Source organism: Pristis pectinata, chromosome 33 (genome assembly GCF_009764475.1).
Source record: "Pristis pectinata isolate sPriPec2 chromosome 33, sPriPec2.1.pri, whole genome shotgun sequence".
In the NCBI taxonomy this organism is placed as follows: Eukaryota; Metazoa; Chordata; class Chondrichthyes; order Rhinopristiformes; family Pristidae; genus Pristis; species Pristis pectinata.
In genome coordinates, this window is record NC_067437.1 from 16298437 (window position 1) to 16365444 (window position 67008).

Consider the following 67008-nt stretch of genomic DNA (forward strand, 5'->3'; position numbering starts at 1 on the left):
TTTCCTGAAACAACGACTGTCCACTTCCCTCCATAGATGCTGCCTGACCCGCTGAGTTCCTCCAGCATTTCCTGTGTTGCTCCCGATTTTCCAGCATCTGCAGTCTCTTGTGTCTCCATGGGTACTGATTTGTTTTCCGGCCAAGAGCCGCACCGATGTAGCCCACAGGCTCCGATCTCACCCCCTACCTCCCCACACTGAGTGTCATGTTCTGCCCCACACAGAAATACCCAGAGCACGCCATCTACAAGGTCCTTCAGCTGATGATGCGTCGCGGGGAGATCCAGCATCGAATGCAGCGCAAGGTGCTGTACCGCATCAAGTGATGGCTGCTGCCCAGCCCAAGAGAGCCCCCTCCCCCACTGTGATGCCCGTGTGAGTGGCTGTTCCGGATGCCTCTGATACCCAACCACTGCCCTAACCGTTCCCCCATCCCGGCCAAGTTACTGGAGAGGGTGACTAGTCACCAAGCTGAACAGTAAACCAAGTCACAGCAGGAGAGCCCAGCACGGAACTTGCTGCATCCGGGCGTCCTGACCTTGATGAAGAAAGGAAGTAGTCACACCAGGCATGACTGCTTTTGTCATTCCTCAAATAAAGTTGCTTGCCAGAACGACTCCTGTTCCTGTGTTTGTTGCGACCGGCTGCGTTGTGGGCTTGTGTTCTTGGCGTGCCACTGATACCCTCCCTCCCCTGGATCGTCGCTGTGTCCGGATGTGACTCCCCGACATCAACCTTCAGTCACTCACTGCCTGCGCCTATCGTCACGTTGGCTTCCAGCCACTTCGAAGGCATGGCGGCCTGTGATTCCGAGTGTCTGCTGATGCTGTGTGGAAAGGGTTAGTCGGGCTGAGTGGAAATGGCTGCTACTGAAATGTGTTTCTTTATCAGCTTGCTGCTTCTGGTCCTTCCTGGCTCATGTTTTCCACTAAACTCTCTCTTTAAGCAGGTGACGGTGGCTCTGTTGTTAAACTCGGTCTCCTGCTGGTGTTGCAGCCCATGGAGGACCCTTTCGGGTGCCCAATCACATCCTGCCCCTTCTGGTTCCAGAGCACTGCTCTTCCCCTTGTTCTCTACAACCTCTGCCTTCTCCCTTGACCTGTTTTCTTTCCTATATTTGTACCATTCCATTCTAGAACCTTCTCTTTCAGAAGCAAACAGTGTGTGCAGACTTGGGGAAAGGCAGCTGTGGGTGTCAGCTGGTCCCTGTTGGCACCTTTTGGGCAGCCTGTGCAGTGGTTGAGTGTGGGTACAGGGGGATGAGGGCAGGTGGGGAGTGATCCGAGCTGGAGCATTGGTCACTTGCAGTGCGGTGGGACGGGGGGAGATGCTGGAGCAGCTTCAGAAGATCGACCGACTAGGCCTGGCTGTGGATGAGGTGTTTTATATGTGGACCGTCAGGAGCTGTGAGAGGCTGATGGCTATCCCCTCCGTCAGGCTCCTGCTGAAGTGTTTTCGCTGCTTGTTCACCTTCCTGGGGAGAGGTCTGTGCTTCGGGGCGTTGGCAGCTTACTTGGGCTGGGCAATAGACTGCCTCAACGAGCGGGTGGCGGAGTTTGAAGCCGTAGCCCAACTGGATTTGAAAATGCCGCTGGGAGTCTGGGAGGTGTGCAGGTAACGGGCGAAGGGGCAGGGTGAGGTGTTGTGGATCACAGAGTCCCATAGTCCAGGCCAGTACTGAGGGAGTGCTGTACTGTCAGAGGTGCCATCTTTCACTCAAAGGTCCCACAGCATGACCTGAGAGAAGGCAAGAGTCACCCTTGGTGTCCCAGACCCTCAACCTATAGCACAGAAACAGACCAGCTTTTTATCACCTCACTGTTGGAGGGAGCTTGCTCTCTTTTCTAGTAAGTGAGAGAGGAACTTAATTTGAAAAAGCCACTTTTAATACAGTGAAATAGGTCAACCAAACTGTGACACAAGGAGATATCAGGAGATGACTATAAGCTTGCTCAGAGGTTGGTAATTGCAGGATAGGGAGGGAGAGGCCTCTCAAGGTGAAAATGGGATAAGATATCTTTATTAGTCACATGTACATCGAAACACACAGTCAAATGCATCTTTTGTGTAGAATGTTCTGGGAGCAGCCCGCAAGTGTCACCACGCTGCCGGCACCAATATAACATGCCCACAACTTCCTAACCCATACGTCTTTGGAATGTGGGAGGAAACCGGAGCATCCGGAGGAAACCCATGCAGACACAGGGAAAACATACAAACTCCTTACCGACAGTGGGAATTGAACCCGGGTCACTGGCGCTGTAACAGCATTACGCTAACCGCCACACAACCGTGACCCTAAGGGTGGAGGGGTAGTTCAGTGATGTCATGAGGCCAGAACTGGAGCACAGTTACTGGAGAGGATTGTCTAGTGACAAGGTTACAGAGATGGGAAAGGACAAGTTTTTCTCAACCAAGAGCCAAAAGTGGGTCTGTGAGCTTGCAGGTGGGTGAATGAGACTCTGTGGGTTAGAATATAGGCTCTAGAGATTTGGTTATAGTAATGGGCAGCAGAGTGGGGCAGCAGAGTGACGCAGCTGGTAGAGCCACCGCCTCACTGTGCCGGAGACCCGGATTCAATCCTGACCTCCTGTGCTGTCTGTCTGGAGTTTGCATGTTTATCCTGTGACCATGTGGGTTTCCTTCCATGTGCAGGTTGGAAGGTTAATTGGCTGCTGTAAATTGCCCCTAGTGCGTAGGTGAGGGGGAGAATCTGGGGGGAGTTGATGAGGATGTGAGATGAACAAAAAAAAAGGAATAATGCAGGATTAGTGTAAATGGGTGGTTGATGGTTGGCATGGACTCGGGTCCTGTTTCCCATCGCTGTATGTCTAGATAACCCCTTGATTCTATGGGAGGTTGATCAGGGCTGTGATGGGACAATGAAGGGTAAATGATTGCTGTTTCAATGTGGGTCTGGCCAGGAGATTGGCTGAAGCAGGGTCAGAGTTGGGCAATGTTATGGTGACGGTATTGGCTGCAGGTGGTGAGAATGTGGCTGGAAGTGGGTCATAGGTTCAGGTACAGCACTGAGGCTGTGAACAGTCTTGCTTAGATTAGTGTTGTTGCATGGGACAGAGATGGAATGGTGCTTAAACGTTTGTTTGTAGTAATAAGAGTGGTCTTGATCTTCCCACTGGTTTGGACAAACCTCTCTTCATTCAGTATACATGTCGGTCATGCAAGAGGCAGCGGAGAGGTGAAGAGACAGAAGCTGGTACTTGAAAGCAAAAACACCTCAGAAGTCAGGATATAAGGGGCAGAGGTTTGGTAATAGATCTAAAAAAGATGAGTTGAAGAAAAAAGTCAATTCACTCAATGAAGAGGGAAGGATCTGGAACCCACTGCTTAGAAGGTGGTGGAGGCAGAAACTCGTACCCCATGTGGAAGGTATTTGGAAGAGCTGTGACCTGCAGGGTGGCAAATGGGATTATGTTTGGCTGGCATGGATATGATGGGCTGAGTGGCTTCTTTTTGCTCTAAACTTCTAGAATTCTATGAAATGATGTTAAATGTACAGAGTCTTGGTTAGACCACAACTAGTGTACACATTACAAAAAGGGCTGGGGAGAGTTCAGGACAGATTTAGATGATCACCATACTGAGAGATTGTATCCCTCAGGAGGCTGAACAGGCTGGGGCTCTCTTCTGTAGAGAAGGTGAGAGGTGATCTACCAAGATGTAGAAAGATGGTTCCACTCGAGAAGTATTAAATATAGATACCAATAGATTCAGGATAGAACTTACCCAGAGAGGTGGTAATACCACGTTTGAGCAGTTGATGCCTGTAAGGGAGAGCACAGGGGAGGAGGGTGCAGAAAGGGTAGATGCAGTGGGCTGGGCAATCGATAAAGGCAGCGAGCATCAGGGCCTGACAGCTTGTTTCTGTACAGTTAATTCTTTGCAATTCTCAATGCCATCCAGATCAGAGCAATCAGGCCGATTGGGACCCCTTCTGTTGTCTCAAGCACTCACTGCTCCATTGCTGTGCCATGGCTGTAGTGGGTACTGGGCTAGCATAAAGCCACACTCATAGAACTGGGCCTGCTGTGTCAGCCATCAAGTACCCATCCACACCAATCCCATTTTCCAGTCCTAGACCCACAGCCATCTATGCCACGGCGATTCCAGTGCTTGTCTAGATCTTCACTGTGTGAGTAGCTGCGTCCATCTCCCCATGTCCCTTGGGCAGTGTGTTCCACACCACCCATCCCAAAATCCTCTTTAAATCTCCTTCCCCTTACCCTCTGCTTATAGACGCCTCAACAGAGAGGTGAAGTTACTATCAATACTCATAAATTTGTATACCTCTATCAGGTCCCCTCTCAGCCTTTTCTACTCCCAGGAAACCAAATACAGCTTATCCAGTCTCTCCTCATAACTTAAAAAAAAGCTCCATCCTGGGCCACATCCTGGTGAATCTGCTCTGCGCCCTCTCCAGTGCTGTCATGTCCTTTCTATCATGTGACAACCAGAACTTTAGTCCGGCCACAGCTGGAATACGGATGCTTTGTATAGTTGTACCATAACCACCTCACTCTTGTATTCTCTGCCCCAGCTCATGAAGCTGTATCACCCATATCCAACTATGCTGTTACTTTTAGGAATCCTCAAACATGTACACCAAGGTTCCTCTGTCCCTCAGTTTTGACTGGGGTCTAACCATTCATTGTTCTTATCTTAGCCCTATGAGCACTCCCAAAATGCATCACCTCACTTTTTTTCATAATTCAATTCCATTTGCTATTTTCCCCATCCTGCCAAACATCAATATTGTTCTGGAGCCCATGACTACCTTCACTGCCAACACCACCACCTGCAAACTTACTGATACCAATTCTGCTCACATCTGGATTGTTAGTGCCTATAATAAACAGTGAGGGTCCCAGCACCAATCATCACCCTCCATCTTCAACATCTGCCTCCCATCCACAAACCAATTTCAGTTCCAATATACTGCATTACCTGGATCACATGGCCCTTTTGGACTAGTCTCCTATGTGGGACCTTGTCAAAGGTTTCACTGATAGTCACATGGACTACATCAACCACACTATCTTAACCACTGAGATCCTTTAAAAATTCAACCTAATTAGTCAACACACACAATGCTGGAGGAGCTCAGCAGGTCAGGCAGCATCTATGGAGGGAAATAAACAGTCGATGTTTCGGGCTGAGACCCTTCATCAGGACTGGAAAGGGAGAGGGCAGAAGGTGGAATAAGGTCAGGGGAGGGGGAGGAGTACATGCAGGCAGGTGATAGGTGAGCCCAGGTGAGAAGGGGGAGGGGGGCAGAAGTAAGAAGCTGAGAGGTGATGGGTAGAAGAGGCACAGGTCAAACAGGACCTTCCTTTACAATGCCATGCTGACTATCCTGATCAATCCCTGCCTCTCTGGATGCAGATTAATCCTGTCCCTTAAAATTTTTCCAATAAATTCCCTACCACTGACATTGCACTCACCAGCCTGTAATTATATGGCTTATCCTTGCTGCTTTTCTTGAACAACGGTTGATACTTGCCGTCCTCCAGATATCTGGCACCTCACCCGTGGCCAGTGAGGATTTGAAGGTTGCAGTCAGAACCCTGATAGTTAACCCCTTTGCCTCCCAAAGAGGAGGGAAGGTCTGGTATTGGGGAGAAGGGTATTGGGATGGTGAATGGGCTGTTGTGGAGGAGGGGCAGTGGGGTGTTGGTTTGGAGCTACAGTGGTGAGTTGGTGGGGTGTTGTTGGAGGAGGTCCTGTGGGATGTTGCAGGGCAATGTATTGAGGAGAGTGAGTGAGGTGTTGGAGGTGTTTTGAATCAAAAGCAAAGTGTTTTGGGGAGATTCATAGCACTTTTACCACCCACTTCCCTCCTCTCATCCCTATCACCACCTCCTCCCCTCCCACTTATCCCCTTCTCCTCCCGCTGTCCCTCTTCTCTCCTAATTCCTCTCCTCCCCTCTAATTCCTCTTCCCATCCCTCCCCTCTGCCTACCCTCTGCTCCATGCCCTGCTCAGATCTCCGCTCTATGTTTAGGACGAGGTATAGCTATCACCTGAGCCTGCAGAATCAGATGCTGTCGCTTCGCTGGCAGCTGAGCAGCCACCTGGAGCGGGAGCTGGCCAAAGCCATGGTCCTCAGGAAGTACCGCAATCACCTCCTGGACGTGCTGGAGTGGGCCAATCAGATTGCAGACAAACAGAGGTACACAGTGATTGGCTCACAGCTGGGATAATTATCAAAGCCAAACGTCCTTGCAGTTGTGCTGGAGCAATAGTCGGCACCCCTTTAGCCTTGCCCTTCATTACCACCTACTGCCACAGCTGGATCCAGGAGCAGATCTCCCATAACTAGCTGTGGGGTGGGGGGGGGGCACTGAAAGCAAGGACGAGGTACTTGTCATCTCACCCTTGACCCAGATTCATGGCTCAAGGTACCTGTTGCCTGACCCAGGAGCTGAAGTTTCTCCTTGTCTAACCCTCGATCCAAGCTGCTGTTTGTAATGTTCTAGTTACCAGCCTTACTAATTCCGGTTAGACCACAGATTACCTGTTGAATATTTTCCTCATCTTTAATACAAGTCCTAGCACGAGACTTTATCAGCACATTATGTGTGATGCCCATGACAGTGGTGCCCAGAGTCTCACTTGCAATAGATTCTTCAGTGTTGGAATGAGTCACTTTGGCTATGACTGGCTCAGATATCACTGAGGGGAGTTGTGTCCATGCAGGGTTAATTCTGTCTCCCTGATGTGACCTATTGCTCCAACTCATCCTACCCAGGTCCTGTTAATATCTGTGTATGTTGACCTACCACAAATCATTGCCCTGTCCCAAACTGGGACATATGGGGTGAAGTACAAGGGGTGGGTGGGGGTCAGGTTTGGGTTTGGCTGGATGTCCCTCTGCAGCTGTAAACTGGACCTGGTCGATGGGTACCCACTGGTCCAGGTGCTGCATTTCTATGGAGGTGCACTGGGGATTGTTTTAGGGACTTTACTGATATGGCTGTTATGTGTCAAGGAGAGTGGCTGCTTTTACAGCCAAGACCATCAGGGACTGCTGTTTATTACAGGGTCATAATTCAGGAGGGAGAGCTGGCCAAAAACCTCCAAGTGTTGGAAAATCTGAAGAAGATCTGGAGACTCCTAATCGAAGAAGAAAAGAGACTGAGTGGGGAGCTGAAGAGGTGTCCGATGCGGAGTTAGAGCACAGGAAGCCTCCAGCCCAGACACCCCAGTCAATCAGCCTTTTTATCCCACTGAGATTCTCATAAATAATAAATAAAAGCATTCAAAGAAAGATAAATGGAAAAATTGATTTAATGGCCCAATGGTTTCCTGGATTGCTCACGTCACATTTAATTGCAGGACAGTTTTGGTGAGTTGTGTCTCAATACAGCCTTTGTTAAAAATGGCTTCTCAGTCAAATAGGCAAAAAAAAATCACTTGGCAACAATCTTTAAAAATTGTATTTGAGGAATGAAGATGTGGCATGGTGAGGGTTAAGACAGCGTGCAGGCAGAGGTGGTTTGCAGACAGTCTGCAGTCACCTGTGCTGAGCAAGGTTCTGGAGAGCAGAGCTCCTCTTTGTGCAGCATGGGAACCAAGGTCATAGCAAGACAAGATAAGGAAGGATTGCAAGGCACACACTAACTATTGGTTAGTATTGGACAATTACTTTACTAACTCTAAGGTATTATTGTCCATTAACATGATGGTAGGGGGCTGCACCCCCCCCCCCAGAACACTATGCAAAAAATGCATTTCACTGTGTTTCAATGTACATGAGACTAATAAAGATCTTATCTAGTTTTTGTTGGTCATTAACACCTATATTAATGGAACATGATTGGTACTTTATGTATGCAGATCAAGGATTCTAAGGTGCACAAGATTTTAATTGGTCAATGCCTGTTTAAAAGGACAACTCTTTGTTGAAACTTTAGAATAGTTTGGTGACAGGGACTGGACTGTTCTCCTTGTGCACAAGTAAGTAAAGTGTGATTGAGAAATGAGTGCAAGTTGTCAGAGTCCAGTTAATTGGTTACGACAAAGATTACTATAAATTACAAAAATAAATACTGCAATAAAAAAGGAATAACAAGGTAGTGTTCATGGACCATTCAGAAATCTGATGGCAGAGGGGAAGAAGCTGTTCCTGAATCGTTGAGTGTGGGTCTTCAGGCTCCTGTACCTCCTCCCCGATGGTTGTAACGAGAAGAGGGCATGTGCCAGATGATGAGGATAATCAGTGATGGATGCTGCCTTCTTGAGTCACTGCCTTTCGAAGATGCCCTTGATGGTGGGGACAGTTGTGCCCGTGGTGGAGCTGGCTGAGTCTACAACCCTCTGCAGCCTCTTGTGATCCTGTGCATTGGAGCCTCCATACCAGGCAGTGATGCGACCAGTCAGAATGCTCTCCACCGTACATCTATAGAAATTTGTGAGAGTCTTTGCTAACATACTGAATCTCCTCAAACTCCTAATGAAGTAGAGCCACTGGCGTGCCTTCGTGATTGCATCAATGTGCTGGGCCCAGGATAGATCCTCCGAGATGTTGATGCCCAGGAACTTGAAGCTGCTCACCCTTTCCGCCACTGACCCCTCAACTGTCCTGCTCTCCCAACTTCCCCTTCCTGAAGTCTAGGGACATGAGTGATGATATAATCGTGACCATCTTCAAGAAAGGAGACATCCAGCTGTTGCGGCTCTCGCTAAAGGAGGTACCAATGAAGTAACAATTGTGTCCATTTCAAACCACCACACTCCAGTAAAATTAATTACTATCTTGCAGTCTGCTGAATAAAACCAAAAAATGCTCTAAATACTCAGCAGGTCAGGCAACATCCGTGAAACAGGAGAAAATAAAACACACTTGATTTCTAACTTTCTTTAGTCCGCGTGAAAGAGTTAACCTGAAACTCTTTCTCCGCAGATGCTGCCCGATCTGCTGAGTATTTCCAGCATTTCCTGTTTTTATTTGAGATTTCCAGCTTCTTGCTGTTTGAATGCTGCAGAATATTGGGGAGAATATTTCCTAACCCTGCGTGTGTTGAATGAAAATACTCCCAGACGAGAATGGTGCTGAAGGAACTTCCATTCGCTTGCTCCGTGCCGCACTGAGAGCTCGCTGCGGCCGTTCTGCCCATCACGCTGGGTGCTAACCGCCCGCTCGGTGATAGGATGAGGGTCCGCCCCTTTTACTGAGTGACAGCAGGGTTTGAGCAATCTCGCCGAAACTGTCATTCCATTGGCCAGAAACTGCTGCGAATATTAGCCAATCAACAAAGAGCTTTTCCCCATTTAGCTCCGGCACTTGCGATTGGTGAAAATATTAACCGATATTTTACCAATAATATGACTGCCCGCAGCGGCGGAGCTCGGGGTCAAATGTTTACCAATCAATTCAAAGAAGGGGCCGATCTAGCTTCTGACGACGTATGATTGATGTAAATATTTACCAATCAGTACAAAGATGAGCAAGTTTTCCGTGTGTGGTCACGTAATTGACAGGGGGTATGCACCAATAACATTCCAGTATTTGTGCCTGGGAGGCGGGCATTGCCTCTGAGCGGAGATGATGGCGGCGGCGGGCCGCGGTGTGGCGGCTTCGGTCAAGGTGGTGAAGCCGATCCTGTCCCGGGACCAGAAGGAGGCCAAGCGGCGGGTGCGGGAGTTGTACCGGGCCTGGTACCGGGAGGTGCCCAACACCAGTAAGGAGCGGCACCGCGGTTTGCGTGGGGCCGGGTCAAGGTCGGCGGGCGGCCGGTCGCCTGGCTGCGGGTCCCGGGGACCCGGCCTCGCCTGCCTGGCGCTACCGCCGGCCACTGGGAGAGGTCGGGGGCGAGAGCCCTGGTGTGGTCACTGTGCAGCCGGCCTGTTGGACAGAGCTGCCCGGGCCGGGTAATCCCGGGCCAGCGGCGTCCTGGGATCCAAAGATATCATCCAGCAGCGGGAGGCTGGTCTGCAGGCACAGCAACGGGGAAAAAATATTATCGGGTTATTGGAGCGTTTGATGTCTTTGGACCTGTACTTGATGGAAGAGAGGGGAGGGGTCTCATTGAAACCTATCGAATAACCTGGACAGAGTGGACGTGGAGAGGATGCTTCCATCAGTGGGAGAGTCCGGGATCCGAGGGCACAGCCTCAGAATAAAGGGATGTCCCTTTAAAACTGAGGTGAGGAGGAATTTCTTCAGCCAAAGGGTGGAGAATCGGTCGAATTTGTTGCCACAGAGGGCTGTGGAGGCCAAGTCATTGGGTGTATCTAAGGCAGAGGTTGATAAGTTCTTGACTGGTAATGGGGAGAAGGTGGGAGAATGGGTTTTTAAAAAAAAATTAGCTGTGATTGAACGGTGGAGCAGACTTGATGGGCTGAGTGGCCTAATTCTGCTCCTATATCTTATGGTGTGATTCAGTGCAAAACTAGGGAGGTTATATTGACACAAGAGACTGCAGCTACTGGAATCTGGAGCAACAAATAATCTGGTATTGGTTTATTATTGTCACTGAGGTACGGTGAAAAACTAGTCTTGCATACTATTTGTACAGATCAATTCATTACACAGTGCATTGAGGTAGTACAGGGTAAAAACAATAACAGAATAGAGAGTAAACTGTCACAGCTACAAGGAAGTGGATTGCAGGTAGACAATAAGGTGCAAGGTCAAACAAGGTAAATTATGAGGTCAAGAGTCCATCTCATTGTATAAGGGAACTGTTCAATAGTCTTATCACCGTGGGATAGAAGCTGTCCTTGAGCCTGGTGGCATGTGCCCTCCGGGCTCCTGTGTCTTCTGCCTGATGGGAGAGGAGTCACCTGGGTGGGTGGGGTCTTTGATTATGCTGGCTGTTTCACCAAGGCAGTGAGAAGTATAGAAAGAGTCCACGGAGGGGAGGCTGGTTTCTGTGACGTGCTAGGCCGTGTCCACAACTCTGCAGTTTCTTACGGTCCTGGCAGAGTAGTTGCCACATCAAGCCATGATGCATCCAGATAGGATGCTTTCTATGGTGCATCGCTAAAAGTTGGTGAGTGTCAAAGGGGACAAACCAAATTTCTTTAGTATCCTGAGGAAGTAGAGGTGCTGGTGAGCTTTCTTGGCCGTGGCGTCTACGTAGTTGGACCAGGACAGGCTATTGGTGATGTTCACTCCTAGGAAATTGAAGCTCTCAACCCTCTTGACTTCAGCACCATTGATGTAGACAAGTGCATGTACACCGCCCCCTTTCCTGAAGTCAATGACTAGCTCTTTTGTTTTGCTGACATTGAGAGAAAGGTTGTTGTCATGACACCATGTCACTAAGCTCTCTATCTCCTTCCTGTATTCTGACTCATCGCTGTTTGAGATACGGCCCACTATGCTGGTATCATCTGTCATCAGCACTAAGTGGGTCGGACAGCATCGGGGAGAAGAAAGCAATTACTAAACTCTGGGGGAAGAAATTTCTTCTAATCCCAGTCCTGAAAGGCTGACCTGTGGCTTTGAGACTGGGTTCCTGATTCTAGACACCTCAGCCAGCGGAAACAACATCCCCAACTCTACCCTGTCAAGACCTAAGAAATGTGGTATCTCTTGGTAAGATCACGACTCCTTCTCATCACATGACAAACCTGCCATCACAAGAATTGATCCTGTGAATAGTCATTGTATTCCTATGGTAGGTATACAGGTCTTCCCCAGGTTATGGCAGGGTTCCATTCACGCAAACAGTTCACAAATCGGAAATGCTTCCACGAACATACGGGAGAGGTTGCCTGTAGCAGCCAGCAAATCCATGCCACTGGCTGCTTGTTTGTCTGTATAGGCTGTATATAACTTGAGTGCTTGTAAGCTGAGGAGGATCTGTATCCTTCCTTTGGTAGGGAGACCAGACCATTACTTGTGTTCCAGATGTGATCTTAGGAGGGCCCTATGTAGTTGGAGTAAGACATCTCACTGTGTTAAATCCTTTTGCAATAAAGGTCTTCCTATTTGTTTACTGCACACTTTCAGTGATTTGTGGATCAGAACACCAACTTTCAATACCTTATTTTTTTTCTCTATCAAAAGTGGATGATCTCATATTTTTCCAGATTATATTCCATCTGCTGTACCCTCACTCATTCATTCAGCCTGTCTATATCCCTCAAAGCCCCTCCACATTCTCCTCGCAACCCATATTGCCATTTAGCTTTGTATCAGCAGCAATTAAAATCTGTAAATGCTGGAAATACTCAGCAGGCCGGGCAGTGTGTGTTGAGAGAGAAATGTTCATTCTGTGGAAGATGACGGAAGCTGCTGTTGCCCCTTTGTTTGGCTGCACAGCTTTTGCTGGTTGTTGCTGGCCTTGAGCTTGTTACCATCAGAAAGGAAATGGCTCTCTGACACACAGGTTCACACTGACCATCAAGCACCCATTTACTCTAATCCCATTTTATTCTCTCCACATTCCTATCAACTGCCCCCAGATTCTACCCCTCGCCTGCACACTACAGGCAAATTACAACAGCCAATTAATCTGCCTACCTGCATGTCTTTGGGATGTGGGAGGAAACTGGAGCACCTGGGGGGGGTGGGGGGCATGTGGTCACAGGGAGAAGGTGCAAACTCCACACAGACAGCAACAGAGGTTGGAATTGAATCCAAATCTCTGGAACAGTGAGGCATTTGCTCTACTACCTGGACCACTGTGGGGTAAGGAGAGCTATGCAGCCAAATAGAGAGCAGGGATCACATAGCTTTCATCGTATCCAACAGGAGGTGATGAGAGACTGTAGGCTCTGGGTGACCTGTCAATTTATGGAGCAAGTGCCATCGGTCCCTGTAATGCCCCGCACTAATTGTGGCGGCCAGGTGTGGCCCTGATCTCCGCACTGCTCGCCTTGGCCTTCACGGGCATACTCTACACACTGAGCTGTGGGTGATTCACTGCTGCAAGACCTTGTGCAGAAGGTGGGGATTTGCCAGTTTTCTGGCACTTAAATCGCATCACAGAAATGCTGTCAATAATGCACCTCTCCTATATAACAGCAGTGTTGCCAGTAACGCACCTCTCCCTCCGTATATAAAATGTTACACTGACCCCTTTTAGCATTGATCTCATTAGTGTTCTCATTCCTGGGGACACATCCTGAGCACTAAGAGAGGTACAAGTACTGTTAAGGACACAACAGCTAGATGCAGGACTGTACAGCCCATTGAGCCTACTCTGCCCTTCAACAGGATCATGGTCTGTCTGATTATTACCTCGCTTTTCCTGCCTGATACCCTCTTTAATGCCTGTATTTAGCTCAGGGCTTTCAACAGTATTATGGAACAAGTTACCATAAACCTTTTTTTTTCTTGTATAATTTTATTCTCCCTATCTTCAGTCATCCCAGAGCTAAAGCACTGGGAATGTCCACTCCCTACCTAAACCATCTCCTCTGTGAAGGTGGTTATTCTGCCTCTCAGAACAGCTCAGCTTCCATTGTTCAGTACATTACGCACAATAATTTTTGATTCCAAATTGTCTGGCCAGATCCTCCCAGTTGAGCGTATTTATGCTTCCATTTCCTTTTCTACTTTACGTCTGATGTAGTCACCGTTTCAAGTAACAGTTTCCCACTTTGTTGGCCAGGTTGAGATCCAGTAGTTTCCTTTCTTGGGGTGCAGACACACAGACTGATTACACTTTTCAAGAAATCCTCCTCTTCCCCACCTCCTCTTATCACACTTAAACATTCCCATTTGTATTGCATCTTAATGTAGAAAACATGAGGGCCAATTTATGCACAGCAAGGTTTCACAAACAGCAATCACCAAATAATATGATGCTAGGTGTTGTTTGAGGAACTAGGATAGTGGTTGATCTCATCTCTTCTTTGAAATAATGCCCCGCGTCTCTTGTGTTCACTTGGCAGGGAAGGTGGCTATTGGTTTAAGGTGTCAACCAATAGATGGATCTCTCACTGTGCAGTTCTTCACTGATTCATTGAATTGTGTGCATCAGTCTCTGGGATAGATCTTAAACACACGGTACCAACATGGTGGCAATGCTTCCTGCTGAGCCTTGGCTGATGCCAGTGGGGATTTCTGTTGCAGCCTTCACAGCGTCAGAACGTCTCAAAGCACCTTGTGTTCAGTGATGCGTCCTTGCAGAATTGTAACGTAGTGAAACTGCATGCACAGCACACTTTTTGAACCAGCCCGTGCGTGCAGTTTGAAAGCAAGATCTTTTGCCAGAGGTTCTGTGGGGCAAGGTTGTGCCTGTGTGGAGTAACTGCGTTCTGTGCCAGACTCACACACTGTGGGGGCAGCCTGGTGTGGACACACTTGAACAGTAGCATGATTTTTCTACAGGTTTCCTGAACTGATTGACCAGTAACCAAACTAGAACTATTGTTTAACCTATTGAGTTACGTAAAGCCACAAGTCCCTGAAGAAGCATGATAGAAAGTATCCAGGTTTTGTTAGGCTGGGAAGAAGCTTTTGTAAGGTATATATTCTGACATAAGTCAGTTGCGCCAAATGGCTTGTTTCTGTGCCATCAGAGTGTGGGGTGAAATCCTGCAGCATTTGACCACCGTTTGATGTTTGGTATCGTATCTCCTCTACAGTACAGAAATTCCATCTGGATATCACGACCAAACAAGGACACGATAAGGTGCGGGAGATGTTTATGAAAAATGCCCACGTCACTGACCCCAGAGTTATCGACATGCTGGTGATTAAGGTACAAGATTCATGAAACGGCAGCCAATTCATTTGGAGTCAGTTGCATCTCCATTGTTCTTAGCTTTTGACTCTGACCTATCCTGTCCAGGTTCAGACCAGACAAATACTCACTCACCTTTAGTTTTGCCTACTTGTTTGCTCTCGAATTCTATGCTTCTGGTTGAAGTAGTTCCACAGCCGCGTGGCAGTCACTGCCCCACAAGGATCAGTGCTGAGGTTACCAATGGCCACTTACATAGTGGCTTGGATTTGGCATAAGAATACAACTTTAAACCAGGGTGTATATTGATATTGAGGAATATTTAGACAAGGTGCAAAGACTTGCAGGGATTGTGTGTAAATTAATATAGTCATGTCAGGCATACTTCAGTATTATGAATTTGAAATAAGATAATGAAACAAAATTGCATAGGGACCTGTCAAACAGATTCACAAATCATTAAAAGTAAAAATGTAGGTTAATAATGAACAGAAACCAAGCAGAAATAAAAACACAAAATGCAGGTCAGGCAGCAACTATGGAAAGAGAAAGAGTTAATGTTTCGAGTTGAGGGCCCTTCAGTGTGCACCTCATCACAGACATTCCCCGTGTCCTCTCCAACCCTCCGCCTTTCTCTGCAACTTAAACATGTTTGATTTCTAACTTTTCTCAGTTCTGAAGGGAGGTCATCAACCTGAAATGTTGACTTAGTTCTTTTACTTGACCTGCTGAGTATTTCCAGCATTTTCTACTTTTATATCTGAACTTACAGATGACATTTACATTGTCCATTCTTCTGATTTAGCCGTAGTTCCGATTCCTGTTCCCCCAAACTTCTGTCGTTCACACTGCCCTGATTTATTGCCCTGCTGGTTTTTCGTTTTCAGGGTAAAATGGAACTTGAAGAAACGATTAAAGTTTGGAAGCAGCGGACACACGTCATGCGTTACTTCCATGAGACGGAGACTCCTCGACCCACCGATTTCCTCTCCAGATTCTATGAGGGCCATGATGTGTAAATAATGAGGCAAGGTGTCTGTTGTAAAATAAAGATATTCTAAAGTAGTAAATCTGGTGATTTATTGATCTATTTTTAAAGGGAGGTTGTTGTATCTGGAATTTATTGCCCTATCTTGCGTGGGAATCTTCTCTCATGTCTCCGTCCTTTGCCTTTTATCCTTTAAGACAATCCATAAATCCTTTGACCAAACTTTTGGTCTTCTGCCTTGATATTCTCCTGTGTAAATCCATGTCAGATCTTGTTTGACAATTATTCTGTGGAACATTTCACTAAGGGGTACTACATAAATGCAAATCGTTCCCTCATTACTAATCCACGATCTCAAGGCATCCACAGATTTCCTCAGTGTTGCTAAATCCCACAGTGGGGTCGTGCCTTTATGAAGGGTGGGAAATCTGTGGTGTTAGGTGTGGCACTGAAGGAGCATTATACTGGTAGCTTTTAGTCTCAGACGAGGCAATAAACTTAAAAGATCCCAGGGCAGAATCATGAAAAGGAGGGACAATAACCCTGGTCAACCCACCAATATTTATCCTTCAATAAGATTATTTGGCTAAACCCATACTGCTGTTTTGTACAGCTTCTGTGAGCAAATTGGCTCCCATTATTTCCTCAACGTAGCAGCCCCTACACTTAAGTACTTCATTGGCTGTAAGCTCTTAAAGACATTTTGAGCTTTTGCAAAGCATTTTTTCATGGTTATTAGAGAGATACAGCACAGATATAGGTCCTTCAGCCCATCTAGTCTACACAGACATCAACCACCCATTTACCCTAATCCTACCCTAGCTCATTTCATTCTCCCCACCAACTCAACCCAACCCACCCCCCCCCCAACTAAATCTACAGCTCACCTACACGCTAGGAGCAACTTACAATGGCCAATTAACCTACCAATCTGCACATCTGGGATGCGGGAGGAAACTGGAGCACCCAAGGAAACCCAAGCAGCCACCAGGAGAATGCGCAAACCCACACAGAGAGCAACGGAGGTCAGGATCAAATCTGGGTCACTGGAGCTGTGTGGCAGCAGCTGTGCCACTGCTGTTCATCATTTTCCTTTGTTCAGTTTGAGGCCTTAAGGTCTGGAAAAGTTAAAATTGTGACATGACTTATTTCAAAAATAAACTTTATTCATAAAAATACATACAAGAAATAAAAAAAAACAGGGCATCACTTTCTCTACATTCATAGTTTTTGCACAGTTTGTATACACTGCACCATTGCCACTCATGGCATCCAGAGATGACACAAACTTCCAAGTGTTTGAGAGCTTCTACACCAGACAGTCCCTCCAGGTCTAGTGGCAGAAGTACCTTAGATGGCTGTTCTTACCCATAAAACCTTTGACTTTGCTGTACTGAGCTTCAGTGCATCCCACAGTGAACTGCAGCCTAGAACGTGCCAGTCAGCAGCATTCCCTTATGGACATCTTGTGATACTGGAAGACCAAGGGCGTCTCTTTCACTGAGTTGATGACCTTCCAGCAGCACTTGATGTTTGTCTTGGTGTGTGTCCCTGGGAACAGTCTGTAGATCAGAGAGTCTTCCGTAATGCAACTGCTTGGGATGAAACTTGACAAGGACCCTTCCATCCTTTTCGAGACCTTCTTTGCAAAAGTGCAATCCGCAGAGAGGTGGGCGATCGTCAGGGCAGCATGTATTGAGAGTGAGGCTCTGACCATGCAGGAAGAATCTGACAGGGAGGGAGAGCCCGTCTCACTGCCAGCCAAGCGAGGTCTTGGTGCTTATTGGTGAATTCAGTCTTCTCAGGATACCATCCCACAGGATCCACTGTGTCCTCCCACAGTGTCTACAGGATGTTCTGTGCTGACCACTGCTTGATTGACTTCTGGTGAAAGGTGTTTTTCTGAAAGAACTTTTCCATGAAGGACAGGTAGTGCAACAAGGTCCAGCTGAATGGAACATTGCACGGCAACGAGGCCAGGCCCATCCTCCGCAATGCTGGGGACAGGTAGAACCTCCACACTGAGTGACACTTGGTTATTGAATACTTCAGATCTATGCACAGCTTGATGCAGACATACACAAAGGTGGCCATCAGGACAAGGGTGATGTTGGGTATGCTTTCCCCCCATTGTCCAAGACCCATCGGACCCGTGTTACCTTGGATCTCAAGATGGAACAGAAAATGGATCAGGATTCTGCCAGGTTGGAGGAGCAGGGTAAGGGCCAGACCTGCGCCAAGTACAGCAGCACTGAGAGCACCTCACACCCAATGACCAGGTTCTTACCAGTCATTAAAAATGATCACTACTCCCATAGTCCTAGTTTTCCTATAACCTTGCCAATCCACTCCAGTCAATCTGGCCCTTCTGAACCAGATCCCTAGTAACTTCGGGTAGTTAGACGTGATGTTGAAGGGGATGGAGGACTGGTCAGGCCATTTGCTGAAGAGCATGGCCTCACTCTTCCTCACTTGTCCCTTCTTAGTTCCCTGATGTTTGCTTGGATCAGCAGCCTTATGTTCAACTTCCACGTGCCCCTGCCTGCCTTCTGGTCTTCCTGTCGGGGATACTCAGCCCGAAGGAGGCAGTGATCAGACAAGAAAGCCAGCGTGATATCAGTGGATCTGACTGTGACTGTCTTCGAAATGAAGATGAAGTCCATCGAGGACCATGCTGAGCCCTCCGATCTCGACTAGGTAAATTGCTGCTGTGCTCCATCTGCAGGATTACCAAAGACATAGCACAACTTTGCATCTTTAACCGTCTCCATCAGGAATCTGGAGGTGCTCTCCAGTCTGCTGTCAGCACCGCCGGATCGTCCAGCCCCATCGATGATGTAGTCGAAGGCACTGTCCAGAACGAGCAGCCATGACATCACCAGCCACTCATTTTCCAGGGGTGAGGCGTATACATTGACTGGGGTGTTTCAGACTGTTAGGTCCACCATGAGGAGACCCCACCCACCAACCATCTCTTTGACCTTGATGATTGAGAAGATGCCTCCCTTCAGCAGGAAACCCAGGCTGGAAGCATGACAATCATTGCCCCCTGACCACATAGACAACCCGTGGGGACGTGACTCTTCGAAAAATAATAATGAACTGTAACGACTTTACATAGTATAGATCATATTGCTCAGTCTTATGCTTCTGAGATCCTCGTCTTTCCCTTGAGGTGCCTCGTGTTGTGTTTCTTATTGGGACATAAATCCAATCTGTTTCCTTACTGCACCGGGTGTTCCCAGGTGCTCTCCCATCAATCCAGGCCCCAGTCTGTTTGACTGGTTACTAGAAGGGTGGTCCACTACTGCCGGGCACTGCACGCCAGAGTACATCAGTTCAACTCTCGTCTCCACTTTTGGCCTTATGTTACACCATGCTACCTCTGGTGTGCCTCAACTATCTGTTTTGGTATTGGTATAGATTATAGTAAGGGTAATGAGTAGAACTGTAGAGAGCAGCTTGCAACGAGACGCCACGCTCCAGTGCCATCTTGCTGAGTTTTTCCCATAAGGACAAATTCCATAAGAGCAGGACTTGGCCCTCTTAGACTTGCCCTGCCTTTTGTAAAACTGTGGCTGATCTGATCTTTGGTGTCAGCTTCACTTTCCCTACTCAGCACTGTGTAGCCCCAAAATCTATCTCTGCCTTCAATATACAAAGTAACGGCTCTCTGGAGTAGAAAATTCCAAAGATTCATAACCCACTGAGAAAAGAAATTCCTCCTCCTCTTAAATGGGGGACCGTTTATCCTGAAACTAAACTCCAGTGGGTATAAACCCAATCTGCTCAATCTTTCTTGGAAGACAATTCCTTCAATCCGGGAATTCGTCCAGTGAATCTCGTCTCAGCAGCAGGTACATTCATCATTAAATAAGAGAGCAAAAAAATAGGTGGCACAATGGTGCAGCTAGTAGACCTGCTGCCTCGCAGAACCAGAGACCCTGACCTCCGGCGCTGTCTGTGTGGAGTTTGCACGTTCACCCTGTGACTGCGTGGGTTTCCCCCCGGGTGCTCCAGTTTCCTCCCACACCTTGAAGACATGCAGGTTGGTGGGTTAATTGGCCACTGTAAGTTGGCCCTGGTGTGCAGATGAGCAGCAGAGTCAGGGGTAGTTGATGAGAAGACAGAATTTTAAAAATGGGATTGGTGTAGGATTAGTGTAAATGAGTGGCTGATGATTGGTCAGACTTGGTGGGCCGAAAGGCCTGTTTCCGTGCTGTATGGCTTGATGACTTTAAAGCTGCATGCTTTGTTCCCCGTCATTTCTCCAAATCTACCCACTACTCTTGTATCCTGTCCTCCTTGCAATAAATAGTTACTGTGTCTGCATGCTAAGTTTCTCTTGTTTTTGCACAAAGACAGCCAGATCTCCCTGAACACGATTCATTAATCTCTCTCTGAATTTATACACTACTCTGCTTTTCTGTTCTTCCTACTAAAGTGGATGGCCTCACATTCCCCACATTATAGTCCATTTTCTATCCTTCATCCCTTTTGCTTAACTTGCCTCTATCCCTTGGCAGAAATTTAATGTCCCACCCAGCTTTGTATTGTCAGAAAACATGGTCCCTTCATGTAAATCATTAATGTAAATAGTTGAGGACCTGGCTCCATTTGATTCCCTTGCCACTCCCCTAGTTATAGTTTGCCAACCTGATAACTGTGCCTCTCTGCTTTCAGTCAGTTAATCAATCCTGCAACAATGCTCATATATTATGCACAGCATGGTGGTGCTTTGCAACTGCAGTGAATCACATTCAATCCTGACCTTGGGTGCTGTCCACATGGAACTTGGTGTGGAATTTGCCAGTTCAGGGGCTGAGGTGATTGATCTCCAACAAGCAAAACTACTTTTTGTTTCCGTGAGTTTATATTGCCAACCATTAGTGTTTTCTTCTTGATCCCCATTGACTTCAGTACAACCAGGGCTCTTTGATGCCACATTTGGTCAAATACTGTTGATCTCATAACCACACCTCTGGAATTCAAATTTTTGGTCCATTAAGATCCAAATCCAGGAATTCCTGCCAATTGGGCATGTCCCTGATGACTCTTACCAATTTTTACAGATTATATCCTATCTAGATGCATCACAGCTTGGTATGGCCAGTGCTCTGCCCAAGACCGCAAGAAATCAGAGTTGTGAATTGGAATATTATTGTCACATGCTCTGAGGTGCAGTGAAAAACATTTCTTGCATACTGTTCATACAGATCAATTCATTACAACAGTGCATTGAGTAGTACAAGGTAAAACAGTAATGGAATGCAGAATAAGGTGTAACAGCTACAGAGAAAGTGCAGTGCGGGTTGACAACAAGGTGCATGGTCATAACGAAGTAAATTGTGAAGTCAAGAGTCCATCTTATCATACTAGGGAACCGTTCAAATAGTCTTATAACAGTGGGATAGAAGCCATCCTTGAACCTGGTGGTACGTACTTACAGGCTTTTGTATCTTCTATCTGATGGGAGAGGGGAGAAGAGACTGACCGGGGTGGGTGGGGTCTTTGACTGTTCCGGCTGCTTTACTGAGGCAGTGAGAAGTGTAGACAGAGTCCATGGAGGGGAGGCTGGTTTCGGTGATGTGCTGAGCTGTGTCTACAATCCTCTGCAGTTTCTTGCAGTTGCCATACCAAGCTGTGATGCATCCGGATAGGATGCTTTCTATGGTGCATTGATAAAAGTTGGTGAATATTAAAGGGGACATGCCAAATTTCTTTAGCCTCCTGAGGCACTGGTGAAGTTTGTTGGCCGTGGCGTCTATGTGAGTGGACCAGGACAGGCTATTGGTGATGTTCACTCCCAGGAACTTGGAGCTCTCAACCCCCTCGACCTCAGCACCATTGATGTAGACAGGAGCACGTGCACCACCCCCCTTCCTGAAGTCAATGACCAGCTCTTTTGTTTTGCTGACATTGAGGGAAAAGTTGTTGTTATGACACCATGTCACTAAGCTCTCTATCTCTTTCCTGTACTCCAACTCATCATTATTTGAGATATGGCCCACTACGGTAGTATCATCTGCAAACTTAGAGCAGAATCTGGCCACTCAGTCATGAGTGTATAGGCAATAGAGTAAGGGGCCGAGGACACAGCCTTGTGGGGCACCAGTGTTGAGAATAATCGTGCCGGAGGTGTTGCTGCCTATCCTCACTGATTGCAGTCTGTTGGTCAGGAAGTCAAGGTTCCAGTTGCAAACGGAGGAGTTGAGTTCCAGGTCTCAGAGTTTGGTGATGAGTTTGCTTGGAATTATAGTATGGAAGGCAGAGCTGTAGTCAATAAACAATAGTCTAATGTAGGTGTCTTTACTGTCCAGATGCTCCAGAGCTGAGTGTAGGGCCAGGGAGATGGCATCCGCCGTAGACCTGTTTCAGCAGTAGGCGAATTGCAGTGGGTTGAGGTTGTCTGGGAGACTGGAGTTAACACGTGCCATGACCAACCTCTCAAAGCACTTCATGATGGTGGATGTCAGAGCCACCGAGCAGTAGTCATTAAGGCACGTTACCTTGTTTTTCTTAGGTACCAGGATGATCATGGTCTTCTTAAAGCGGGTGGGAACCTCAGATTGAAGTAAGGAGAGGTTAATGCAGCCCAGTCCACCACACAAACTGACCTCTCCTCCATTGACTCTGTCTACATGTCCCGTTGCCTTGGGAAAACGGTCAACACAATCAAGGACCCCTCCCACCCTGGTTATACTCTCTTCTCCCCTCTTCCGCCAGTGAGAAGGTACAAAAGCTTGAGAGCACAAACAACCAAGCCTAAGGAAAGTATCTATCCCACTGTTATCAGCTTCTTGAATTGCCCTCTCATATGCTAAAGGATGAATTCTTCATCTTCCAATCTACCTCATCGCGTTATGACATTGCAACTCATTGTTTGCCTGTACTGCACTTTCTCTCTAGCTGCAACACTTTATTCTGCATTCTGTATTGTTTTACCCTGCACTACTTCAATGCACTGTGTAATGAATTGATCTGTATGAACAGTATGCAAGACAAGTTTTTCACTGTACCTCAGTACATGTGACATTAATAATAATAAACGAAACCCAAACAGACCATTGCCTAAGTGCCACATGCTAGCGCTGTTAACAAAGGCTTTCATCACTTTGGTAATGATTTAAACTACTTGGGCAGTCACTAGACTGGATTGTCGTGCATTTTGTGAACAGGATATAGCTGGACGATTTTCCACATTTGCCTGATAGAAGCCAGTATTGTAACTGCACTGGAACAGACATGGATAGGTCTGAGTGTAAGTCTTCAGTACTGCAGCTGGGACGTTGTCTGGTCCTGTAGCCTTTGCTGGATACAGTATTCTCAGCCAGTTCTCGATATTATCCAAGTTCTTTACTTTCCAAATAAAACATCTGTAGAGGTAAGGCCTCCAGGTGACAAGATTAGAAGGGGGGGGGGGGGTGGATGAATAAAATGCTCTTGGTAATGATAGGGAGAGAAGCTTCCGAGCAAGTCTGTGGATTTCAGAAACAGCCACCTACTCACACATGGTCATGGGGCTGGTGGTGGGAAAGAAAAATGAAAATTGAGAGGCTAGATGGGGGAAACTGCACTAGTTTAAAAAGAAAGATACAAACAAAAGCCCATTGTGTTGGGGAGAGTGTACCAGAGTTTACAGTAAGCATCCAGGCAGCATCGTTAGCCTGCATTCACCTCAACGTCCTAGGGTTGGGAGACAAGGAAACTTCAGGCCAACAACGTACAAATCTGCTAAACCATTTGTCAAAATACAGCATGTCCAGTAATAAGCAGAAAAACAACAAGTTGTTCGGTCAGATTCAACCAGTTTTATTGCTGCAGGTGACAGAAATGGAGTCCGTCAAAACACACCAGCAAATCTTTAAACCAGAGGTAATTTAACTGAAGCATTTAATGTCCCACATCATCGACAAAATATGGAGCCAAAAAACAAACAGCAGGCACTCAGTTACACACCAGATATGTACTCTCACTGGAGGCAGATCGTATCTATTCCACAGCTCACACTTTCCCACCACTGCGAAAGGCCAGGTGCACACAATCAGCCAAAATCACATCCCATTTGTCTTAACATTGATTTCTCTATATCACTGGTTGCAATGATCTAAAGTACCTCTTATTTCTGGGCCAAATGATTCACTGCTGATCACATTTCACTCTGCCTGATGCTTCTAAAGTTTAATTACTACAGAAATTAAATTACTGTGTTGTTTCAAGGAAGTAACTTTTCCCATTTGCTTGGATTCAAATGACTAGTTTCACTGTGTAAATTATACTTCCCTTAACCAATAAGAAGTCAAGCTCTGCTGTTCCAAACCACCAACAGCTTTGTCGGTGATTCCAAACTGCAGATTATAAATTTGAACAACTAGAGAGGAGTGTTCGATCCTGACCCAGTGCTGACAACTGTTGGGTTACATCAACCAACATATACAGCAGGCAAATTCTGCTTGCATCAGCATGCCCCCCTGTTTATAGTGGGACTATAATTCAAAGGCATCCACAGAACACCAGCACCATGCAACAGGACATTTATGTAAGCTGAAGTCCAGCCTGGGTTTGTATCGTTGGAAGTACAGAGAGTCAGATTTATAAAACAAATATAATTCAAACATCAGAAGTGCTTGTCTAAATAAGTGTCAATCTAGCTAAGATAGGAAAGGTTTTCTTAGGAGAGTGATCCTAAGTCTAATAAATGCTAAATGTCCCATCCATACCCTCTTGAACCAAACCCCACCCCATACACACACTATGTGCAACGCATGCAAAGTATGGCCACACTTTGATTGTTTCCCTCTTCAGAGAAGTTGTTTCTTCAGTCTGAGGGATTTGGGTGATTTAGGTACAGGAATAATATGTACAGCTAATGACTCCCATGGTTTTCAATCAAACGAGACCAGCTTGTGAATTGAGGAGAAACCTGAAAAACAAGAAGAGAGAGGGGATGATACCAGCTTCACTGTCTCTTTCTGCTAAAGATTTTATTCCCCGTGCCCAATTTTCTCCACTGCAAACTTGACGGAATAGGGATCTGGGGGCAGACCAATACTGAAACATCTGCAGCTGTGGAACACGATACCACTGATCATTAGCAGTGACCAAACACAATGATTTAGGGTCCACATCCCTGGACAAATAAACCAGAAATCTAGGAGAATGATCAAGAGATCAGAAGCAGGTTTAGAAATAGAAGTCTGTTTAAAAAGCTGACATCAGTTAAAAGCTGATGGATTGTAAAAATCCAATTTACTCATCAATCCCATTCAGGGAAGGAAACTTGCTGACCTTACCCAGCGGGTAGCCCCGTACTAGATAATCTCACCCACCCTTCATAATGGCAAACAATTCAGTCTTGCTTTAAACCTATGAGACCAAGCTCTCAGACCACAGGGAAACAAAACTTCCATTGAATCTGTACAGCAAACTCCCACAAACACCAGTGAGGTAATAATCTGAATTTTAATTTCCAGTGATGTTGGATAAATATTAGTTAGTGCTTCAGGGAAAACTTTCTTGCTTCTCTTCACATAGGCCATGGAATGTTTTACATCGAGGTCAGGCTGGGCCATGGTTTAAAGGTACTTGTCAACGCTGACCTGAGATAATGAGGGGCCCTAGAGTGAGATTTGAACCTACAACCTTCTGACTTAGAGGCAGGAGTGCCACCTATTGACCAGATAGCTTCCATTAGCCAAGATGGGTAGTAAAATTTTGCCTTTCCACATTGGTGGCTCTCTCCCGGCAGTGATAGGGAACAGTCCTCGAGGACAGCAATTCATTCTTTAGATAATCCTGCAGGCCATCCTAATGAGAGCTCGATTCTACAAGGACAAGGATTACGAAATTCACCAGCTGTGAGCTGCCAGTCAGTCCTTGTACTCAGTTTCCAGTGAGGGTGCCTGGAGTAATTTTGAGGCACCAGGATCCACTGCCGTTTCCTGTCACCAGCTGTAAGCCATAGTGCAGACCTTTAAGTAGCACCTGTCACGTACAAGAACATGTCAAGGGGCTTCACAGAAGCAGCCACTCAATGTCTCTGGATCAGAAGATCACAAAACAAAGGAGCAGAAGCAAGCCATTCAGCCCATCGAGTCTGCTCTATGAGCTAAACTAAAACTATTCCTATCCAGCCCCAATTTCCAGCCTTATCCCTGTTTCCTTTGATACCTTGACTAATTAGGTACCTATCTATCTCCACCTTAAACACCCCCAATGATTGGGCCTCCACAGCTGTACATGGCAAAGAATTCCATAATTTCACTACCCTCTGGCTAAAGAAATTTCTCCTCACTTCTGTTTTAAACCGGTACCCTCTAATTCTAAGATTATGCCCTCTAGTCCTGGACTCACCCACCAAGGGAAACAGCTTAACCACATCTACTCTGTCCATTGGGATCCAGATTACTCTACTCAGCTAAATGGCAGGTATAGATCTGACATTTGCCCCAAAGGCTGGCTCCAGCATCAGGCAGTAAGTCAGCAGATATGTTCCTTTACCCTGAGTTAGTCATCATCGTCATCATCAGCTGGGACAAAGATGTCGTGTTCCTCCAGCAGTGAGGCAAAACTCTTGCTGATCAACGTGCCCATGTACAGAAAAGGAATAACCACAATGAAGACTTTCACAAGACCGAAGGAAGTCTGCAGGAAGGAAAGTAAAACTTTATACATATTCTCTTCTAATTCTAACCACTCCACATGCCAACATCATGAACGCGAGGTGATGTTAGCAGACCAAAACAGCACAGTCTGCCTCACCAGATTTCCACACAGACGCACAGCTGGAGTCAGAAAGCCATGGGATCATACCTCACCCTCCCAGGAACACAAAACCAACATCCCTTAAATAAATAAATGTCATTAAGTATATGCAAGGTGGAGATAGATTTTTGGTCTATAATTGGAGTCATGGATTATGGAAAATGGATAAAGTGGTGGATGAAAAATAAAATATGTACATGCTGGAAATCTCAAACAAAAATAGAAACTGCTTGAACCACTCAGCAGGTCAGGCAGCATGGGTTGAAAGACAAACAGAACTCCACCGAGTGCTTTTTTAAAATTTGTTTTTAACTTTTATTTCAGATAGGAAACTGGAGGTGAGGTGAAGATCAGATCAGCCATGATCTCACTGAATGGTGGAACTAGTCCCAGGAGGTGTACAGCCAAATCCCGACTCCATGTTTTTATTAAGCTCACAACTTAACAATAACGATCAGAACCATAGACTTCAATCGGCAGTCAAAGCCTGCAGTCATTCACTGAAATAAAATCAGAAAGTGCTGAAAACACTCAGCAGGTCAGGCAGCATCTGTGGGAAGGGAAAGAGTCCAAATGAAGGGTCTCGACCGAAATGTCGACTGTCCATTCCCTGCCTGACCCACTGAGTGCATCCAGCGCTCAGTGTGCTGCTGCAAAGGGAAACAGTTAACGTTTTGGGGGGGTGAAAGACCTTCCATCAAAACGTTTTGGGGTGAAAGACCTTCCATCAAACACCGCCCGACTGCTGAGCGTCTCCGATTTTATTTCAGTTTTCCGTCGTCTGCAGTTTAAAAATTTTCATTCACCGACCAACTCAGTCTGACGTTCCGTCGTTCCTGTTCGTCACTGGCCGAGAAACATGTCAATCACCGCTCTTTGCCCGCTGATTGGTGCAGCTCGCCGTCAATTAAGCCTTCACCGTTCACCGGCCCAAGGGCCGACCTTACCTTTTCAGGTTTGGGTAAAATGGCTCCCGATTTCGTCACCAGCATGTTTCGGGCCGAGTCAAGCTGCCTCCCAGGTTTGTTCTGGGGATGCAGAAAGCCGCGGGTTACCCCGACCTTCAAGGTGTTTCTGAGACCGAACAGAGACCGCCCAAGCGCCGCCATGTCGGTAGGAGGAAAGAGGAAGTTGCTCGCTGATGACGTCACAGAGAGTGAAAGGCGGCTCCCGGCCTTTGACGGGGTTGTCATGGCAACCGGTTGCTATGGCCCTAGAATCAACACTGTGAGGACGTCCAAACCCAACTGCATTAAACGGGTTGGTTACAGCCTCTGATAGTTGGTGGTAGATAGTTATTAAGAAAGGGAATTGGGGTTTGTAGAACCAAAGTGAGTGATTAAGATCTAAATCACAGGTTCGAGGGGCCGAATGGTCTGCTCCCACAATAGGATGGATTGCACACAATCTATATTAAGTGGATCCACACTTCATTAGCTGCAAATTCCTTTGAAGTTTGCTGGAAGAGCCCCGGGAATGCTAGGCTGGAGAAACAGGGTGATAAGAGGAGATGGGGTAAACAGAGGGAAAGTATTCTCATTAACAAATAATTCATGGACCAGGGGCACAGATTCAAAATGAAGGGCAAAAAAATACAGGGGTAATGTAAGGGAAAACGTTTTGTTCGGTTATGATCTGATACTCACTGCCTACAAGGGTGCTGAAACCATTGAAGCAATGCTTTCGAATGAGAATTGGAAGGGCACCTGAGGAAATGAATGGGAGATTGGGTTGAATGGATTGTATTACAGGGCCCCATGTAGCATCAATGGGCAGAATGGCCTCCCAGTGCTATAATAGTTCTATGATTCTAAGTTCTTTCTGATCTGTAATTCTTTGAGTTATGAATGAGATTGCACGAGTCAAGACTAAGTCTCTGAAGGCTGTAATAGGAAAGATGTGGTTGAACTGGAAGGAGTGCAGAAACGATTTAGGAGGGTGCTGATAGGACAAGAGGGCCTGAGTGGTTGGCCAGGCTAGGTTTTTATTTCTTGGAAAGTAGGTGAATGAGGGGCAACCTTATAGAAATATTTAAAATTATGAAAGGCGCAGATAAGGTGGATGGTATCAGTCTTTTCCCCAGGGTAGTGGAGTCCAAAATTAGGGGCATGGGTTTAGGGTGAGAGGGGAAAGATTTAAAAGGGACCTGAGGGGCAACTTTTTCACGCAGAGGGTGGTGAGTATATGGAACGAGCTGCCAGAGGAAGTAGTTGAGGCAGGTACAGTAGTATCATTAAAGAAGATCAGAACATGTAGGGGTGGGGCTTGGAGGGATATGGGTTGAACGCAGGAAATTGGGACTAGCTGGGTGGGCACCTGGTTGGCATGGACTGACTGGGCCAAAGGGTCTGTATCCGTGCTGTATTGCTCTCTATGACTATGATATGGGTAATCGGACCAGGGTGCACGGACATAATTCAATCCCTGCTTTAAAGTCATCTACTTTTGTCATTATTTGTAAATTAAGTAAGTTCCCTTTATACATTTTTAAGTCCTCTATTTCTTGCCTATGCATCCATGTCACACCACAATCGCAATCACTTGTTAGATCAGGCACTGCACCGCTTCCAATGAGACAGGATGCATTTACAAAACATCGAGTTTACTCTCAATTTATATTTAAATATGGCACAATTTAAGCCAGAGGCGGCAGTCTGTCAGAGGCCAGCCGTAGATGGCAGTGTCTCAGGAGTTTTGGTTTCTCTCTCGGTCTTAGCTCTTCATCTTGCGCACTGCAAGAACTGTTGTGGAGGTTCAGAAAGTGCAACCTGCCTGGATTGTGCCTGTGGAGTGGGAGGTGCGAGCAAAAGTTGAGGGTATTTGTCAGGTGACACAAGTCAGCTGATGCTAGGCCTTCAACTGTCTGCGACTGTTGGGTTGAAAACTCACCGAAAACAGTTGGGAGTTAGTAAGTGATGGGGAGGGGGTTTGCAATAGAAGGGAGGGTGATGAATGAAGTATTGTTAGTGGGGTGGAGGGAAATGGAGGGAATATTGTTAGTGGGGTTGAGGGAGAGAGACTAAGGTGAGTGAGTAGTAACTGTGATAGAGAAATGGGAAGGGTGAGCAAGGAAGCATTGGTAACAGTAGCAGGATTTCTACTGGGGGGGGTAGAACAGTTACAATGTGTTGGATCGTTTGAACTTCAAAACTTGGTTTTGGTGGTTGGAGGAGGGGGGGTGGGAAGGTAAATTTCCTCGATTTAGGGTGAATGTGAAGCCCATCGCCAGGTGGGTAAATGGATTAGGAGTCAGGAAGCTCCTATCCTGGCCTGCTGTGGGTATGATGAGAAATAGGTGGGTGGGTGGTGTCCTCCCCTTGTCTGAGGAGTAGGAGCTACAAATAAGGCTATTTGCTTTCAGGTTGATGTTATCAACTGGCGATCTGGAATTGCAATGGGCTGGGTGAAAGGGAGGAACTGTGACTACTTCCAATAAAGTTTGAAATACAACTTGTTTGGCTTTTCCTGCCAGGTATCAGGCTGAGGGCCTTTAGTTATCTGTAGTTACCAAGTTTTACCTCTTGAGAGATCAAACTCCTCCTCATATCAGTTCTAAGTGGTTGACCCCTGGCACTGAGCCCCCTCTTGCCAGGGTAAGTATCCTCACAGCATCTACCCTGTGAATCACCATCCAGTTCCCACTGCCTCCTAACTCCCCCCAAACTCAGGATCTTGAATATTTCAGTGTGATCATCTTTCATTCTTTTAAAAACTCCAGAGAGTATAGGTTCAACCTGTTCAATCATTCCTTTTAATGCAGCCCTGTCATAACAGCAGTCTGCCTTAAACCAAGGTGCCTGAAATTTTGACTGGTTTAAGTGAAGTAAATAAGAGAAACTGTTTTACCAGCAGGAAAGTTGGTAATGAGAGGGAACAGATTTTCGATAATTGGCATATGAACTGGGGCTGAGCTGAAAAGATTTTATGCAGTGAGTTGTGTTCTGGACATAAGAGATAGGAGCAGAACAAGGCCATTCTGCCCATTGAGTCTGCTCTGCCATTCGATCATTGGCTGATCTATTTATCCCTCTCAACCCTGTTTTCCTGCCCTCTCCCTATAACCTTTGACACCCTTACTAATCAAGAACCTATCAACCTCTGCTTTAAATATACCCACTGATTTGGCCTCCACAGCCGTCTGTGACAATGAATTCCACAGATTCACCACCCTCTGGCTAAAGAAATTCCTCCTCATCTCAGTTGTAAAGGGATGTCCTTCTATTCTGAGGCTGTGCCCTCTGGTCCTAGACTCTCCCTGGAGTGAGCTGACTGAAAGAACAATGGGAAAAGATTCAATAGAAACTTTCAAAAGGGAATTGGGTAGCTACATGGGTCATGATTTATAGGGAAGTGGGACAAATTTGCATAGGTCTCCATCAGAGTCAGCTCAGGGACATAGCCCAGTTTTGAATCATTCTCTTCCTGTCTCAGTGTTTCTATTAACCGTACAGGTTGTTGAAGGCTGTGAGTGTTGAGTGATGGAGCTGCTGGTCTTGCCTGTTGTGGTGCTGCTTGCCAGTTGTGCTCTGTCCCTGGATAATGGCTTAATGCGGACCCCTCCCATGGGCTGGCTGGCATGGGAACGGTTTCGCTGCAACATTGACTGCGCCACGGACCCCAAAAACTGCATCAGGTGAGGCCGAGACTTGAAACCCTCCCCATTACTGAGAAATGTCAAAGGAAGTCCCAGTGGGGAATTGAGCAGGTGTCACTGTTCCTGAAATAATACGTGAATATGGGCAGTCATCACCATCAGAGTTCATGGCAAGGTCTTGCCACAGTCCTGTTCCCAGGAGGATGAATGCTTGTGGGATCCTTTTCCTGGGGAATGAACACTTGCCAGGAGCCCATCCCCCGAGGGTGCCGACTGTAGCCAAAGCCCCATCACCAGGGGCACCGACTGTAGCCAATGCCCCATCACCAGGGGCGCCGACTGTAGCCAAGGTCCCATCGCCGGGGGCGCCGGCCCTAGCCAAGGTCCCAACACCGGGAAGACAAATGCTCACCAAGCTCCCATAGCCAGGAGCACTGACTCTCACCAGCATCTATTCCTGGTGACATTGCCTTTCACCAGGGTCTCTTTCTCGGGGATATTGCCTCTCTCAGGGTCTTGGCTCTTCTCAGGGTCTCATTCTCAGTGGCACTGACTCATGCTGGAGTATGGGTTCCATGAGCTCTGATTCTCAGATCACACCCTCTGGTGCCTCACTCTATTGTCTCTGCCTGTGTCTTGGTAGCTTAAGAACATGAGAGCTTAATGAAGCAGAAGCAGGATTAGGTCTTCTGTATCCTCGTGCTTGTTCCATCATTCAGTGAGATCACAGCTGATCCTCAGCTGCACTTTCCTGCACTGACCCCAGATCCCTTGATTCCCTTAATACTCAAAAATATATCATTGTCTTGAATATCCTCAATGACTGAGCCACCACAGCCCTTTTGGGTACAGAATTCCAAAGATTCACCAACCTCTGGGTAAGGAAGTTTCTTCCTATCTCCATCCTGGTCGGCTGAGCCCTTATCTTGAGACCGTGAACCCTGGTTGTAATTATCCCAACCTGGGGAAATATCTACCCCATCAAGTCCTGTAAGGATTGTGCACATTTCAATGACCTCAGATAAGATTTCTTTATTAGTCACATGTACATCGAAACACACAGTGAAATGCATCTTTTGCATAGAGTGTTCTGGGGGCAGCCCGCAGGTGTTGCACACTTCCAGCACCAACATAGCATGCCCACAACTTCCTAACCTGTACATCTTTTGGAAGGTGGGAGGAAACCGGAGCACCCGGAGGAAACCCATGCAGACACGGGGAGAACGTACAAACTCCTTGCAGACAGCAGCCGGAATTGAACCCGGGTCGCTGGTGCTGTAATAGTGTTACGCTAACCGCTACACTACCGTGCCTGCACCTCTACACTACCGTGCCTGCACCTCTCATGCTGCTTCTCCCAAGAGAATAGGCCCAGTTTGTTTAATCTCTCCTCATGAGACATATCCCCTTCCCCACCCCCATCCCAGGAATCAACCTGCAAAACTTTGTTGCGCTCCCTCTATGTTCTCCTTTTGATAGGGAGACCAGATCTGTACACAGTATTCTAAGTGCGGTGAAACCAGGGCCTTCCTGCAACGTCACTTTCCACTGGGACTTTGAACTGAGAGTCTTAACCCTTTTCCCTCTGTAAACAGTGAGCGCCTGTTCATGGACATGGCAGACCGGTTGGCAGAGGACGGCTGGAAGGAGCTCGGCTACCAGTACGTGAACATAGATGATTGCTGGGCAGCAAAGGAAAGGGACTCTCAGGGGCAGCTGGTAGCTGATCCTCATCGATTCCCCAGTGGAATTAAAGCTTTGGCTCAATATGTGAGTCTGGATGTTAACCTCCCTCTTTCCCCCTTCTCCCTCTTTCTATCTTGATTCTCCCAAGCTGTCAGTGGCAATGACTGTACCAGTTGAAGCCTGAGGGGTGAAGGTACATGCAGTGGTGTGGGGGTGTTGCACAAGGGGAAGGATGGTGGTGGGGGTGGGGGGGGGGGTGGTGCTTGGTCACGTTACTGTTGGCTGCACAGCTGATCTGTGAGGTGAATGAGTCAGAACATGGAGGGAATCGGTTGTGGTGTTGATTTCCTTCTGCAATGCCAAGGTCTGGTTTCTGCTGAAGTAGGACTTTCTTCTGCATTTGTTCCTGCATTGTGGGCAGTGCTGGCTATGACAGCGTTTGTTGCTCTGCCTTAATTGCTCTTGAACGGGAGACAGATAAAAGACATCCAAGGTCTGGAGTCATGTATAGGATGGTCTGAGTAAGTCTGGCAGATTTTCTCCCCTTGAGGATCATCAGTGAATGAGAGGAGTTTATATAACAATTTGGTGGCTTGGGGACTACTGTTATGAGGCTAAATTTTCAGTATAGTTACTTGAATCTAAATTCCCCAGCTACCATGGTGGGAATGGAAACCGTGCCATTGCACTGGCGCTGGCACTTCAAAGGAGCAAAGAGGATGGCAGAGTGGTGGTAGAGCCCCTGTCTCAAAGTGCCAAGAGCCAAGTTCAATCCTCTGTGTGGACCCTGCACATTCTCCCTGTGACCACATGGATTTCCTCCAGGTACTCCAGTTTCCTCCCACATCGCAAAAATGTAGGTTAATTGGCCATTGCAAATTGCTGCTGCAGTGTCGCTAAGTTGTAAAATCTCACAGAGCTGATGGGAACGTGGGGAGAAGAAAATAAGTTAGGGTAGGATTAGTGTATTTGGGTGAATGAAGGTCAGTGCAGACTCAGTGGGCCAAAGGGCCTGTTTCTGTAGCAGAAAACAAACTGCTGAAGGAACTCAGCGGGTCAGGCAGCATCTGTGTAGGGAAAGGGATTTTTTTTAATATCTCAGAAATTATCTTTATTCATAATAAAAAAATACATATAGAAGAAGAAAATGCAACATTTTTACATTCATGGTCATTACATTCAGCAGTGTTAACTTTTTCTAAACCATAATACCATTGCCACTGATATGGCCATCTGGGGTGATACACCCTTTCATTGTTTGAGGGGCTGAGCCACTCGGCTCAGCCCCGCCATGTCCTGTAGTGGAAAGAGCAGTCTGGAATATGCCAGTCAGCAGCATCTCGCTGCGCCAGAGGACCAACAAGTTTCACGCAGACCAAAGGGCATCCCTCACCGAGTTGATGACCTTCCAGCAGCACTTGATGTCTGTCTCGGTGTGTCCCCGGGAGCAGCCTGTAGATCAGACAGTCTATTGTTACACAGCTGCTGGGGAAGAACTGAGACAAGGACCCATGGATCCTTCTCCACACCTTCTTAGCAAATCCACAGTCTGCAAAGAGGTGGGTGACCATCTCTTCCCCACTGCAGCCATCCCGAGAGCAGTGTGCGTTGGGGATGATGTGTCGTCTGTACAGGAAGGATCTGACTGTGAGACTCCCCTTTCACCACAGCCAAGTGAGGTCTTGTTGCTTGTTGGTGAGCTCTGGCGATGAGGCATTCTGCCGGATGATTTGGACAGTTTGCTCAAGGAACCAACCCACAGTATCCATAGAGTCCCTGTCCCACAGTGTCTGCAGGACGTTTTGTGCTGACCACTGCCTGCTGGACTTGTGTCTTCCACAAAGGGTAGGTAGTGCGGCAATGTCCAGCTGACTGGGATGTTGTGCGGCAACACCAGAGACAGGTAGGGTTAGTTGTCATTTCAAATCAAGATCCTGCATCAGGATTGAGGGTATAGAGGGGAGACAGCTAGTATAAAGAAGTGAGGGGGAGGGGTGAGTCTGGAACTGGCAAGTGATAGGAGGATCTGTGTGAAGAGGGGTTGATTGGCAGATGGAGCCAGGTGGTGGACATAGTGACAGGCTCGGAGGTGGTCGGTGGACACAACAAATGGCTGCAGATTCTGGAATCTGATAAGTAAGGAAGGTGATAAGTGGAACGAGATAAAGGAGGAATGGTAGGCAGATGAGACAGTGGGGGAGGGGAGGATCAGCAGGAGGAGGAAAGGAAGACGGGGTGTAACCCTTATACGATGAGATGGACTCTGACCTCACACTCTATCCTGTTGTGACTTTGCACCTTATTGCACTGCACTTTCTCTGTAGCTGTGACACTTTGTATGTATTGTTTTTACCTGTACTACGTCAATGCACTCTGTACTACCCAATGTAACTGCACTGTGTAATGAATTGACCTGTACGATCAGTACACAAGACAAGATTTTCACTGTACCTCGGTACAAGTGACAATAATAAACCAATACCAATAAGGAACCCGAAGCCTGAGAATTCAATTCTAGTGCCATTGGGTTGTGCCTGTTACTGTCATTTATCTCTCTCTGTGGCTCCATGACAAACCAGTCATCCATCCTCCTCTGTCATTTTCCTCGTGGCTCTTTCAAAAAAAACCCTTCAAGTACGTAATCCGGTTCCAATTCATGAATAACTACTGAAAGTCCTGCAGACAGTGCTTCCCAGATCAAAGCAACTCGCTGTGTTGAAATTTTGGCCAACAGATAAAAGGGGGATAATAAGAAAACTCCTTTACACAGAGAGTACTTATGGACAATGCACAGTGGTGCAGCAGGTAGTGCTGCTGCCTTACAGGTCCAGCAATCAGGGTTCAGTCCTGACCCCTTGTGCTTTTGGTATGGAGTTTGCATGTTCCTGTGACCATGTTGGTTTCCCACATCCCAAAGACATGGCTTGGTGGATTAGTTAGTTACTGTAAACTGACCCTTGTGTAGGTGGATGGCAGGTTGAAGTAAATGGGCGTGTGAGAAAATATAGGCAACTGAGAAATAAGTGGATTGATGGGATTGCTTTGAGAGCCAGCATAGAATTCATGGGCCAAATGGCCTCCTTTTATGTTATAAGGAATATTGGAAATTGCTGCCTAAGTGGGTGGTGGAAAGAGAATAAATCAGGAATTTTGAAAGGAAATTGGAAAATACAAGGGATAATTTGCTGGGTTGTGGGGAAATGGGACTGACAGGATTGCTCTTCCAGTAATTGGCCATAAAAATTTGATTCTATGAGATTCCCCTCATCTCGCTGTCTTGTTTCTTTTATTTAGTCAGTTATATACAATATACTTTGGTTACTGCCAGTGGTAACTCTCCCCCTAACATTCTCTAAGAGAACAACCGCAACTGCTCTGGTCTAGATGCTCCTCATCCCTGGTTTCTTTCTGAGGTACCCATTCCAAGGCTTCGACGTCCTTCCTGAAGTCTGATGCCAGACTTCTTCAGCATTGGAAGTAGTTCAGAGAAGGTTTATTGGACTAGTACTTGGAATGGGCAGGTGGCCTCATGAGGAAAGGATGGAACAGGCTAGACTTGTATCTGCTGGCGTTTATAAGAGTGAGAAGGGACTTGACTGAAACGTGTAAGGTCCTGAGGGGTGGATGTGGAGAGGATGTTTCATCCTCTGGGAGAATCTAGAATTGTGTGTCACCCTTGGATCACCCATTTAGCGTCATAGGGAGATACAGGATGGAAATGGGCACCTCAGCCCACTGGTTCTGCACCAACCAGCAACCACCCATTTACACCAAGCCTAACTTAATCCCATTTTTTTATTCCCAATAACTCCCTGGAGGTTCTATCATTCACCTACATAGTAGGGGCAATGTACAGTGGCCAATTAATCTACCAATCCGCACATCTCTGGAATGTGGGAGGAAACCCACGTGGTCACAGGGAGAATGTGCAAATTCCACACAGAGCATCCGAGGTCAGGATCGAACCTTCGTCCCTCGCACTGAGCCATGCCACTGATGTCCATTTAAGACAGGGAAAAAATTTTCCCTAGGGAAATGGTAATTGAGGTTGCAATCAGATCAGCTGCGATCTTATTGAATGGTGGAGCAGACTCGAGGGGCTGAATGGCCTTTACCAGCTTCTAATTCATATGTTCTTGTAAGGTGGTGGGGATCTCAGCAGGAAGGCAACTTTTAACTGAGTATGGCATCAAGGATCCCTGGTAAGACAGAAATCAATGGGCTTCCGGGGAAGAGATGCCCAAAGGTTGGAGTCATACTATGCACAAAGTAATATTATTGTGGTTGGAGGTCAATCATCCCAGCCCCAAACATTGCAGGAGTTCCTCAGGGCAGGGTTAAGGCCCAGCCATCTTCAGTTGCTTCATCAATGACCTTCCTTCCATCATACGGTCAGAAGTAGGAATGTTCTCTGATGATTGCACAATGTTTAATTCTATTTGCAGCTTCTCAGCAAATGAAGCAGCCTGCGTCTGTATGTAGCAAGACCTAGACAATGTTCAGGCAGTGGCTCTCAAGTGACAAATAACATTCGTACCACAAAAATGCCAGGCAATGACCAGCTCCAGCAAGGGAGAATCTAAGCCTCTACCATTGTTGCATTGTCAGAGACTAGGTATCCTGTGGAAAGTGACTTGCCTCTTGATATCCCCAAAGCCTTTCCACCATCTAAGAGGCACAAAGTCAGGATCATGATGCAAGGGTGAGTGCTCCGGTAACACTCAAAAAGCATGATACCACCCAGAACAAAGCAGATAACTTGATTGGCACCCTATCACTAACCTAATTCATTCCCACCACTACTGGTGCACAGTGGCTGTAGTGTATACCATCCATAAAATGCACTGCAGTTACTCACCTAGGTTACTCTACCCCTGATCTCTGCCAGCAAGAAGGACAAGGGCCGCAGGTTACCTGCTCCAAAGCACATGCCATCCTGACTTGGAAATGTATCTCCATGTTAGATTCCTACTGGTCGCTGTGTTCAGTCCTGGAACTCCCTACCCAACAGTACCTTCAGCAGGAGGACTGTAGCAGTTTTAGAAGGCAGCTCACCACCACCTTCTCAGGGGCAATCAGGGATATGCAATAAATGCCAGCAATGCCCACATCGCAAGAATGAATGTTGGGAAAAAAATAAATTGGATGCAGTACTGAGGCCGAGGCCTAACCAGTGATTTTATAAAGATTTAGTATAATATCCACAACAGAATTATATGGAATTTAAAGCACCAGTACTGGCCATTGTATCCATTGGGACCAGGCCAGTGTGTATGCTCCACTTTCTCAACCCTCTTTATCTAAACTTGCTTTTCATATACACATACATACACACTGTATATATTATGCATCCGTAAATACAGTGAAAGATGCCTGTTTTATTTTAAGTCTTATGATCTACTTGAAAGATCTGTGCTGAATAAATGAGTAGACCATTTTACCCTCTAATCACGTACTTGCATTTAACTGGATAATGACTGAACTGTGTATTAGTACCAGTATAAAACAGGAAAAGGTGTAAGTACTTGGCAAGCCTGGCAGCAAATGTGGGGAGAAAAACATCTCTTAAGTCCATGATGGTTCATCAGAAATGAGAAATTTGGTATTGAGTGTGGAAGCCTGGTTGGAATATGAGATGTGTCCCTCCAGCTTATGTCTGACTTTATTGGTATTGGTTTATTATTGTCACTTGTGCCAAGGTACAGTAAAAAACTTGTCTTGCATACTGATCGTACAGGTCAATTCATTACACAGTGCAGTTACATTGGGTTAGTACAGAGTGCATTGATGTAGTACAGGTAAAAACAATAACAGTACAGAGTAAAGTGTCACAGCTACAGAGAAAGTGCAGTGCAATAAGGTGCAAGGTCACAGCAAGGTAGATTGTGAGGTCATAGTCCATCTCATTGTATAAGGGAACCGTTCAATAGTCTTATCACAGTGGGGTAGAAGCTGTCCTTAAGTCTGGTGGTACGTGCCCTTAGGCTCCTGTATCTTCTACCCGATGGAAGAGGAGAGAGGAGAGATTATCCCGGGTGGGTGGGGTCTTTGATTATGCTGGCATAATCAACGGCATAAGACAACGAGAGGTAAAGACAGAGTCCAAGGAGGGGAGGCTGGTGTCCGTGATGCGCTGGGCTGTGTCCACAACTCTCTGCAGTTTCTTGCAGTCCTGGGCAGAGCAGTTGCCATACCAAGCCATGATGCATCCAGATAGGATGCATCTGGAACATCTTTATCGGAACAGCATAGGCGGTTAAAGACCTGTTGAGTGTTTCCAGCACTTTCTGTTTTTATTTTAGATTTCCAACATCAGTTGTTAGATTTTCAAAATAAGTCAATATTTGTCTTCTGTTAAAGGTCCATTCTAAAGGTTTGAAACTTGGCATTTATGCAGACCTGGGCAAGTTCACCTGTGGTGGCTACCCAGGCACGACACTGGACGAGGTTGACTTGGATGCTCGCACCTTTGCCTCCTGGGGAGTGGACATGCTGAAGCTGGACGGCTGCTATTCAAACTCTTCTGTCAAGGCTGTGGGTAAGGACAGGCGCAGCTGGCTGGCTGCTCACTGCTCCATTTGGTGAAGAGAATGAACATTTAAAGTTGTAAAATTCCCTGAATTTCCATCCTGACCTCAGAGGGTATTGATTCCATCAAATTGGGGAATTAGTCTGGAGGATATATTTCCCATTGTAGAACTGGTGACTGTCAGTATGGATAGAGCTTGTGCTGGCTTTTTGGAAAACAAAGCAATGACACCCATTTCCCTACTCTTTCCCTGCAAGTGTTCCCCTCCAAGTATTTACCAATACCCTTCTGAAAGTTCAAGTCAAGTTCAGTTGAGTTTATCGTCATATGCATAAGTACAGTGAGGTACAGGTACAATGAAAAACTTGCTTGCAGTATTATCACTGGCACATAGGTACAGACAACACACAGAATATAAATTATACAAGACAGAGAAGAAAAAGACTGTGCAAAAACAAGACATTAGTGCAAAAAAAATCAGAGAGAAGTCCATGGTAGTGTAAGAGGTGGTCTGTAGTGTTCTGTTGTTGAGATAGGATTGGGGTTGTGCAGGTTGTTTCAAGAACCTGATGGTTGTAGGAAAGAAGCTGTTCTTCAATCTGTTCTGACCAGTTCTGGAAGTATGTGCTTGATCACATTAACTCACTGTGTAAAATAATTCCCATTTCTTCACCTAGGTCTTTTGCTCACTACCTGTTTTTTTGTCTCATTATCTTTATTTTCTCATTTGCTCATTATTCCCTCTGACTGACTCTCCTACCACTAGAAATAGTTTATTTTTCTTTACTCCTTTCTTCATTGTTTATAAATGATCTAACAGTCAACAGCTGGATTATGTTCTTGGGAGCCTTAATGACGTGTCCTCTAATCGTCAGAAATCTAACTCCTCTACCTGCACTTTATTTACAAGCTAGCATATGACAGATATTTCAGCCGTTCTCAGGAAGGGTATTGATTGATAGGCTCCAGCTTGCCGATGTCTGTGGCTATCTGGTGGGAAGGGAATTGGATTTGGTTACAGAGTCATGGAGAGATACAGCACAGAATCGGGTCCTTCTGCTCACTGCGTCCCCACCAACCGTCAACCACCCATTTCCACTAATCCTGCATTAACCCCACTTTTCATTCTCCCTACATCCTCATCAACCCCAGATTCAACACCTCACCCACATACCAAGGGCAATTTACTATGGCCAATTGACCTACTAACCCACACATCTTTGGGATGTAGGAGGAAAGCAGAGCACCCATAAGAAACCTACACAGTCACAGAAAGAACATGAAGACTCCACACAGATGGCTCAGGATTGAACCTGGGTCTCTGGCACTGTGAGGCAGCAGCTCTACTAACTGCGCCACTGTGCTGTAGCTCTATCTCATACTATCTCACAGAAGAGCAGTGGTGTCCTGCCACATTTACCCCTTGGCCAGAATCACTAAAAACACAATACTCAGTCACTTTCTGTTGCTACTAGTGGGAGCTAATGGCTCTTTCACCCTTCGCTACAATAGTGACTACGCTTCCAAAGTACTCATTGGCTATAATGTGTTGTTTTATTTCAAAAATCATTCATAATAAAAAAAATACAAAATATTAAACAGTGCAAAACATTTTATATTCATGGTCAATACATTCAGCAATGTTAACTTTTTTTTAAAACCACTGTTGCCACTTGTGTCCTCCTGGGGTGAAACACCATTGCAATGGTTGAGGGGCTTCCCACCTGACTCAGCCCCTCTATGTGCAGTAGCAGAAGGAGCCGAGACTGTGGTCCGTCCCCCCCAGAGCCTTTTTGCATTGGCCTCCCCAAGCTTCAGTCCGTCCCTCAGCACGTACTCCTGCAGCTGTAATACTGTTTGGGATACCTTGAGGTTGAGGAAGATGCTGGTTGATGAGCCCTGGTGAAATCCAAGCTTAGGCCCCTCCACAACCAAAAGCTGACAGTTACTAAACTGTTGCCACTTTCCCCCTCTGCATCTCAGCCCAGTTCTCAAAGCAACGGAGATCACAATCTGCACTGCTGCTACTTGCGTCATCAGCTGGGGTTCATGAGGGTAGGGGTCAAAGTCGAGTTTATTGTCATAGGTACAAGTGCCTGAATGCACAGGTGTAATAAAAAACTTACTTGCAGCAGCATCACAGGGTGGTACAGGAGCTGAAGGAACTCCCTCCCTGTCTGCAGTTATTCCCTGGTTAACCCCAGTAGAACGGAGAAGGCTTCAGGATGATGGATTTTTAATTCTGTCACTTTTTAACAGGTTATCCACTGATGTCAAAGGCGCTGAATGCCACAGGGCGCCCGATTGCCTTCTCCTGCAGCTGGCCAGCGTATGAAGGAGGTTTACCACCTCAGGTAACATCTCAGCATGCTCAGCTCACCCTTTGGTAGACAGAACAAGAATGCTAATTCAGAAATGAGTGGCTCAACAGATATCATGGGTCCTGTAGCTATAGAACTGTACAGAATATGACCACTTGTTCTTGCTGATATTTACGCTTCTCCTTCCATCCAGTCCCCTCAACCCAACCCTTGCTTTTCTCCCTATCATGTCTGTCTTGCTCCATGTTAAATGCCGCCAAGCCAGTCTTCTCAACAACTCTTTGGGGTAGCGAGTTCCAACTTTTAACCACTTTTTGGCTAAAGGTGGTGCTCCTGACTTCTTTTGTATTTGGCATTGATTTCTTGAAATCAAGTAAGCGATTTGAGCTTTGCTGGCAAGTGCAGCATTTAAAACATATCCCTAGTTACCCTTGAGAGACTGGTGATTAACCACCTTTCTGAACCGCTGCAGTTTTTGTGGGGAAGGTTATTAAGCAGGGAGTTCCAAGGATTTAGACCCAGAAACAGTGATATATTCCAAGTCAGGATGGTGTGTGACATGGAAGGTAACCTGCAGGTGGCAATGTCTTTGTGCCTGTTGATTTTGTCCTTCTAGGTGGTAGGGTTTGTTCTTGGAAGGTGTTGTAAATGAAACTTTGAATTGCGGCAATCCGTTTTAAAAATGCCACCATTGTGGTGGACAGAGTGAACGGTTTGGATTGCAATCAAGTGAGCTGTATTCATCCAGGCAAGTGTTCAATCATACCCCTGACGTGTAGCTGCTAGAAAGATTGAGGTATCAGGAGGTGAGTCTCTTATCACAGGATACCCAACTTCTAATTTGCTCTCATGGCCACGTATTTTATTCACAGGCTAGTTAAGCTTCCAGTTAATGAGTCTCCATCAACTTTAGGATGTTGAAGGAGGATATGGTGATGTAATTGAACATAAAATGCAGGTAGTTAAACCCCTCTTGTTGGAGAAGGTCCAACTTTGTGGCAGGAATCTCAGCTCTTGCCTAAATGTTGTCCGAGGCTTTATTATTTGAGGAGTTGAGAATGGAGTTGAGTACTCTAAAATCAACATGGAAAATCCCTGCTGGTCATGGTGAGGACACTGCCCTGAGGAAGTCCTGCAATAATGGCCTATGGCTGAAATGATTAACCTCCAACAGCCCCAAACAACTTTCTTTTTCAGAGTAATGATTCCAGCCAAAGAGTGTTTTTCCCTTGCTGCCCATTGATATCGGTTTTACCAGGGCTCTTTGATGCCCCATTTAGTGTTATCCAAATTGAGCATTGAGAAGCAGGTCTTTAAGGAGTAAATGCGGCTTGGTAGCACAGTCAGTGACACTGCCAGAGATTGAGATTGATGGGATACTTTTTGTGCACAGGATGTAACCTGGACAATTTTCCACATTGTGTTGTTTATATTCATGATCTCTTGTTTAGGATCAACCATTAGAGGAAAGGTTTCATCTAATTTATCCTGCAGAACCCCTTTTGTAATTTTCAAGTCCTCTTTTAGGTTGCTTCATAGCCTTCTGTCCTCAAAGACCCAGCCTGGTTATGGATTAACTGTTGTATGGTGCTCTTAGGATACAAACCTCAAGGATCAATGAGATACCATAGTGATTTTCTAACTTTAAACAACCTTGATTGACTTACAGTTGTGACATTTTTTTTAATCCCGAAAAGAATAAAAGTAGCCTTTTGTGCGAATTTTCTAGAGGGTGCAACTTGATAATGGCAGTGATGAGATTCTTTTACCTGGGAGATTTGATGGTTCTGCTAATTTGCCATTTTCATAGAATGGTACAGCACGGAAACAGGCCACTTGGTCCAACTCGTCCATGCCGTCAAGTGGGAACACTTCCATATTAATCCCATCATCCAACACTTGGTCCATTGCTCTCTATGCCTAAGCGATTCAAGTGCTCATCCAGACACTTCTTAAATGCTATCACTGACCCAGCTTTAGCCACATTCTCAGGCAGTGCATTCCAGATACTTAACACAAGAAGAAAATCCCCTTATATCCCCTCTATATCTCTTCCCCCTTATTCCTAAATCCGTGTCCTCCAGTTTTATCTATCTCTGATATGGGGTCAGGTTTTCTGCAGTCTACCCTATCTACTGTATATCACTCATAATTTAGTGTACCTCCACCACAGTCCCTCTTAATCTCCTCCGCTCCAGGAAGAAAAGACCTAGCTTCTTCAGTCTCTCCTTATAACTGAAACACTCCATCCCAGGCAACATCCTGGTGAATCTTCTGTATACCCTCTTCAGCGCTATCACATCCTTCCTGTACCTGAGTGAACAGAACTGCATACAGTAGTCCAGCTGAATTGGACAAAGGCTTTATAGAGCTGGAGCATAACCTGCCTACTTCTGTATTCAATGCCCTGACTAGTGAAGGTCAGTATTGCATATGCCGCCTTAACCACATTATCCCCCTGTGTTGCTACCTTCAAGGATTTATAGACATACTCCAAGGTCCAGTTGTTCCTCAGTACTCCCTAAGGCCCTACTATTCATGGTGTATGTCCTTGCCTCATTAGTGCTCCCAAAATTCGTCACCTCACATTTGTCTGGGTTAAACTCCATCTGCCATTTTTCAGCCCATTTCACCGACACATCGATATCTCTCTGCAGCCTAAGCCTACCTTCTGCACTGTTAACAATCATGCCAATCTTCATGTCATCCACAAACTTACTGATCTTGCCTCCCACATCCCTATCCAAGTTATTCACAGGTATTACAAGGAGTAAGGGTGCCAGCACTGCTCCCTGTGGGACACTACTAGTTGCAGGCATCTAATTGCAAAAACAACACTCTACCATCACTCTGTCTCCTATTGCCAAGTAAATTTTTTGGATTCAGTTTGCCAACTTGCCTTGGATCCCGTGAGTCCTAATCTTTTGGACCAGTCTCCCATGTGGGACCTTGCCAAAGGCTTAACTAAAGTCCATGTACTTCACACTTCCTGCCCTGCTGTCATTGATATACTTTTGTTACCTCGTCAAAGAATTCAGTCAAATTGGTCAGACAGGATTTACCTTTGACAAAGCCATGTTGGCTGTCTCTGATTAGTCCCTTGCCTTTCCAAGTGATCATTAATCCTCTTCCTCAGAATTTTTCCAGTATCTTCCCTACCTTGTGAGCATCATGGGTTCTGCTAAAACTCATAGACTGTGTTTTATTCTCCCCCTTTCTCAAGTTATTGCAGGGCAGAGCAGTCTTAAATGGTCTTTTTTTTGTTCAATCATTTGATGTCGTACAGCAAATAATGGTCATGGCTGACTTAGTTATTCCCTGCTTATTTGTTGTAGGGCTTGTTTATTTCCAGTAGTTGGTAGTGTGTGTTCTTTCATCAAACACTGTGTATAACAGGCTCTTGATACTATTGGAGCTTGGCGAGGTTCCCTGAGCTCTTTGCTCCAGTGTGATTTGGTACAAATGGTCATCCTTGCTAGGCTGTTGTTCCAACCATGGCTCAGTGGGCAAAACACTCCCCCTGAAGGTTCAAGCTGCGCTGTAGTGGTCTGAGCACATAATCCCAGCACAGTGGCATGGCAGGTAGTGCTGGAGTTGCAGTTCCAGAGACCTAGGGTCAATTTTGATTGCCAGTGCTGTCTGTGTGGCATTTGCATGTTCCCCCCTGTGACTGTGTGGGTTCTCATGGGTACTCTGGGGTTTCCTGCCACATCCCACAGACATGCTCTCTGTTAGATTAATTGGCTACAGTAAATTACCCCTAATGGAGGTGGGAGAGTCAGTGGGGCACTAATGGGCGTGTGTAAGAGAATAAGGTCCAGGGGAGTAAGTGGGGGAATGGGATTGCTCTGAGCACCAGGATAGACTTGATGGTCCAAATGCCCTTTTATGTTGTTATAAAATATAATGCACCTGGTGGTGTACCGACGAAGTTCTGGACTGCTATAGATGTGGTCTTGGGGATGAGACGTCGAATTGAGGCCCTGTCTTCCTCAGGTGGAGGTCGAAGATCCCATGGCACAACTTTGAAAGAAGAACAGGTAATTCAGTCAGGTACCTTGGCTAATGCTCATCTCTCAATCAACAGCTAAGATGAGTGATTTGGTTACTTTCTCCCCTCACTGTTGCTTATGGGATTTTGCTGTGCAGAAAATGGTTGAGACATTTCTTAAGGAGCTTGGATTCATGGTGCCTCCTCAATACTACACCCGAATGTCAGACTCTTGGCTCAAGTCTTTAGATTGGGACTTGAACCTGTGACCTTCAGACTTTGAGGACAGAGCGCTACCAAGAAGGTACAGACCTGTCTTGAAAATATTTCACTGTTCCTTCATCACTACTGGGTCTAAATCCTGAAGCTCCCTACCCAAAAGCAGTGTGGGAGCAGAAGGCATGGAAGAGTTCAAGAAAGCAACTTGCCCCAAGCTCAAGAGCATCTGGGGATGGGCAATAAATACTGATGTTCCCAGTGATATCCACATCCTGAAAGTGAATAAACAGAAGCCGATCTCAATAGGGAACTTGGGCTGTGGTTAGAATCTGTAGCTTGGATTAGTTGATGCAATTAAGGGGAAGCTGGATAACTACATGAGTGGGAAAGGAGCAGAAGGTTATTCCGATATGGTGAGTAAAACAGGGTGCGGAGCAGAAATATTCCAGAAGTAGACCAGTTGGGCTGAATGCCCAGTGTCTCCACTGCACAATCAAGGCAATTAGGGAAATTCATTCTTTTTTTATAGTTTTATTCAGTTTCCCTAGCATCTAAGTGTTCAGAATCCTTCATTATCTTCAATTAAGTTTCTCTCAGAAAGGGAGTAGTGAATCTCTGGAATCCTCTGCCTCTGAAGTGGTGGAGGCCAGATCATTAGATACATTCAAGGTGGAGATGGATGATTGTTTGAAAGATCGAGGTATTTAGGGTTATGGGGAAGTGACACAGAAGAGGAGTTGAGGCCAGCACAGATCAGCCGTGATCATATTGAATGGTGGGGTAGGCTTGGGAGGCCTGGTTTGTATACTCCTATTTTCTTGTGTCTTCAGCCTCACCCTGCAGGCAAGCCTCTGCCCACGTTTTACTGGAGTATTCTGCCTCCTCCACCCCCTCAGGCAATATATTTGAGATTTCAACCACCCTTTAGGTGAAAAAATTCTTCCTCAATTACCCTCTAAATCTCCTACCCCATACCTTAAGTCTATGCCCCATGGTCATTGACACTTCTGCTAAGGGGAAAAGTTTCTCATTATCTACCCTATCTACACCACTTGTAATTTTGTATTACTCAATCAGGTTCCACCTTGGCCTTCTCTGTTCCAAGAAAAACAAACCCATCCTATCCTGTCTTTCCTCATAATTCAAATGCACCATCCCAGACAACATCCTGCTGAACCTCCTCTGCACCCTCTCCAATGCAATCACATGCTTCCTGTAGCGTGGCAACCAGAATTGCACGCAGTTCAGCTTTACAAAACTCTAGTTAGGCCATACTTAGAGTACTGTGTTCAGTTCTGGTCGCCTCATTATAGGAAGGATGTGGAGGCGTTGGAGAGGGTGCAGAGGAGATTTACCAGGATGCTGCCTGGATTGGAGAGTATTGAATATGAGGAGAGGCTTAAGGTGCTAGGGCTTTATTCACTGGAAAGGAGGAGGATGAGAGGAGACATGATAGAGGTATATAAAATATTGAGAGGAATAGATAGAGTAGACAGTCAGCGCCTCCTTCCCAGGGCACCAATGCTCAAGACGAGAGGTCATGGCTTTAAGGTTATGGGTGGGAGGTTCAGGGGAGATGTCAGAGGGAGGTTTTTCACCCAAAGAGTGGTTGGTGCATGGAATGCACTGCCTGGGGTGGTGGTGGAGGCAGATACATTGAACAGGTTCAAGAGCTTGTTGGATAGGCATATGGAGGAACGTGAGATAGAGGGATATGCGGGAGGAAGGGGTTAGATAGTGTGAGGGTGGTCTGATGGATGGCACGACACGGTGGGCTGAAGGGCCTGTTTTGTGCTGTATGGTTCTATGGTATCCCAGCTGTGGCCAAACTAATGTTTTATATAATTGTATAAGCTTGATCATTTATTGTATACCCATGTGCCTTCATAACTGCCTTGCCCACCTGTGCTGCTGCCTTCCTTGGGCATGTATACCAGGTTCCTCAGTCTTTCTAGTGTCCTACCATTCATTGTGTATATCCTAATCTTCCCTAAGTGTAACACCTATTTTTCTGGGTGAAATTCCAACTACCATTGTTTTACCGATTTTTGCCAACTCATTCTTGTTCTGCATGTTCTCCTTGTGACCATGTGGGTTTCTTCCTACATCCAATAGACATGCTGGTAGGTTAATTTGGTATTGTAAATTACTCTTTAGTGTAGTCAAGTTACAAAAGAATCAAAGGGAAGTTGATGGGCATGTGAGAGAGAACTAGTTGCAGTGCTCCAGGTAAATAAGGAATGGGACTGATAGGATTGTTCTTTTGCTGAATGGCTTCCTTTTATGCTGTCCACTGCTCATGATATTGGAGGATTTACTTGCCCTTATTGCCTTGCTCCAAGGGATCTGACTGTTAAAGCAGTGATTGATTAGAGTTGGATAACTACAGCCCCTTTGATCCACAAGATTACACTGTTGGAGTGCAGATCAGCACAGTGACGGGTTAATACATTATGCTCAGCTTGGAGTTGGAGCAACACGTTCTGTGTTTATATATCAGCTTCCCTGACATGAGACAGCAGAAGCTCCCAGTGAAGACTTGTCTTCACGTCCAGAGTTAAAATAAAACTAGAATTCGTAGGAGAATCAGGAACTGGATAAGAAAATGGATTTAAAACAAAGTTCTGTTGGAGTGCTTGGAATATCAGGGTCATTATCAGGATGGGGTGAGTAAAGGCGTTGGAGGGGAGAATGTGTGAATCAGTTTAAAACTGAAGGGAATGCTGGTATAACTTAACCTGGAGTTTATGCTGCAGTTTATGAAACACTGGTTTGGAATCCAGTTTAAATTATCCAAGTCTGGAAAATATAGAGATCAGCCAAATAAAGAGTGGCTCCAAGTGCTAGGGAATGAACTATGAGGAATTCAAAGTTTGAGACTGTGACTGTGATGTAGTGGCTTACACATTCAAATTCTCTACTCCTGGGAGCTCAGTGATTCATTCAGACTGGAGATTGACAGACTCCTGAATGTGAAGAGGATCAAGGGATGAGGAGATGGTACTGGAAAATGACACTGAGATAGAAGGTCAGTCCTGATTTGATGAGGGAGGAGCAGGCTCAAAGGGCCAAATGGCGATTCCTGTTCCTATTCCTTGTGGGAACAGACCGGGAGCATGAGGATGTCGTTCACCCCGTCAGGCTGGGTCTGCCATTCATTTGATCGTGGTAGAGAATTCCAAAGGCTCACCTAAACAGCCTACCCCTTATTCTCAAAACTTGGCCCTGGTCTCACACTCCTCAGCCAGGGTAAACATCATCCCTGCATCTAGCCTGTTAAGCCCTTTAAGAATTTTGAAAGTTTCAATGAGTTTTCCTCTCATTTACCTAAATTTTGGAAAATACAGTCCCAGTCCACTCAATCTCTCCTTGTATGGCAAACTTGCCAACTCCAGAACTGGTCTAGTGAACCTTTGCTGCGCTCCCTCTATATCAAGTATATCCTTTCTTAGGTAAGGAGACCAAAATTGCACACATAACTCCAGCTGCAGTCTTACAGGCCCAATATGAATGCAATAAGTCTCCCTTACTCTTATTTAAGAATTGCTCAACTGCCATCTTGGGTAACATATTTTTGGTGTAATTTCCTTTCTTTTAATCGATAATTTCCCATTTTGTTTCTCGCCAGCTCTCTGTATTACAAGTTTTAATTATTTTGTGTAAGGAGAAGCAATGTGTAACCTGGGGCCTTTGAGTCATTCATAGATTTCTATCAAAACCTGAAGCTCCTGTCTCTAGATCTTAAAACAGATATGTACAACTTCGTCCATCATTCCCATTTTTAGGGCCTACGTACATATACTTTCAATAATTGCAACTGGTTATGTGCTTTACTGCACCATTTTCCACACAAAGCATTGTTATTATGTTCAACCATTCCACTACAACGTGATCATAAGTATTGATCATAAAATACATCCAATTTATAATTAACCATTAATTACTAAGTCATCACACCTGATACTTTCTTATTAGTAAAACAACTCAAAACCCATAAATTCTAATTCCTGTAAATCCTTTTGACCTTCTACGGTTCCTTGCCTCTCACCATTCAGTTGTGAAGTTCCCTCATTGGTAGTGGTAAATTGGTTTATTTATTGTCACGTACAGAGGTACAGTGAAAAACTTTGTTTTGCCTGCCATCCATACAGATCATTTCATCACCTCAGTGCATTGAGGTAGTACATGGGAAAAGCAATAACAGAATGCAGCATAAAGTGTTACAGTTACAGAGAAAGTGCAGTGCAGGCAGACAATAAGGTGCAGAGCCATGCTGAGGTAGATTGTGAGGTCAAGAGTCCACCTTATTGTACAAGGGGACCGCTCAGTAGCCTTATAACAGCGGGATAGAAGCTGTCCTGAGCCTGGTGGTACGTGCTTTCAGGCTTTTGTATCTTCTGCCTGATGGGAGGGGGGAGAAGAGTGTGTGTTTGGGGTGGGTGGGGTGCTTGATTACTTTGGTTGCTTTTCTGAGGCAGCGAGAAGTGTAGACCGTGTCCATGGAGGAGGACCTGGTTTGACAACCCTTCAAGAAGCACATCATTGGCTTAAAAGCACTTTGGGATGTTCTGAAAGGCACTACACATTTGCACTCCTGGTTTCTCCCCTCATTCTCTTCCTTTCCTACCCCCCCTACCTTTTGCACTCTGATGCAGGCATAAGTGGATCAACTCCTTACAGAATGAAGTCTGGGCAGCTGGGGCTTTAGCTCTGACTTTTTGTTTCAATGGGTTGTCTGCAGGTGAACTACACACTGTTGGGGGAGATCTGCAATCTCTGGAGGAACTATGCTGACATCAATGACTCATGGGAGAGTGTCCGGGGCATCATCAACTGGTATGGGGAGCACCAAGATGTGCTGCAGCCGGCGGCTGGCCCAGGGAGGTGGAACGACCCAGACATGGTACGTGGACACTGCTTCACCACACTGCCCATCCCCCATGTTTCCGCAACTTACTGCCCTTCAGGTTAAAAGCTGCAGGTTTGTGGACTAGCGGATGCTTTACGGTTTCCACTCCCCTTGTGTATTTTCCTTGGGTATTTCTGAATTCTTAGCTTTAATGGAAACTGTTGATTTTCCTTTACAAGGTGGTGGGCTGAAGTCCCACTTGAAATACCTGACCATTTAATCCAGTATCAAGGGTGTGCTGCATTGCCAGAAATCTGGCTTTTGGAAGCATTATTAAATCAAGGACTCGGCTGTTGTGCGGTATCTGGTTATTGCAAGTTGCAATGTTGAGACAAAAAGCTGCTTAGTCATCCTGAAGTCATGAAATATGATTTGGAAAAGTGCACTTTGCCTTAGCGTGAGCTTCTTTGTGTCCTTATTAGTGACGTGCATTAGGTCCAGCAGTTGGCTCCTTAGTGCTATAATCAGCAGTTTCTGCAGCAACTGTATGACCCATGAGCCACCATCACATCAGTAGTATTGTATGGAAGTTGACCACCTTCGAGGCCTGATATGGATGGACGATGTGTGCTGGTCAAGCCAAAGTTGCCTATGTCCCATTGGTATCTAAAACCAAATTTTGGATGTGAAACAGGATGAGAGGTGGTAGGTGGGTGGGGGAATGTGGGGACTAATGATTGATGGAACACACAGTGAAAATGTTGAAAGTCGCCATGCTATTTCTTCTGGAATGTCAGCAGGAGGTTGGGACAATTCCCTCAGGAATCTGGGGATCTCCTAGACCAACAGGATGAAACGTGAGTAGGGTGACATTTCTAATAGAAGCATTATTCACTTGGACTTTTGTGCTTTGAATTTTCTTACATGGAGCATTGCAAGGGAACTTTCAATCATTTAGTGTCCATTTGGTCCTACCACTCACTTGGTCACCTTTCCCAGATCACAGCCCAAGGCTGAGCCAGACTGTTCTGACCTTGTTGCAACCTCTCTGACTCTGAGCTGAGCTTCTGACCCTGTACCCTTTGCATCAACAAAACCCTTACATTTTCTATAAAATATCCTAAAGTTGTTTCTGCCCATGCCCAACTTATGAAACTCTCCTCGTTACCTTTGGATTAGGTTATTCCAATGACCTCCTCGTCGATCTTCCAATTTGTAGTCTCTGTTTAGCTGAATTCATTCAAAGCTCTTGTGTTCTGTCCCCAAGTCCCAGTCACGCATCATCCCTGCGGCTGCTGACGTCTCTGTTTCCCAGTCCCCCAGCCAACTTGAATGTTAAATTCTCATTCTTGTTTTCAGACCCCTCCTTGACGTTTCCCTTGTTATCTCTCTCACCCCTTCCCGAGATCTCTGTGCTCTGCTGACTCCAGCTTGTTCGCCTCCCACTGTTTTCACCCTGCATTTAGCTGCCTAGACACCAAACTGAGATTCCCTCTGCAAACCTCTCTACTTCTCTCTCCTCCTTTGATGGAAATCCACGTCATCTTTCGCGCAATAGAATTGCCTGGCTCAGTGCTAGATTTATTTTAAAAATACCCGTGAAGCATCGTGGCATGTTTTGGTATCATCAAAGACAATTTGCAAATGCAAACTGATAGTCAGTGATGGCAGTGCACTGTTCTCATCCTCTCGTTCTCTTTGATCTTCTCTCTAGTTAATTATTGGGAACTTTGGCCTGAGCAAGGAGCAGTCCAAGACACAGATGGCTCTTTGGGCCATTCTTGCAGCTCCCCTCTTCATGTCTAATGACCTGCGGACAATATCCAGGTCGGATGCTTACATCCTACAGAACAAACTGCTGATCAAGATTAGCCAGGATCCGCTGGGAATTCAGGGCCGTATGATACTGAAGGTAAGTGATGGGGTAAAGGGTAGGAGTGGTCAGGATGGTGATGAGGGCATGGGTGAGAAAATAGTTAATGGGGGGAAAAGTGGGGGAATGGGAGCTGATTCAATGCAAGAAAATATGAGGGGGTTTTGGGTTTCAATAGGGTATCAAGGTACATGGCAAAAGTGAAACAGTGTGAGATTGGGGCCCTTCCAAGTAGCCAAAGTATACAAGGTCCATGTGCCACTAAATTATATGGACTGAAAGATCACAGGTCAATTTCTGGCCTCTGTGGTTGAATGTTTCTGGTTGAGGCAAGGTTAGAGGTGCTAGAAGTGTGTGTATGTGGTGGGGGGCTTGTGTTTGTAATGAGGGACACAAGTGTTTGCATATCATGTGTGTTCATGTCATGTGTGTCACTGAACTGTGGGTTTGTGGTTTCCTTTACATAGTGGCAGTAACTTGTTGGGGTGAACTTTATCTCCAATGGCTTTATAAATCTACTGAGTCTTGCTAGAGGAAACTCAAATAGTTTGAGTCTTTCTCATTGCAACTAAATAAGCTATAACCAGTTGCATTATTCTTGCATAAACATAACAAAAGAAATAGGAAAAGGAGTTTGGAATATACCTCACCAGGGGAAAAATTCTCTCAACATCTGTTTTGCCAAGCTCCCCCAGAATTTCATATGTTTTGATAAGACCACCTCTCATTCTCTTAAATTCCAGTGAGTATAAGCCCAACCTTAATCAACAGTGAACTTTTTTCAAAAATTTACCTTAATCATAAATAGAATAAATACAATCCTTCTCTTGTGATTCATCAGCACCACTCATGTTTCCTCCTTGAACAATGCACCCGTGAAGTGTTTGAGAAGCTTTTACAAAGGGCCCAGCCCCTCAGTGCCCAATGGCTGCAGGTCCTTCCCCACAGAACCTTTGCGGTACAGTGCATCCCTTCGTATGTATTCCTCCACCCTGGAAGGTGCCAGCCAACAGCATTCCCTTACAGAAATCTCCTTGCTCTGGAAGACCAACAAGCTTTGGACAGACCAAAATATGTCTTTCACGGAGTCAATGGTCTTCCAGCAGCACTTGATGTCTACCTCAGGGAACATCCCTCACTTTCGATCACAGAGCCTCCTTTTAAGCAGTTCCTCGGGGTGAACTTTGACAAGGACCCTTGCATCCATTTCCAAACCTTGGCAAATGCAAGTCCATAAGATGGTGGATGACCATCTCATTTGCACTGCAGCCTCGAAGGCAGCATGTGTTAGGATTGAGACTCCAACTATGCAGGAAGGATCTGATGGGATTGGCCCCTCTCACTGCCTTTCATGAAATCTCTTCTGAAACTGACAGCCTGAAGTTATGGAACTCTACTGCCTCAACTCTTACCTTTTTGGGCCAGGGAGGTTAATTAGCTCTGCAATAACAGTTATCACATTGCAAATTGCACTATTCAAAGCCGAGCTTCCTGTGGTGAATCTGACAGCCAATTGATGTGGAAATCCTGCAGCTTCTGTAACTATTGGGAAAACTGAGGGAAGAAGAGATGCAGTTTGTGTGAAAGTAATAAAGAATTGGCTTGTCAACCAACAAGGAGTGAATCTCTTAATCCCCTGGTTGATTTATGTAATAATGACACAATGCATCATTAACATGCCCTTCTTCAGCAAGTTGCAGCTTGCTGTGTTTTCAGTGCTAATGTTATGTTTTCCCACATCTTCCTGCCCCAGGGTAAAAATGGTATTCAAGTCTGGATGCGAGTGCTGTCCTCGTCAACCATGGCGTTCGCTTTCTTCAGCCAGCGCACTGACATGCCTTACCATTATACCACGTCTCTGGCCCAGCTCAATGTCACTGCCCCAAAGGTGTTCTCGGTGAGTGCGGGCTACCTCCGTAGGTTGCAAAGGATACAGCAGCAAAGGGGATAGGTGCAAAACTGAGTCCAAGTGATAACATCAGAATTGAGGGGTCGTAACTACTGGGAAAGCTCTCACAAACAGAAGCTCTTTCCAAAAAGGGGAGGCTGAGGTGACGTAATGCTTCCTGAGACAGTTTGGTAGGTGAGATGTGGAGAAGGTGTTTGCTGTAAGGGATAGTCCAAAACCAGGGTTAGCCACAGAAGATGGCCACTATTAAATCCAATGGGGATTCTGGTGAAGCTCTCTATTAGAATGAGAGATTCTACCACATGGAGTAAATGAGGCAGAGTACAAGTGATGCATGGAAGAAGAAAGCTGGATAAATGCAAGGGAGAAAAGAATGGGAGCTTGTGCTCGAGTGGGATGAAGTTGGGTGGGGATGGCTCAGGTGACGCTCAGACCATTGGGCTGCGTGGCCGAATATTGTGCTCTAGACTTGATGTGCTGTCAACTGTTTCACGAAGCGTGGAATTGAACCACCCCTTCACGAAGTATCCAGCACCTTTCCCTGTAATTACAAAACAGACATGGTTCCTGAGGTTTGCTGCCATCTTGGGTCCGCACTGTCAATCAAGGACACTGTGAACCCATTAACAAGCTGTCACTCCGTACACTCTTTGTCCTGCCTGCCCATCCCTTCGCTGGGACCCATCTCATCCCCTTTTCCCTATCCCCTTTCATCCTATCCCAATCCAAGGGGTCTATCTTGCCCAGCCCTGCCAATTTTGGAGCCCCTTGGATCCTCCAAGGTCCTGGGGTGTAAATAGACTCCGATTTGCCACGTTAGGACCGAGTCAGTTAGAGCCTGGACCTTGCCCAGTGCCCAGTCACCAGTCCCACAAGTGCTGAAATGGAAACGGTCTGGCCAAAGGCAGGTCCAATTATTTTAAGGAGCAGGAGTCAACCTCCTGGGGCTTAAGTGACCCGAGCCACTGTTGACCCGGTACTGTAGCCTTCGTGATTGTGGCTTTGTGAGTAGCTTGCTGGTCCAAAATCTTTCAGCCCTTACCTGTTACGTTGTGGAGGTGGGCAACCAAAGATCAAAGTAGATCCTGCCGAGACCTGGATGGTCCTGGGTCAATGGGTGGCATGGTGGTTAGTGCTACTGCCCCACAGCTCCAGGTTCAATCCTGACCTCGGGTGCTCTTTGTGTGGAATTTGCATGATCTCTCAATGACAGTGTGAGTTTCCCCTGGGTGCTCTGGTTTTCTTATTGGTAGGTGGATTGGCTGCTGTAAATTGCTCCTAGTGTAGGTGAGTACCAGGGAGTCAGGGGAGAGTTGATGGGCATGAAGAGAGAATAGATTACAGGGCAATAAGTGGGGGAATGCGATTGATGGCATAGTCTCAATGGGCTGCTGTGTCATCGGGGAGTGTGAGATGTACAAGCCCTCACTGACCAGGCCTGCTGCATCTCTTGCACCAAAACATGGGAAAACAAAAACCTGCAGATGCTGGAAATCTGAAATATAATCAGATACTCGGCAGGTCAGGCAGGAGGAGGGAAAAACGGAATCAATGCTTCGGGTCAATGACCCTTCGTCAGAGCTGGTAAGTGAGAAAAGAAGCATGTTTTAGGAAGCAGAGAGGGGGGAGGCTGGAAAATCCTATGGTAGGGTGGAGACCAAGGCTGGCTAGGTGCAGACCCACGCAGACACGGGGAGAACGTACAAACTCCTTACAGACAGCGGCTGGAATTGAACCCAGGTCACTGGCGCTGTAATAGCGTTACGCTAACAGCTACATATCTATATTTGTTTAATCAAATATACAATCCTGAGGGCTGCAATGTGCCCAGACAGAAGATGATTGCGTTCTTCCTCATTTTGGGCTTCTGATCCCATAAGCCCACCTGAGAGGGCTCACTCAGTGAATGTAGGAGGCCAAAGACAGAGGGATGGTGAGAGTGGGATAGAGAATTAAAGTGAGGAGACTGGAAGCTCAGGATCAGTCTCTGCTTCCTTTGAGCAGGGGTGGCTGTACATGCCAGGTTTAATCAGACACAGGGTTAATCAGTTTAATCAGAGCACCTGAGGGAAACCAGGGAGAACATGTTAAACTCCTGACAGACAGTGCCAGAGGTCAGGATGGAACCTAGGCAGCTGGAGCTGAGAGGCAGCAGCTTTACCTACTGGGATTTTCGATAAAAGGCCTTATTTCTATATTTTAAAATGTTTCTTTTCCCCCCAGCAGGGCCCCGTGACCAGTTTTAGGTGTAACATCCAGTTTGTGTTGCCCTGATCCATCTGGTTTTATTTCTTCCATGTTTAGGCACAGGACGTGTACTCAGGTCTAGCCCTGCATGGCCTGGAGTTTGACACCAAGTTCACTGTCACCATCAATCCAAGTGGAGTGGTTATGCTTTACGTGTATCCAGGAGAGCAGCTGAAGCTGAACAGAAAGCCCAAAGCCTACCCACTGCTGCTGTGAAGGAGCCTCTATCACTATGGCAACAGAAGGCCCAAAGCCTGCTCTTTGCTACCATGAAGCAGCACTAACCACTATCGAGGATCTGATCTTTAATTCCAGTTGGGCATATTAACTGTGAATGCACATTTGATTTGCAAATTCGGCATATTTAATGCTTAAGGTGGGATATTCTGAAGGGGTCACTTATCCACATTGGCTTTTTTGATGGTCTATTTTTAATTTAGTTTTCCTTTGATTATGGTGCTTCTGGTACTCAAAGGGTTAAACAGTCAGTGTGGAAGTCTTGCACTGGATGCCTTGGTCACTCGCTGCCCAATGACCGTCCAGTCTCTCAGGTAAAAGTGCGCAGCACTATATGGAGGCCATTCAGCCCAGCTTAGATCATCCTCCATACACAGATCTATAATAGGGTGTCAATCAAGCAGACTGCTTCATCCTTCTTCTGGATGGTGTATGGGGCACCTAACATTGTTAAGCTTGGAATAATATTTATTCTTTCTCTGACTGTATGCAATTCATTAATAAGTATCTTCTTCTGGCCATTCAAAATCAGATATCCTGATTCTACTGTTTCAACTTGGTGCCAACAGGGACTGTACCCTTGAAAGGCTTAGCCCCTCATGTAGTGAAAGTAAACTTTGTGGTTTGGGCAAATCAGATTCAAGGGTACAGTAGCATAATGGTCAAATTACTGGATTAGCAGCCAGAGTTCGGGAACATTGATCCTGAGCCGTGAGTTCAAATCCCACAATGGCAGCTGGGGAATTTAAATTCAGGAAAATAAATACATTTTGATCTTTAAACTAATTTCACTGACAGTAACCATGTTGTTATAAAAACCCGCCTGGTTCATTAATGACCTCCAGGGAGGAAATCCGCTGTCCCTACCTTGTCCAGCCTGTGTGTGACTTTAATGTGGTTGACTCCTAACTCCTCAGCTCAGGGGCACTTAGGGATGGACAATAAATGCTGGTGTGTCCAGCAACTTCCACATCGCTGGAACAAATAAATAAAAATGAGAAAGAGAAGGTTGAATTTCTGACAGTTTAATTGGTTAAACTGGGGCAGATTGAAGCATTCTAACACTCGGGTACACCGGAGGTGAACACTGTCAGCACAAGAACAGCAGAGTCACCACCAGGCTCCTGCCACCCCACCAGCTCTAACACTGAACAAAGTCGTCCGTTCCTTCTGGTTCCTCTTAAATGCACCAACAGTGTTCACTGCTCCCAACCCACATGCTATCAAGTTCCACATTCCCACTTCTCTCTAGGTAAATAAGTTTCTTCTGAATTCCCTGTTTTATTTCTTGGTGTTCTATTTATAGTCATTGGTTTTGGATTCTAAATAAGATCTTCCCAACATCTGCCTCTGAGACCTCCATATTATGTCTCCCCTTAGCCATCTCTTTCCCAGAGAAGTCGGGCGCAGCTTGGTATACAATACTAGTTGTATTGTATACCAACTAGCTCTCAGTTCTGGTGCCATCTTCTCAGTTGTTTTTCCTGCATCTTCTGTGTCTCTCCATCTTTTATAACCTAGAGATTGGGACTGTGCTCCAAAATTTGGGATTTGTTGCTGTCTTAGTTTCTTACAACAGCTCCCTGTGGTATCCTTGTATCATTCAGCGAGCAGCTCTGACCAGGGACATTCCAGCCTCAGACTCTTACATGGGTCTGGACATCTGCACTGGTGCAGTGAGGAGTGGGAGACCTTCACTGCGTGTGTCATCCTGTACTCTCACTGTTGGTCCAATGGTGCACGAGAGATGTGCTCCACACTGCAAATTGACAGCTCAACAGTCCTTTAGAATCCCCATTCATTCATGTCTTTGTAGCCTGGGTTTAACTTTCCTCTTCAGTATTTATTGCAAGGGGGTTGGAGTATGAGCTAGGCTGCAGGGTATTGGTGAGACCGTGCTGGGACTATCATTTCCGGTTGTGGTCGCCATTCCCAAGGAAGTCAGCACTTGGTGGGTGAAGCCAAGGTCCTTGATTTCCACGGGGAGAGGGCTGCTGATGGAGGGCGGATTCAGCGTGCGTTCTCTGAAGCATAAACAATTGAAGGGTGATTCAGTGCAACATAACGTTCAGAGAGGGCTTTCGTTTTTAATTTGTTCATTTACAGGACTACAACAGCCCTGGCAATGCTGGGATTTATCCAGCCTTCCTTACCCCTGAACTAAGGGGGCCTGTTAGGAGTCAATCACTTTGGTAGTCTGAGGTCACATGTAGGTTGGACCGGGAGCAGACGGTTTGCCTTCCAGAGGAGTTGTTACACCAATCTGGTAATTTCAAGCTCCCAGTACCGAGATTAGCCATTTTAATTCCCCATTTATTTAATGACAATTTAAACTCCCCAGCCAGTGTAGGTGGATTCCAACTCGAGTCTCTGGATCAGTGGTCCAGACTGTGGCCGCTAGTCCAGTAATTTGAGCAGAGTAAAGCATGATACTGGTTCCTCCTCCAGAGAGACAAGAAGTGGTGCACAACCTCAGGATGAGGGGTGACCTTTTTTGGACTGAGCTGGGAAATATATTTACTGAAAGAGTTGTGAACCTTTGGAATTTTGTATCTCAGGGAGCTGCAGATACCTCAGTTATTGAATGAATTGGAGGCTGGTGTCGACTGACTGAGAGACTTTCAGGAATTGGAGGGACTCAGTGAGGAAAATATTGTGGCTGTGTTTGTACTGAATGGCAGAGTCATCTGGGGTCTGTGTGACCTACGTGTGCTCCTGGTATGTTACTAGATTAGCAACTGGGGGCTTGGACCAACGATCCAGGAATATAGAGTAATACAGCATGGAAATAGGTACTTCAGCCCTTGAGGTCCAATTTCACCATGGCAGCTGCAAAACTTAATAAACTGGAATTAAGGAAATATCAAGTAGATGTTTGGTATCAGTAATAATGAACGTGAAATTGCTAAATTGTCATTAAACCCTTCTGGTTTACTAAGGAGCTTTTGGGAAGGAAATCTACTGTCCTTATCTGGACTGGTCCACATGCAGCTCGAGGCCCACCAATGTGTTTGGTCCATAAATACCTCCTCAATTCCAGGGCCATTAGTGATAGTGGTGTGATAACGCAGTGGGAGTTTTCCCTTCAATTAAAGGGAGATGGTTCTTGTTCAGTGGGAGCATTGCTACTGTTGAATCTTGTTTATCCTTGAATGTTACAGCACAGAATGAAGGCAATGGGTTCCTTGTGTTTGTGCTGTCTGTCTGAAAGAGCTAGTCCATTAGTCGACTATGTGTAGAGTTCTGCACATTTTTCAAATTCCATTATTTGTCCAGCTCGCTTCTGTAAGTCACCATCGAGTCTGTTTCCACCGCCACTGCATTGATGAGTGCACATCAGGTCATAATAACTGACCATGAGTTTTTTTGCCCCTTGAGTTTCTTAACTTTCCTTTTGTCAAATTATCTTTAATCCCAAATTTCACAAAATCACCAGTCGAGACTTGTTCTCGTTAAATTGCACCTTTTTATTGCTTAATAAGGCCCTGAGATTAATGGTGTTTCACCCCACATCAGTGCAGCCACACTGTGACCGTGGTGGGAGAATTTGAATGCGTAGGGGGATGGATCGGGTGCTGAAGGGTGAGTTTTTTTTTGATATATAGCAACAAAAATCGTATTGCTTTTAAATCAACATTTTGCTTCTGTGAATTTGTATTTTTAAATAAAATTTTACCAAATATTCTGTTGCTGTGGTGTTTTTAAATAAAATTGCAAAATATAAGTGAGGCAAAATGAAGTTGAGTTGTACAGCAAAGAAACAGGTCCTTCAGCCCAACATGTCCATTGGCAGCTTTTGTATTCACCTGTACAAGTTCCATTTGTCCACAACTGGCCCTCAGCCTTCTATGCCTTGGTGATTCAAGTGCTTTTCTAGATGCTCCTTAAATGTCATGAGAGTATGCAACTCCCTTAAGTTTGAGCTCTTGTAAGTTCAACTCGTTGAGAGATGTGCAGCAAAGTGGCCAAAAGAGTAGGAACTGTAGCCAAGCCCCAGATGGTGTTCCTTTTTCTCACTTAATCTCTCCTGCCTTCCAAACCATCACAAGGTCGTCCCTTATTTTCTCCCCTCCCTGCTCCTTGTGCCTCTTTAAGGCTTTCTTTTGTACATCTCCATCTTTTCCCATTTCTGATGAAGGGTCATTGACATGAAGTGTTTAACTGTTTCTCTCCACATACGCTACCTGACCTGCTGAGCACTTATGACATTTGCAGTACTTTGCTTTAATCTTGGTGTGCCATCCACAAAATAAATATAACCTGTGCTGCGTTTTGATTGTTGGCTTTCCAAACGTTATTTCTAAAGTTTATAAAAAAGATTTGCTTTAGTCCAATGATCTAGCTAGAATGAATGGCCTATTCCTGTTTCTTTTTTCTAATGTGATGCTGGAGTGTAAGTTCGCGTATTCTAGGTAGATGTCGAGGTGTTTCTTGAATGAAGAGATTTAGTTTCAAGGAGGCGGTCAAAGGTGCATGAGAATTTCTTCCCACAATCTGAAATTCTGTACTCCAGACGATGGAGGATCAATAACTAGAGTTATTCAGAAAGGCAGATAATTCTTTTAGACTATTGGGGAACAGGGCCATGGAAACTGGCACAGAAGAGGCGCTGAGGTCAGTATAGATCAGCCATGATCGTAATTAATGGTAGGGCCAGCTTGAGGGGCCGAGTGGTCTGCTCCTGCTCCTTATGTAGTGGGTCTTGAATATACCATTGCCTGACTCAGGCGAGAATGGACCGACAACTGTTGGGGAATGTCGGCAAAGCGTTTCTGAAATGAGAGCGGGGAAGCAGCAGGACATCAGGTCCCCTCTGCGTTGTTGCTATTCAATAAGCTCAGCAACGTTGGGTGGAGTCACATCTCGCTGTGCTGGGAGACCAACAAAAACCAAAGGGCATCCTTCACCGAGCTGATGACCTTCCAGCAGCACTTGATGTCTGTCTCGGTGTGGGTACCTGTGTTCTGTGTAAGTGACGGGAGCCTCCTGTTAGAACTTTGATCCTGTCGGGGGCACCTGTGCTCATCAATGTCACCACCCAACACTTCCTCACCTTCGAACAAGTGAGAGGGTGGGAGCTGCAGCTCCTCCCGTTTCCAACAGATGTCCCCCTCCTGTGTGGTGGCTTTGCCTACAGTTCTGCATCGGTTTGACACCCTCCATCCCACTGATACTGGCACAGGGAGCTCCGGATCTCAGTTCCGAGGAGGAGCCCAGTGCAGTTCCACCCAAATCCTACAGAGGGAGCAACTGTCCACCCATCGGTGGGGAACTGGCTTCACTGCGTCAGAGGAAAGCTCCTCCTGCAGTTACCTTGCGGATGTCCTGACAATCTTATGATGCTTGAAGGGGAATATAAAATGTTGAAATTGCTACAGTTGGGAGTCTTCACCAACCTTTATTGCAGGAACAGGAAGACTGTGGAGCTGGTGAACAAGATGAAGAGGGTTGATGTACCACAGTGTGAGTCCCTCCAAGTGTGATGTCAACACTCAGTGTGCATCCTCTGCCCCTCTCCTCTCAGCATTCCAAAGTGTGTGCAGTTCTGGTTGCTGTGTTACAGGAAGGATGTGGACACTTTGGAGAGGGTGCAGAAGAGGTTCACCAAGATGTTGCCCAAATTAGAGGGTATTAGCCCTCTGGGACTCACTGGTGCACCCTCCCTCTTCACCACCACCCACACCTCTTCTCACGGAATCTTCCCATTGCAACCCTGTCCCTTCCTACTTCCGACAGCCACATGCAATGTTCCATACGAACATAAAGAAATAGGAGCAGGAGGAGGCCATCTGGCCCGTTGAGCCTGCTCCGCAATTCAATCAGATCATGGCTGATCTGGCCGTGGACTCAGCTCCACCTACCTGCCTTTTCTCCATAACCCTTAATTCCCCTACAATGCAAAAATCTATCTAACGGTGTCTTAAATATATTTAATGAGGTAGCCTCCACTGCTTCCCTGGGCAGAGAATTCCACAGATTCACTACTCTCTGGGAAAAGCAGTTCCTCCTCATCTCCGTCCTAAATCTACTCCCCCGAATCTTGAGGTCATGTTCCCTAGTTCTAATCTCACCTACCAGTGGAAACAACCTTCCTGCCTCTATCTTATCTATCCCTTTCATAATTTTATATGTTACTATAAGATCCCCTCACATTCTTCTGAATTCCAGTGAGTATAGTCCAGGCAACTCAATCTCTCCTCATAGGCTAACCCCCTCATCTCCGGAACCAACCTGGTGAACCTCTGCACCGCCTCCAAAGCCAGTGTATCTTTCCTGGTGAAACAGGGATTCACTTGCATATTTTCCAGTCTAGTGTGCTGCATTCAGTGTTCACAGTGTGGTCTCCTCTACACTGGAGAAACCAAACACAAACTGGGTGACTGCTTTGTGCTGAAGCTGTGCTCAGTCCACAAGTGACGCTGAGTTTCCTGCTTACTGTCACTTTAATTCTCCATCCCACTCTGATCCCTGTCTGTGGGCTCCTGTACCGCTGCAGTGAAGCCCAGTGAACGCTGAGGAACATCAGCTCATCACTCGATCACAGCCTCCAGGTTCGATATGAGTTCACAGTGATTCTGTTGCTCACACCTCCCTCTTCACTTGTCCCTTCTCCACCTCCTTTGGTCCTGGCACATTATTGCTGCCTCTCAGCCCCAGTGTCCCGGGTTCGATCCTGACTTCGGGCCCCATCTGTGTGGAGTTTGCACGTTCTCCCTGTGACCGCACGGGTTTCCCCTGGGTGCTCCGGCTTCCTCCCACATCCCAGAGTCTGCTGGCAAGTTAACTGGTGCTGTACATTACCCCCTGGGGCAGGTACGTGGCAAACGGGCAGTTGGTAGGGGTTTGTGTGAGAGAATAAGTTGTAGGGCTGCAGAGCAATAAGGAGAGGGGGAATGGGGCTGCTCTCAGGGAGCCTGCATGGACACAATGGGCTGACTGGCTGCTTGCAATCAGTAAGTAATCACCCCTTCCCCCCTCTATTACCCACCTGGTCCTGAGCACCACCCATCACAGAACTTCTCCCACCTCCCCCTTTTCCTTGCATTAATCCCGGTCACCTCGCCTGTTCCCAGTCCTGATGAAGACTTGTCGACCCGAGACATTCACTGCCTACGAGTGCTGCCCGACCTGCTGAGCATTTCCAACATGTTGGGTTCATCTTCTGCTTCAGTACCAGGGGTTGGCGAACCCTCGCTGCCCCGTCCCACATCCCCCTCCCCCCTCCAATACCCACCCCGACCTGGGGCGTCCGGGTTGGTGCGGGCTTTGGCCGGGCAGCACAATGAGATTCTCTCACTGATTGATGGGAGGGCTGGCTGTGAGGGAGGAGTTGGGGGAGAGAGGGGGGTGGGGCTGTGGGTCCCACCCTGGGCCCCTCTGCCCTCACACAGGATGTTGACACTGAAGTCAGATCTTTGGTGTTCTTGGTGTGTAGAGAGATCCCGCCTACTCCCCTTCAATGAGCATCAGATCAAGGAACATCGACCAGGGCTGGGAGGTGGGCTCAGACTGAAGCTCACTGACTCCTGGGAGGTTACTGTCCCTGCCTGATCTCCCAGCTACAGCCTAAACTCTGCCCCAAAACTCACAATCTTTGATTACACGCTGCATGCCTGCGTGATTGAAGCCCAGATTTTCCTAGATTAGGGGGCCGCCTGTCTGTCCAACAGCCTTTTTCCCCATTTCTGATATTCTTAGTCCTACAGAACACTTGTTCAATTCATTAACAAATTGCAGTTTCCAGAAGCAACAGCACAACATTTCGAAACGTCATTAAAAACTGCAGGTGCTGGATTTATGAAATTAAAATGGAAAATGCCAGAAATCCTCAGGAGGGCAGTCAGCCTCTGTAGAGAGGGAAACAGACTTAATATTTCAGGTGAAACGACCCTTCATCAGAGCTGGGGTAGGGCAGGGATGGACAAGGCAAAGAGAATGTGTCTGATAGGGTGAGGTCAGGCTTGCTCCGATGATAAGCTCTTGATGAAGTTATCTTAAAGGTAGGTTAATGAGGGGTAATTAGAGAGAGAAAACATGGACAAGGAACGTAAAGGCTGTAAAATGCGGGGTTGTGGGAAATGCCCAATGGGTCAGGCAGTGCTAGTGGAGAAAGAAAAACTGAATGGCCCATTTTGAAATGACATCGCTCAGATAGTCTGCAGCTGAGCACCTCTGCACTGCTCTTCAGTCTGATCAACAGTTGCGATGGGCAGGTTCAGGGTCATTCTAGCTCAGGATTGACACCCGCCCACCTGACTGGGCAGAATTGAGTTTGTTGTTGGTCTTGGCATGCCAGAGGTTCACAGCAGGTGGCAGTGTTGAGCACAGAACCTACAAAGCACAGGAGGATCCCACTTGGCCCATCTGATCTCTGCAGCTGCTAGTGTGGCAGTTCCCTTTACAACCGTTGCCCACCACCTGTCAAATTATTCTCTCTCAGCTTTAAAATTCATTTTGAGAGTGTGGGCCAACATTTCTTTATTTAATATTTATCAGCCATCCCTAATTCACCTTGAGAAGCTGAGGTGCCTCCTACCTGAATCACTACAGTCCATCTTTAGAGGTTATGCTGGGAAATGGTGGGATCGTGATCTTGGTGATTGGCAGAACAGACTTGAAGGGCCGAATGGTCTACTCCTGCTTTAATTCCCCTTTGAAAGCAAGGGTTCCATTTTACCACACCCCACACAGTGAATCCCAGATCTGAACTACTGTCTACATGAGAAAGATTCCCGTCATATCGTCCTTACATCTTTTGCTGTGCCCTTGTCTCCCCCTCTAAACCAGTCATGATATCGTCCACCTCCATCAAGTCTCCTCCCAACCTTAAATGAAACCAGAAACACTCAGCAGGTCAGGCAGCATCTGTGGGGAGAGAAACAGAGCGAATGTCCCAGGTCAACAACCCACCTTCTGAACCCTACTCTCAAAGTCAAAGTCGAGGTTATTGTCATCTGCACAAGTCCATGTGTGTACAGGTGCAATGAAAAACTTACTTGCAGCAGCGTCACAGGCACACAGCATCAGATAAGCAGCATTCACAAGAAAAACATAATCATAAGTTATACAGAATTTTTACAAGAAGACACTTAGAACAAAAAAAAAATCCATTTTAGTGCAAAGTGATCAAAGTGGTCATAGTGTTGCTGTACTGAGGCAGTGATTAGGGTTGTGCTGGTTGGTTCAAGAACTGAACGGTTGAAGGGAAGTAGCTGTTCTTGAACCCGGTGGTGTGGGGACTTCAGGTTTCTGTACCCCCTGCCCGATGGTGGCTGGGAGAAGATGGCACAGCCCGGATGGTGGGGATCTTTGACAATGATCTCAACCTTCTTTATGCCAAAGAGAACAAACCCAACCTCCATGATCCTAACCTCCTCATCCCCTGAGCCATCCAAGGAACCAACTCCCTTCCTCATAGGGAGGTGGAGGCAGAGCCTTTGAATATCGCTAAGGCAGAGCTAGGTAGATTCTTGACAAGCAAAGAGGTGAAAGGTTGCCAGGGGTAACTGGTAATTGGTTTATTATTGCCACATGTACCGAGATACAGTGAAAAGCTTTGTTTTGCCTGCCACCCAGACAGATCATTCCATACATCAGTACATCGAGGTAATGCAAAAAGGAAAAAAAGTAACAGAATGCAGAATATTGTTTTATGGTTACAGGGAAAGTGCAGTGCAGGTAGATGAGGTAGATTGAGAGTTCCGTCTTTGTCATGCAAGAGGTCTGTTTAAGAGAATAGCAGTGGGATAGAAGCTGTCCTTGAGCCCAGTGGTACGTGTTTTCAGGCTTTTGTATCTTCTGCCCGTTGGGAGGGGGGAGAAGAGAGAATGACTGGGGTGGAAGGGGTCTTTGATTATGTTGGCTGCTTTCCTGAGGCAGCGGGAAGTGTAGACAGAGTCAGTGGAGGGGAGGCTGGTTTCCGCGATAGACTGGGCTGTGTCCACAACTCTGCAATTTTATGTGATCTCGGGCAGAGCAGCTGCCATACTCTGTGTTGCATCTGGATAGGATGCTTTCTATGGTGCATCTGTAAAAATTGGTGAGGATCATTGGGGCCATGCCGAATTTCCTTAGCCTTCTGAGGAAGTGAAGGGGAATCCAGAGCTGAGGTGACAATCAGATCAGCTGAGATTTTATT

At 46.3% G+C, this 67008-nt stretch overlaps 4 protein-coding genes across 6 annotated transcripts in view; 3 read left to right on the forward strand and 1 right to left on the reverse strand.

Moving 5' to 3' along the window:
- mcm5 (minichromosome maintenance complex component 5) overlaps positions 1 to 613 on the forward strand; it is a 26632-nt gene extending 26019 nt beyond the window's left edge. The window contains exon 16 of the mRNA XM_052043141.1: positions 225 to 613. Within this exon, the coding sequence (XP_051899101.1) occupies positions 225 to 326 (102 nt within the window). The 3' untranslated portion in view covers positions 327 to 613. The remainder of the gene's footprint in view (positions 1 to 224) is intronic.
- Positions 614 to 9547: 8934 nt separating this feature from the next.
- On the forward strand, positions 9548 to 15733 carry ndufa6 (NADH:ubiquinone oxidoreductase subunit A6). Its single transcript, XM_052043178.1, has 3 exons — positions 9548 to 9701; positions 14566 to 14681; positions 15551 to 15733. The coding sequence occupies exons 1-3, from the start codon at positions 9566 to 9568 to the stop codon at positions 15680 to 15682; spliced, it is 384 nt and encodes a 127-aa protein (XP_051899138.1). The 5' UTR covers positions 9548 to 9565; the 3' UTR covers positions 15683 to 15733.
- Positions 15734 to 23439: 7706 nt separating this feature from the next.
- smdt1b (single-pass membrane protein with aspartate-rich tail 1b) lies at positions 23440 to 27547 on the reverse strand. The gene is made up of 3 exons (XM_052043029.1): positions 27363 to 27547; positions 26152 to 26295; positions 23440 to 24574 (listed from the first exon to the last, which is right to left on the reverse strand). Exons 1-2 carry the CDS (start codon positions 27522 to 27524, stop codon positions 26158 to 26160), a joined length of 300 nt encoding a protein of 99 aa, XP_051898989.1. The 5' UTR covers positions 27525 to 27547; the 3' UTR covers positions 23440 to 24574; positions 26152 to 26157.
- A 1615-nt stretch (positions 27548 to 29162) lies between these two features.
- Positions 29163 to 60546, forward strand: LOC127585510 (alpha-N-acetylgalactosaminidase-like). 3 transcript variants are annotated; one of them, XM_052043027.1, is made up of 9 exons: positions 29163 to 29212; positions 30867 to 31048; positions 32605 to 32779; positions 39056 to 39233; positions 41484 to 41578; positions 50497 to 50658; positions 52319 to 52516; positions 54231 to 54374; positions 56691 to 60546. In XM_052043027.1, the coding sequence occupies exons 2-9, from the start codon at positions 30894 to 30896 to the stop codon at positions 56847 to 56849; spliced, it is 1266 nt and encodes a 421-aa protein (XP_051898987.1). In that variant the 5' UTR covers positions 29163 to 29212; positions 30867 to 30893; the 3' UTR covers positions 56850 to 60546. The 3 variants fall into 3 exon arrangements, with proteins under 3 accessions (XP_051898987.1, XP_051898986.1, XP_051898988.1); XM_052043026.1 differs by having other exon boundaries at positions 29167 to 29323; XM_052043028.1 differs by lacking the exon at positions 29163 to 29212 and adding an exon at positions 29899 to 30008.
- The last annotated feature ends 6462 nt before the right edge of the window (positions 60547 to 67008 follow it).

Excerpts from the sequence above, each read along its gene's own strand:
- ndufa6 (XM_052043178.1), top strand. The coding sequence starts at position 9,566 with ATGATGGCGGCGGCGGGCCGCGGTGTGGCGGCTTCGGTCAAGGTGGTG. Across the intron at positions 9,702-14,565 it reads CCGGGAGGTGCCCAACACCA|TACAGAAATTCCATCTGGAT; the intron begins GTAAGGAGCGGC and ends TCTCCTCTACAG. Across the intron at positions 14,682-15,550 it reads TCGACATGCTGGTGATTAAG|GGTAAAATGGAACTTGAAGA; the intron begins GTACAAGATTCA and ends TTTCGTTTTCAG.
- smdt1b (XM_052043029.1), bottom strand. The coding sequence starts at position 27,524 with ATGGCGGCGCTTGGGCGGTCTCTGTTCGGTCTCAGAAACACCTTGAAG. Across the intron at positions 26,296-27,362 it reads TTTTACCCAAACCTGAAAAG|ACTTCCTTCGGTCTTGTGAA; the intron begins GTAAGGTCGGCC and ends TCCTTCCTGCAG.
- LOC127585510 (XM_052043027.1), top strand. The coding sequence starts at position 30,894 with ATGGAGCTGCTGGTCTTGCCTGTTGTGGTGCTGCTTGCCAGTTGTGCT. Across the intron at positions 31,049-32,604 it reads GACCCCAAAAACTGCATCAG|TGAGCGCCTGTTCATGGACA; the intron begins GTGAGGCCGAGA and ends CTCTGTAAACAG. Across the intron at positions 41,579-50,496 it reads AAGGAGGTTTACCACCTCAG|GTGAACTACACACTGTTGGG; the intron begins GTAACATCTCAG and ends GGTTGTCTGCAG.